Raw genomic sequence first — 70908 nt, 5'->3', positions numbered from 1 at the left:
AATAAAAACACAAAAAAGTCTTTAAATAAAAAATTAAAATTTTATAAGGTTTGAGTCCTATTTCAAAAAATAAATAGTTTTAGTTTTTTAAAAAAATAAATAAATTATTGTAAATACCTTGAGTCGCAGTTGGAAAAGTTGCCGACGATCGTTTAAATTGTGATTTGGTCGAGATAATTTGCAACTAAAAATAAAAATATTTATTTTAATTATTGTAATTATTTTTTTAAAATTAGTATTCCTTACTCTAAAGTTGTAACTATTTTAACTTCTTGTCGATCCAAATCATTAATAAAAAATAGAACGATCATGCCTAATTCTAAACGGATGGTATATCTCGTTAGGCGAAAGTCAGTTGTAATTAATAATTGTTTTTTTCGAAAAAAGGAAACTTGTTGTAATTGAAAGAGTAACAAAAGGTCACGTTGAAGGCTCCTACGATTTTTGTGTTGGCGAAACCATGGGATCTTATTAAAATTTTGATATAGGCGCATATGTTTTCCAATTAAGCGTAAAATTTCGTAAGAAAACCAGCCTTCAAGAGAGGATTGAGTGTGGAACAATAAGCCGTCAAACTCAAAAGCCTCGTGGGGACAGACAAAATTAACAGAATGAACGTCAAATAGACAAGAATTGTTATTGATTCTTCTAGAAAAAACCGAAGCGAAAACAGCTGGCGATAATTTGAAAGAATTTTTTATAAAGGGACAGGCAAAAACAATTTTTTTAAAGGGTTCTATTAATGCTTTACACTCAAGAAAGACAGTTCTCATACAGTAATTTTCAACTCTAATTGAAATATCGTTAATTTTAAAAAGGTTATAATTCCTAACTTTACGTAAAGCTAAATATTTTAGTGAAAAAGGGTTAATAGCGAGAGGATGAGAAATCTTACCAGAAACAGTCAAAACTTCGCGAGAGCCCATGGTTTATAAAAGGAATACGTTGAAAATCACGCTTTTATAAGAAAAAATTTCAGAATATTTAATTTTTACATCCTGATTTTAACCTGTTTTAAAATCAAGTCAAAAGACAATTTTTTTATCAAATGCACCCTGCAGAAATATAATTTTATACCTTCGTTTAAATTTTATACCTCGCAGAAATATATTTCTTCCCATAGAATTTTAAAACATCTAACCCTGTAATTACCAAAATTCTTACATCTATAATCGATTTTTAAAGCAAAAAATATTAAAACTCTTAGGGCGTTGTCTTTTTTGTCACGAAATTAAATATAAAGTCCTTCAAAAAAATAATTAATAATTTTATATTTTTATACATGTCTACATATTTAAATTGTTATTCACAAACAATTTTAAATACCGTTTACATACTGATAAATTATAACTAGGTTCTATCCTTGTAGTATTAATCACTTTAATATTCAAGGTTTTATATTTTGAAAAAAATTAATGAAAAATACATTTGGTATAAAAGGGCAAAATTTTACTATTGAATCATAACAGGTTAAAATGGCTTCCACAAGTAATAGTCAAATCTCCGCGAGTCAGGTAGTTTCAGTTTTTGATAGGCCCGAAGAGGAGATGTTATTAGAGTCGGACGAATCAGATGGGGACTATATTCAAGAGGTTCGTCGCATGTCAAACATCGAAGAAGTTGGAATCGAACAATCAGTGAAAGTCAAGAAAGGGGGAGTGTCTTACGAAACTAAAACTCCGAGAAAAAAAGCAAGCGACAAGGGGTTATATCTAGATATCCAGATATATTCATATAAAAACATCAAACATCTTCCCCAAGATGAACTCTGGAAGGGTGATTATAAAAGGGTGAAATTCTTAGCTAACACCCTATCCATGGATGTTATTCGAATCATAAACTCAACAAACAGGCTGAAAAAATTAATTGAGCAGACGGAAGGAAAAATTGTTGTTCCACCCACGAAGGCAAGTTAAACTCATTAATTAATTATTCTTAATAGTAATTAGAATAATATTTTAGACCTGGAAACGAAATTAGAATATGGAAGACTCCAGTGATTACGATTCGGACTCTCAATTAGACTTTTCATCGTTAAACAGTTTTAATTATAAAAAGTTTTATAAAATTAAAAAATTAAGCCCTAGAAATTCAAAAAAGTGGAAATGTAAACAATTGGATATTGACCTAGAACTAATAGACTTAAACGAAATCCCCACACATTTATTTTTTACAGTATTTGAAAAGATTCTGTTTAAAATTATCAAATACGTAAGACAACAAGCACCCGGTTTCGATTTCCTCAGATTTGCAATTCAATCGGAAAATTTAGAACATCCAATTAACATTAAATTTATTAAAATTGATCAGTTAACTGTTTCTCGAATATTTAACCATATAGCTCGCGTTGCTCAATCGAAAAAAGATTTCTTACTAGATGGAGAAATTAAATTTAGTATAATTCTTTTGAAATCCCCACAGAAAATGGGAAAAAAATTTTTAGCTTTAAAAAACAGAGATATTATCGATCTTGATGCTTTTTTGAAAACTAAAACCAATTTTTACTATATAAACAATATCGATAATTTGTGCGTGGCGAGAGCTCTTGTGGTCGGAATAAAACTTTGTGAAATTGCCGAGTACAAAAAGAAAAAACTTCCATTAACAAGTGTTCTTAAAGAATATAGAGCCTTAACATTCTTTCGTAGTAAATTACAAACTAAAGCCGCTAAGAAATTGCACGATGATGTAGGAATTGCTCAAGGGGCTGTAGAAATTGGTGATATAGCTAAATTTCAGACATTTTTAGCCCCAAAGTATCAGATAATAATATTTAACGCCACGGAAAATTTTCAAATTTATTTCAAGGGTTTTCCCCCTGCCGAAAATAAAATTCTACTTGTAAAAATTGGCACGCACGTTCATTTAGCTAAAAATCTACATTCCATTTGGGGCGGTGTAGCTTCGTGTTTAGATTGTGAAATTTTTTTTTATTCCACCACACATAGAAACAAACACCCCTGCTTTGACACTAGAAATATTAAATGTAAAAGGTGTTTAGGTCGAGAATTTCACGAAATTTTAGAAATTCCTTTAATTCGTTGTAAACTTTGCAATAGATATTTAAAACAAGGGGAATGTTATAGTTTTCACCTAAAAAATGAAACTTGCAAGCTTTTCCACAGATGCGAAAAATGCTGTGTTCAATTTGAAACTTCAAAAACTCACAAATGTGAAACAGCTTGCAACTCTTGTAAAATTGAACATCCTCCAAACCAGCATTATGTTAAACAGTCGACATTTAAAAAGAATCCAAGATCCTATGTATATTTCGATATTGAAACTATAATCGAGAATAATGTGCATAAACCCATTCTCTTAGTGGCCCAAAGTGAAATTTTAAATCAGCCTGTGGAAACCACGGTTTTTGAAGGACAATATTGTGTAAATAACTTTCTCAATTTTTTGTTTCAACATGAAACTATTTTATTTACGGATGGAAAACGGAAGAGAAAAACAATTAGGCCGAAATTTACCAACCTCATCGTAATGGCCCATAATCTAAGATCTTTCGACGGAATGTTTATTATTTCTAAATTAATTAATCATGTCATTCCCGAGGTTATTTACGATGGAGCCAAGATACTTACTATTTATATTAAAAGTGTAGACATTCGTTTTGTAGATTCTTTGAATTATGTTAGTGCTCCTTTAAGACATTTCCCTAAAATGTTTTCTTTGCCTCAATCTAAAGGATATTTTCCCTATATTTTTTGGACGAAAGACACTTTGAACTATTCAGGTAAAATTCCGGATGAAAAATACTTTGAACCCCATAAAATGAAAGAATTTGAATACCGAGAATTTAAAAATTGGTATTCACACAAACAGCTCGAACCGGTCTATTGTATTAAATCCGAATCCAGAGCTTATTGTCTTTTAGATTGTAATTTATTACGCTTAGCTATGCAGAAATTTCGCATCTTATATAAAGAACTAATTGAAATTAATATCAGTAATTATGGGGGTATTTCTCTTTCTGGGGCACTTAATAATGTTTTTATTGACAAGTTTTTAGAACCATATACCTTATGTACTATTCCTGCTATCGGTTTGGCAAGTAGACAGAATCAAAGCGAGATTGCATTAAAATATTTATCTTGGTACGAGAAGGAAAATAATTTAATTTTGCAAACTGTCAGATCCGCGGCTGGGGAACAGGCTGTAGGTCCGTATTTTGTAGATGGCTACTGTGAAAATCCACCCATAGTAATTGATGTAATGGGTGATTTCTGGCACGGTTGTCCAAAACATTTTTCTGGCTCGAGCTTTAATTCAATTGTCGGAAAAACATTCAAAGAAATTAGAGAAAGAGAATTAGATCGAAAAGAATTTATTGAACAAAATTTACCAAACCACACATATATTCAAATTTTTGAATGTGAGATATTAGAACTGTTGAGAAAAAATGCCGAGGCGAAAATATTTTTTAATACAATTAAAATTATTCCTAAAATTAACCCTAGAGATTCTTTAGTTGGAGAACAAATCCGATATTTTGATTTTTGTAGTCTATATGCGTATTGCTTACAAAAAATGGAATACGGTTGTAAAAATGTTAAAGTTATCACACACAACTTTGATTATGTACCGGACGCGTATTTTGGAATAATTAGCTGTCGAATCCTCCCCCCCAGAGACCTCTACTTACCCGTTCTTCCATACCGATTTAATAAAAAACTTTATTATCCTTTATGCAGAAGTTGTGTAATAAATAATGATGAAAAATGTACCCACAGTATTGACGAACGCGCTATAACGGTAGTCTTACCTTCGGTGGAAATCTACTACTCAATAAAAGAATGTAACTACAAACTGTTAGAAATTTTCGAAGTGTACCACTATAGTATTACAACTAATTTTTTCAAACCGTATATTGACATTTTTTTTAGAGCAAAAGTTAAAAATTCAGGATTTCCACCCAATATTAAAACATATCAAGAGCAAAAAGAGTATTTAGACGCGATATACGAAGCTGATGGAGTAAGGTTAGAGCCTGAGGAAATTGTTGATAACCCATCCTTAAGAACTTCCGCGAAATTGGCGCAAAATTCGTTATATGGCAGAATGGCGTTAAGAATGGACAAATCATCAACTAAAATTATACATAGATACTCCCAATTAACCGAGATTATAGCAGACACATCGAATAAATTAACAGACTTTCATTTAATCAACAACGATGTTGCCATGGTAAGCTATATTGTTGCTTCCTTTGTCACCAGTTACGGTCGTATTCATCTGCATAAGATAATTAATAGGTTGGGAAAGCGTGTAATTTATTATGACACTGACGGAATAAAATTTACACATAAACCACACGAGTGGCTACCCCCCCCTTGGTGGTAATTTAGGTGAACTTACGTGCGAGACTCCGAATTAATATATCACAAAATTCGTATCAACTGGACCAAAAAGCTACAGCTATAAACTTGAAAATAATCGTACAATTATAAAACTTAAAGGAATAACTCTTACCAGGGAAAATTCAGACATCATACATTTCGACGCCTTCAAACAAATGATTTTTGTGCCAAATACCGAGTTTAAGGTTAAAATTCCCTTTAACGTAATAAAAGATAAGTACAAAATGCTTTTACGTGTTGGCAACTTAAGTAAAACTTTCAAAAAGACTTTTTGTAAACGTGTGCTACAAGATAATATTTCCAGTGTCCCCTATGGTTATTTAGAATGTGAAAATGATGAATTGTAAAATAAAGTTGTCTTTTAATTATAAATCTAAAAAACATGTAATAAAAAAACTTGCAAAACAGGTGTCATTTAACCACATAGTTATCGTAAATGAAATCTCTTCCGAAAATCGAGTAAATACTTTATTTTTAAATAACCTAAGATTTAAACTTTTAACTTCCAAAATTGAATTTTTACTAAAAAACGGGAATTAATAATTTTTTTTGGTGAAGGAGATATTATGATTTTATTTTTTATTCAAAATGTTATTTTTGTATGTTATTATGAAGTTTATATAACTGGTGAAGGAATGTTTTTGATAAGAAACATTAATCTTTAATAAAATAATTTTTTAAATTTAAAAATGTGTTTGTTTATTTTTTCATATATTCTATAAAACAGTCAATTTACTAACAAAATACGTAGTATGTTGTTTTTGTTTAAACAGTAATGTCTTATATAAAATTTCTTTCACCGTTTCGAATGATGGTGTCAGGCCCTACTATGTCGGGCAAGTCAGCATGGACGAACTCATTAATTAGATGGAGGAATGAATGAATTGATAAACCTCCAATTAAAATTATTTATTGTTATTCGGTTTGGCAATCAGGTAACCACGATTTATCTCAGTTTTTAACCGATATAGAGTTTATTCAAGGACTTCCTCCAATGGACAGCGAGTTCTGGGAATCAAATAGAAATTCTTTACTTATTATTGATGACTTAGCAGAAGAACTTTACAAAAATGATGAAATTGCTAAATTGGTTACCGTAGACAGTCATCATTATGAAATTTCAGTCGTATTAATCTCACAAACCCTATTTCCTCGAGGCAAACAATCTCGTTTAATCTCTCTTAATATGTCATATCTAAATCTGTTTAAATCTCCTCGAGATCTAAGTCAAATCCAATATCTGGCCAATCAAATATCTCCAAATAATACAAAAATAATTAAAATAGCCTACGATATTGCTACTAGAGAACCTTACAATTCACTATTTATAGACACATCTGTCACTACTCCAGATAGCTTACGATTAAGATCGTACACATTTAATCAAAACGGACCACAAATGGTAGTTTTTTCCAATAATAAATAATTTACTATATTATTTTCAAGTTCATTAAAGAAAATGACACCAAAAAAGACAGTACGTAAAAAAACTACTCCTATTGCAAATCCCTCTGACAGATTTAAAACACACTATCCATATTTAAATTTATTGTATAAATCTTAAGGAGGGATACGTAAAAATTTATTAGCTAACAGTTCTCCAACGCAATTAAAAGCCTTACAGACCGTTTGCAAAAACTTGAAAGGGGGTGGAATTATATTATCTAAAGCCAAAAAAAAACAACTTTCTAAATATAAAAAAACAATACGGTTCTTAGCCAGTCCGAAAATTTCGCAAAAAAAGAAGCGTGCTCTAATAATTCAAAAAGGTACGGGATTCTTTATACCGGCATTATTAGGCTCTATTGTTCCTTTAATTGCCAATTTATTCAATAAAAGATAAAATGAAAAAAATGATTTTAGTTCCCGCATCGAGTGTCGGACAAATATCTCAAGAAAATAAACAGCTTGTTTCTCCTCAGGAAACGTATTATAACTTATTAGATAATGAGTTGCAAAATATATTATCTTCTAATTTAAACAGTCGCTCTAAATTACGAGAATTTCTAAAAATACTGAGCGAGGCCCGGGAAATGAGAAAAGCGATTCCGGTACCTAAGGTTGAAATTACAAACTTTCAAGCACCCGTACCTGTTGCTCCATTAAATTCCCCGTTCACCTCGCAAATTTATTCACCTTTCAAAACGCCCGAGGGAGTTAACGCTGGCGACGCTGCGGAGGTGCGTTTAAATACTATGACACGCAAAATGAAAGAATATCTCAGCGAGAGAGAAAACGAGCAGAGTAGAAAAGTCCCGAGTCTCTTAAAAAATGTAGAATCTTGGAAGAGGAAAGCATCTACGCCGATTGTTAAGCAACAAAAGACAATTACCGATAATAGAATGCATAAACGATTAAATCGAGAAAATGAAATATTTGAAGAATACTTAGAAAATAACGATATTGGAAGTCAATTAAGCCAGGAAGATGATTGGGATCGAGAGCTGTCTTTGGAGGAGGGTGCTGTCGGTGGTGTTTCAATATCGCCGCAAAGAAAATTAAAATTACCATCCCCCAAAAAATCGCCAAGGCCCAAAAGACAGACCCGCCCTCCTTCTCGTTGGCAAGAATAATAAAAATGTGTAAAAATAATTATGTGTGAAATAAATAAACATTTTTTTTATTTTAAACAAATTGATTTATTTCGTTTCCACTCTTTCATCAAATGAATACATATATTCAACAACGCTAAACTATCATTTCTTTTTAAATCGAAATTATACAACTCGTTAATTATTTTACTGTAAGAAATCCCCACACATCTCGAGGTTATAAAATAAATTACATGAGGTCCGCAGTTTTGGCTTTTATTTGATTGAAATTTATGAGTATTGTGTCGAATACGCTTACTATATCGTTCTAGCAAAAATCCATAGTCACGATGTGATCTTCCTAGAGAACAAAAAAAATCCAGAGTGTCGCCCGATTTGTAAACAGCCGTCCAATGAGACCCTGGAAGCGTATCAGGATCGGTGTTGATTACGAAACAATATGATTTTTTTTTAATTGGAACTTTTGGTAATCTATTAGCGGGAAACACTCCGATGAATTTATCTCTCGAGCGGGGGTCACACTTAAGTATAGCTTGGATTTGATTAGTGTTCATCTTTCACGTTACTGTCAAAATGCATAATTTCTCATATTGATCTTTTGTTAAGTTGATTCCTCTGATAGATGGTTTCAAACTCCCGTCTTCTTTTTTAAAATGTCGCACGTCAAAAGTTTCGTTACATTTTACAAGGTACGTGTCTCTTCCTAAATCGTAGGCTTTGTCGCAAACTCCAATATCTAAGCTGTATTCGGGACTTCTTTTTTTAAATTTCATCGCGGATGATACTATTGTTGCGCTCACGCCAAATATTACAATCGCGAGACCCAGGAGAATGTGTACTTTACCCATGGATAACAAAATGTTGAATAAAGACTGTAGCGCTCTACACTTGAATTTTAACTATTTCTTGAGCGTTAAAAGCTCCTTTAATTATATTGCCGGTTAAATCTGTCACAATATACATACAGGGATCTCTCGTAATTACTCTATGAATTTCAAATATTTCGGCTGTAAACGTTCCCTTGTATGCTTTATCAAATGTTGCTTTTGCAACGGCTAATCGAACTTTATCCCCAATTTTTAAATTTGGCTTTCCAACCATGCTAAGATTGCCATAGTTTTTTTCCCAAATTGCCGATTCATTGTTTTTATTGACATCTTTAGGGGCGATTCCCGTTGTTGAATGTTTTCGAGCGTTATAAGATTTTGCAATTAATGGTAGTTTATTAAGATAGTGTAAATCGCCGGTCTTGGTAATTATTTTAAAAATTTTAGATTTTACCGTGCGAACGAGTCTCTCAACCATAGAAGCCTTTTTCTCAGAGTACGTGAGGTAATGGTGGATGTTATAACGCTTTAAGAGAGCGCGAAATGGGGCGTTTCGAAATTCTGTCCCTGCGTCGGTGCATAAATTAAGGGGTACCCGTTTTTTGAAAATCTCTCTAAAGGCCTTCACAATCTCGCTCGAGGTTTTATTTTTAATTGGCAGAATAAAAACGAATTTGCTTAATATATCCTGAACTAATAACGTATAGCGGTAATTTTTATTAAAAGTTTGTAAAATAGGGAGGTCTAATAAATCGGCCATAAATGTCTCATCAATCGTCGTTACATATAATTTGGTACGTTTAAAATTTAACCTCCTAGCTTTGTGTTGTGTGTAGGTTGGTTGTTTGCTGAGAAAAATTTTAATTTCTTTTTCCGAAATTTTGGGAAATTTTTTTCTTAAAGTAACACTGTCAGAATAACTGTATGGGCTTTCAACATTGTAATAAACTTTACTTAATTGTTTGTCTGTTTTTGACAACACCATCTTTAAATGTGTGAATAGAAATAATAAAAACAAACTATAGTAAAAGTTTTTATTTTAATAAATTAAATCACATTTTAAGTTTGACACATTTTGAACAATATCAAAATATAATTGACTTTCTACTATTAAGGGATCAAGACCAAATTCCTTTTGGAATCTTACAACAATATGATCGTAGTTTAATTGGGGGATAGCTATTAATATCATATTTTCAACTCGGTCTTCAAAATTTGTGCTAAATCCTAGTTTACAAGAGACATCATGAGCAATCGAAGATTTACAATGCGGATTCTCACAATTTTCGGTAATTTCAAACATTTTATCCGTGAGCTCATGTACAATTATGTCACGCATAATATTTTTTGCCGACAAAATGAAATTAATCTCCTGATCAATTGTATGTTTACAATGTTTTAATCTTTTCCACCCTGCTTGGTTGAGATTAAAACCATAATTTGTTGAATAAAAAAGATGATACAAATGGTTTTTTCCTCTTGCGCAAGCTCGTACATCCACGAGTTTTTCCTTTTGTCCCTTGAAACAGTCGATTTTTATCTTTGAACCTTCAAGAGGCAGCCAGGTGTGAAAACTAGCAACTTGGTCTTCAAAAAAATCAGTTATTTCCTTTTCAAATGTGAATAGAGATTGCCAGGCTTCCAAATTCAGTTCAAATTCAGCGCAAGTGTCTAGTCGGTAAATTTTGTTGGATGGATTGACATAACCTAGCACCGTTACTTCTTGTTTAGGTGAGAGACTGTGAGTTCGAGACATCTTTACCACTACGATTTCGCGAAACAACTAACCAATCTTTGCCCTCGTTGATTGATTTTATTCCGTAATATACGTAACTTGACGCTCTTGGTTAATGACAAATCGGTTTTCGTATTCTCCAATAATAATTATGTTTTGAATATTAGTTAAGGGGGAAGAAAACTTCATTACCATCCGTAAACTACCATTTCGTTGAATTGAGAGATTGTTAGAGTTTGCCGAGGAATCGTAAGTTAAATCAAACGCGAATAATGTATTACCGTTTTTATAATTTTCGTAATCAATACAATTACCAGAGTTATTTCCAATTAAATCCATTGCCGAGAATAGTGAATAATATGACCTAGTGTAAAGGTTTTTATTAAAATCTGGAGTTAGAGCAGTTTCTGGTATATTCTGGTCGTCTAATGAAAGTTGTAAGAACGAGAGATTATTATGGTTAAATTGAAAGGGATTTTCTCGACTAGAACCATTGTAAGCTGAATTATTTACCATTCCGATTATTACACGATTTGGAATTTTACCTAAAAAAATATTTGACTTCACGAAATCGCTCGCGCCTGCTGAAATAGAGTTTTAACAACAGTTTGTGTTAGATCGTACAAAGCCCTCTGTTTGTGTAATATCGCATTATGTGCCAGCTGGAGATCTGGATTTACGAGAATATGTTTAGCAGTAAGAACCGCTTCTTCGATACATATTCTATATTTGATATTAACATCTTCTTGTGAAATAATTATAAATTCATCGGAATTTTTCAAGAGTCGAATTCTTAAATTCACTTTGTTTAAAAGAAATTTGTCTATTTTACAAGAATCTACATGAAGTCTACCCATATATTCACAAAGTTTCGATCCAGCAATATCTTTACTTCTTTTTAAAATTCCATTGTTTTTTTTATCTTTATGAACATCGTTAAACGCTAGCGTTGGGTCGCAAAACCCGTCTTCGTAATAGCCCTCGGTGGTTTTGTAAGATTGTTTGGCTCCCTTATCAAAATTTAAAACTGTTGCTAAATATGCTAAATATGGGTAGCAGTTGTTGCTAGATTGTACTAAAGTCTCATTCATAAACACGTCTATTTGGCTAAAAATAGAATGCAATGGAAGATTACATAGTGATACTTTTTTTCGGCTGCTGGAATATCTATTAAAACACCGTTTTGTTCTTTTTTAACCCGAATTCGAATTTTAAGCATCAAGTTTGACATGTCAATATAATAATCTCCCCCGGGGATAGAAAAATCAATCTGTGTAGCATTAGACAAGGGAGCTATAGGGAAATAGTCTACAAATTTATTCCCCTCAATATTACCATTAATCAGGGGTTCGTTAAAAAGTTCTAACTCTGAACACATAGATTCAAATTGAGGCATAATGCTTTAGTCAAGAAAATCGGTTTTTGTTCTCTTGCGTTTTCTTTGCTTATTGCGTAATTTTGATTTGCGCTTCTTTACTCTTCGAGCTCCAGAGCCTTTCTGTGTATTTAATATGGTATCACCGAGACTATTTAAAAGATTTGTTCCAGCAATTTTACTATTTTTTTTTAAAGACTCCTTAAAATTTTGACCCGCAACGACATCGTCCATAATTCTCTTCCCCATAACCAACCCTTGAATACCGAGTGATTTAGCTACGGGTCGAAAAAGAGGTGTTACGAATCTTGCTAAACTTTTAAAAATTGACCCAAATCCACGACCAGTCTGATATTGACTTCCTCGAAAGATGTTATATCCGCGTCCTGTTTGTACATAATGATGATAATATCTTTCCATGATGAGCTTGTTTTAAGTGTGCTTTAGACTAAGCATCCAGTCTTTTAAATATTAATTTAATTATAGTCTTGCCTGTTTTATATGGCAGGAGTTCACCGTAATCCGACCTTAAAGAAATTTCTATAGTCTGTATTTGATCGTAGAGAACTGGAAAATAGTCTAAAAAATGAAATCTTTCAACCTGTGCTCGATTTTTATTTTCGTTTAATTTGATAATTCTCAGCAGGGGGGTATTAGTGTGTCCTGTTATTATAGGTTGTATAATATTTGTATAGACATAAATTCCGGATATTCCGTGGTTGAGATCTGCGGGGTACATACCTATTTCGTTAAAAAGAGGCCTTTCAATTTGATTGTTTGAAAAACCTAACATTCGCCCGAGTTTGGGGTTATCTATTGGAAAGGTTAAAAAACTGTTTCCACCCAAACCTTTAACTGAAACTGTCGAATCTGAATTAAAATTAAACTCGAATTTAGCCCAACTCTGATGTGGCAATGATTGTTTCATCGCTAATAAAATATCATCAATAGTGTGGTACACACCAGTTGGAATTCGACAATGGAATTTGTCTACAATATTTAGTTTATTATTTTTACCATGTTCGTAATTGTGGAAATCAATATCACGTTTTTGTCGTCGACTATTCTCAACTCTGTTTAAATCGTTTCGAAAAATTATAAAATTAGCCGTATTATCTAATTCTAATCTAATTTGAAGTGGGTCTAATGCTTTGCTTTTATAAACTGAAGATATATAATCTACTTTGTACTCAATTTGTAAGAGGTCTGCTAGAGGACCGAATATTTTAATTTCCAACCCACTCATTAACTCAATTTGAAAATAATAATTTCCATTTTCTTTGAAAATAAAAAATCCAGCCTTAAGTGAGATATGTGAATCAAAATATCTTTGAAGTTCATTCAAAAATTTGAAATGAACAGATAACGGTTTAAAATTCCCGCTTAAATCTTTATCAGACTCGTAATAGTTTCGTTCAAACGTATAACTGTCATTTTCCCAGTTAGGAGCTTCGATTGGAAAATTTTTATTGTACCTAAAATCTATAACAGATTCCTCATCTGACATAAATTTTTCCTCATAAACTTTTAAAGGATTTTGACTGCTAATTACACCATTTTGAAATTCTGGCGCGTTTATATTAAAAATATTTGCTAATCTTTAGGAAATTAAATTCTTAAGTACTGACCTCGATTTATTTCTTCTATTGCGTAACTAATTTCGTACCGATTCAAAGGGGGGAAGTTAGTCGCCTGTTGAATCTCGTTTTTTAATTGTCTATGCAAAGATAATGGGATAATATTTCCAAAATCATCTCTCTGACCTTCAAATAAAAAAGGCTGGATAATTGATACGGAATAGAAAGCCCAATCTTCCTGCTCAAATTGCGGTATTTTTGTAGTCTCAATACGTATGTAGATAAAATTGTTGCGCGAATTAAAAGTAATATTTTTTAAATTATTTAACGGGCCAAATTTTTGAATACCCGTAAAATAAGTGTATCTTGGAATTTTAAAAAGATCTGCTAATGGATTTTGAAATTTAATTTCCATCCCTACCGGTATTTCTAAATTAAAATATAAATTATCTTCATCATCTGACGATATCGCGGTTTTTAATCCATCAAACTGTCTTGGTTTACATCGTTCTAATAAATCGCGTATAATTAAGTGTAATGTGAACGGTTGAATTTCATTATTATATTGTCTTTCTCCCTCATATCTGTCCGCTTCAAAAACAATCGCGTAATTATTCCATTGTATTTGTTTAATAACAGGCTGAGATGGTGGATTAACTGGTATTGGGAGAGAACTTGGTAGATTATTTTCTTCGGAAGGATTTAAAACTTTTGGTTGGTTGACGTCTTCATTAATATTTGGAATTAAAGGTTCTGTTGGTAAAATGTTGTTTAGATTTTCTTCTGGTTTCAAATTTGCCTTTTCTTCTAAATTTGTTTTTGGTTCAAGTTTTGGTTTTTCCTCTTGTTTCACTTCTGGTTTTAGTTTCGGTTTCTTGTTAATTTTCTGTTTTTTTTTCTCCTGGGTTGTGATTGTATTTCTTCCACGGGAATTTGTCGTGGTAAATATTTTTGTTGATATTTATTCACAACTAACGCTTTTTTAATTCGTACTTCGATAAAATTTGTTGCGTAAGTTAAAGAAATAGTTTTGGCGTGATTCGAGAGAGGATAATTAGAAAGATAATCACTGTCGACAAAATCATTTTCTCGAAATTCCAGAACAGATGCTAGGGGCGATGCTTGAGGTATTCTTATTTGCACATCTTTTTGTAACTGTATTTTTAATTTTGAACTGTCTTCGTTTTCATCAACTTTTACCGTATTTATTTGTATTTTTCCTTTAAGTGTTTGATTGGCCTCAATAGTTTTAGCAAACTCGTTGAGTATATTATTTTGAAGAGATGTTGGAATATTATTCTTATTTCGGTCTAGATCACCCTCGTAACGTTTGGGTGGAATTTCAATTTTAATATAATCCCATTGATTTTCTTCGGGTGAAATAACATCTGACACGTGCCCTACTTGGAAATGCGAATACTCATTTGTTATATTCGAATAAGTTTCAGGAAGAATTATTTCTGCTAATGCACAAGACCATTTTTCATTGTTAAAATTTAATGGTTTTGATAATTGAACTTTAAAGCTAGAAGGCGTATTTTCCGGGTAAATATCGGGTGATGCGTTTGAAGGTAGAAATACTACGAAACTTGACATCTTTATAATGACAGTTTCAGTTGGGCGACACCTCGTTTTATACTAATAAAAGATTTGGATAAAGGATTGGGATTTGAACTTGAGACTGTTTGAATAACATCCTGCAACGCTACCGATCTACCACGCTAAACCTTAACACAAAAGAGTTAAAATATCTATTTTACGTAGGAAAAATAATCACAATATATTAGAAAATCAGCTTTATTCACATATTTTCAATCATTTGACAGGTTTGTTCAAGATTTTCCAAAACCTCAATGGGTGTTTCAACTTGATTAAGAGTTAAAATTTGATTATTTTTACAATATTCTTGAAAAAAAATAATAGCTTCCATCTGCTCATCAGATGGCATGACAAAGTCCGGTGGAAATACAACATTTCATTTCATTGTTGAATTTAAAGTTTCTTCACTCTTAATACCAGTTGTCTTTTTTTACGATGAATTTTCTTTGGAGTTCCAGTACCATTAACAAACTCGTTTAACCATTCTTGATGTTTTACGTTAAACTCGTTCAAATAATCAATAATTTGATCGTCTAATATTTCTTCTTTGGATGTATATTCTGGTTTCTTTGAATGAAGACAATCGCAAACATCAATACGAATTTTATTTTTATAACTACTCGATAAGTGATCCATTAAGTGTTGCTTAAAAATTGTCTTGTCAAGATATTGTTCTTGACAAATCCAGCATTTAACACTAAAGTTTAAATTATCAAAGAAATTAAAAGCGTGTTTGCGACATGGCTCATTATAATAACAAGGATTATCGTTAGGCGATTTGCATTTAATTTCTGGTTTCCCCATAAATAACTTCATTTTTTTAACCTTTAAAGAGCTCGATTTTTGAGACGTCTTACGCTTACACATATCCTTTGACTTTTAAATGTAAAAACAAATATTTTTTATAGAAATAGCTACTATCTCAACTTTAGACACGTTTATTAGCTGTTTAAAGTATTTTGGGTGGGGACAAAACCGTCAAGGGTATAAAGCGAAGGTCGCGAATTCGTTTCCCCATCTCGCAAATAACTAATTAGCATTTTAAACGGCGAAAAAACGAAAAAACGATATCAAAATTAAATAAGTGGAAGTATTTGGTGGGGTCACATATTACCGCCGATATCTCGGTTCGACCTTGTCCGATCGTGACCAAACTTGTTGATTTGATAGACCGAGGCTTAGTGGTTGTGGACAGGTGTCAGGCGTCGAGGTCAAAGATCATCTTCAAGGTGAAATTTGAGATTGAAAATTAAAATATTTTTTTGACTTTTTCCAAGGACAAAAATTTTTGTTTTTGAAAATATTTTTGGGGGATGGGGGGGTTGTTTTGGTGGCCATCTTGGCGGCCATCTTGGATTTTTACATGTTCATATTTAGTTTTATACTACTTGTATAACTGATATTTTATTTTTCATTTACAACGTATTACATTTTCCATTCATATATTTTATGCGCTTTAAACTAACGAACAATAAGAATTATGATCATGGTATTTACACAGCAGCGGGCCCGAGTCTGATAACTCATCGGACATCCGATATCTTCGACGTTTCGAGAGGTACCATGTTTATTCAAAGCCTTTCGCGTAGAATGTGATCGCTTTAGCTCTGATGTTGGTAAAGATTCCATCCAACGCACTCACGAGTAGTGTACCCAAGGGGTTAATCACCGTTTTTGAGGAAACTAGGGGGTATGTAGACCTTATGTTAACATGAAAATTAACCAAGGGAAAAGTTACGCTGGGCCTCCGTTTTGCCATGGCAACCAAAAACGTTTTTGGCCCCTCAAAACGAACCATTAAAAAAAGCATGAGATTTTCTCGGTGAAGATTTTCAAAAATTCGGAAAAAATTAAGTTTACTCAAATTCAACAATTGGGTAATTTGGCAAAACTTTAATTAAATAGGATAAAGTCACACAAAATTGTTGGAAATCGACCAAAAATGGTAAAAACATATCTAACTTGGATAAAAGATGAAATGAAACTATAAAAATTCGATAAGTCTACTTAATGTAAGGAAAAAATCGCAGGGCCGTAAGTAAAAGTGTATATATTTCGAAAAGAGTGCATTCTTAAAATGAAAATTCAGTTATCCGAATGTTTCATTCTAATCAAGTTAATGGCTATATAGTTTTGAAAATTGGTTTACGAATGGGTCTATGGCATCTAGATTATAGTCATAAGAAGTAGGCTTAATTTTAGGAATAATGCTACTAGCATTACCTACAGCATCTTGTTTTTGTATTATCGTAAATTTCTTAGAGAGTTCCGAACCATATCTAAATTTTATAAGAAAACGAGAACCACCGTTGGACTAAAGGTAACAATGAACACGGTTGAAGAGGTAAAAAAGACCAATAACGTTTGGGGAAACTAAAATGTATTAATTTATTAAGTTAAACCGATACGTGGTACTTCGGCCGATAGGCCTTCAAGGCTAAGGTACAAGTTAAGATAAAAACACGCGACAAGAAAAAAGCGAAAAAGACTACGCAACACACAAAAATAAACCTACTAAAAAGGACTGCCAAAAAGGAGGATGTTCACAATAAGTTTGATGTCAAAGAAGGGGGGACCGGGGAAAAAACTGAAGGGGAAAGGCAAATACCAAAAAGGGGGAGACAAAAAAAAACAAAAGTAAATGTGTAGCCAGTTTTGGTTTTTAATTTCTTCCATTGGTATACTATTACTAGTTTTACCAAAGAACTGTTATAAATTTCGGTCGTAAATTAATTTCGCTCTTATTGACATTTCGTTAAACAATAAAGATCATATGATTTCTTGGTCATTTTGCACCTTAGAGAATTCTGCAGCTATCTTTTTGACTAGATTGGTTATCCCGTCTTCACCACTTGAGTGGCCAAGAAATCTTTTGTGTGGTTCAGTGTGGTAGATGTAAAACCTTAAGATATCTCATGCAGTTATAGGCTGCAGGGGACTATTTAAATATTAGGCAACATATTCGTAGAGTTGATTCTTCATAAGGAAATGATTTTTCCCATATGCCAAAACTTGTTCTATTAAAAATTTTGCTTTTATCTTATCAATGGTATTTGCTGCTTCCATTCTTTTCGGTTTATTTTTTTCCTTGACATTTTTGGCAGTGATAGTCAGACTATAAATTGTTTTCTTCATTGAATTTTTACAACTTCTTTTTTAACATAAAAAGGTGCCTGTGTCGATGAATTTCTTGTTTCAACAATTTTACTTGAATTGTACTCTAATATTGAGCTTTGATCAGTTTTCTGAGAAGACCGTATTTCGATAGATTTTTAAAGACTTTTTGTTCATTGTCATGTTAGTTCAGTATGATGTATAAATCTTCCATTATATCTAGTAAGAGGAACTGCCGCTCTTGAAAATGTTTCACCACGTAAATTTTTCTATTATGATTGACTAAACACAATGTTAATAATAAAAGAAAATGTTTTTATAATCGATCTATTATGCTCAAAATACGAAGGGTGCTAACCACGTCATGATTCATGTTGATCTGTAAGTACGTTTTCCCGGGAGTGATTTTATGTATAAGAAATACCCAAGAAATTTGTAAAAAAATATTTTTTGTTTTATAATGCCCGTGGGCTAACGTTGTGATACCATCGTCTAAAATATAACGTTTGTCGTCACGGGGGTTTAAACAGTTTATTCTGGCGTACAGTTGACACTATATGTTTGTTGCTGACAATACGCTTCATCTCCGCGATAGTTAATTTATGGTTCAACAAACAGTCGCGATATTCCGCGTGCCGGACGCGCTTTTGCACCACGCGTGTGCAGACAGGATGCTGTACATTTTGGGACGTAAGCCACAAAATTCTTCAATTGGTATGCCGTCCATCTCCTCTTTAAACTTCCCGAGTCTCTTTTTATTGGTTTCGTCGAACAGAGGGTGATGTAAAGGATATCCCGAAAAGTCATATTTATCTTTTTGTTCGGCGAAATCTTGGTACAAATCAGGTGTTTCAATTTGGTACGTAAGACTGTCTACAAATATAGAATACATCATTGGATTATATGTATTATCCAAATAGATGTAGATACTTACCAGTATCTGTGAAAAGAAGTTAAGCCTTTTCACCATACTGTTGCTTTATGACGTCGTAGTGGAATTTATACATTAAAAGCTTCGATAGAACCAAAATGACGAAACCCGTATATATGGGACGGTTAAGAATAAGTTTTTTCTTGGACGAATGGATGTCCACAAGGTCATTTTGAAAAATAGTGAATTTTTCAAACGCCGGGGAACTAGCTTTCTTTACCGCCTTTTCAGGTGTCGTGACTAGTTTGAAATCCTTACGTAAACGTAAATTTTCCATGGTTTTACCTTAAAAAAATTATTAAATTTAAAAAAATATATTATTTTTTAACTTAATTTTTAATTTAATTTCATACCAAACACCGCATTGTTCATTAATTTGAATAGGTCCTTTTCAAAGTCATTAGCCGCCATCTTTCCTTTCTCTGTGTTGAAGTCGATGTAAGAGTCCCTTTTCCACGTAGTTTTTAAGGTTTCGATAATGAACTTCGTATCGTTCTTTATTGAAAAGGTTGGGGACTAGTTTCGGTAGGCTTTCTTTGATAGGAATATTCAATTTAGTCATCTGGGTTTTGGAATAGTTGGATAATAGCTCGGGTTTAATGGACTTTGATTCGGGTGCTAGCGGGTAACAATTATGATCGTCGTGTAACACGCTTGGATATTCTAGATCCACTTTGACAGTAAAACCTTCCGGAGCATCGTCAAGACCTCTTAGAATTTCTAATTGAAGATATATCAACCCATTTGAAATTTCTCATAGGTAAGGCGTCGTACATGACTGATCCATATAAATTATTAGCGTCTATTAAAATGTTTTTTTAAATTAAATTATTTAAAATATATTTTTTTAATTAATTTTTTATTAAAATTTTGATTATTCTTACCGAGATAACAAATATAGTTATCAAGCTTGGACGGATCATATGTATCTAGATATTTGTTATTCGCCTTGGCGAATCGATGACTAATCATTGAAACCCCTCCTCGAATCCCTTTTTCTATGAACAAATGCATGTCCTCATCCAGAAAGAGGTCAAGACGCACCTTAGTCATACATAGGGCCGCCTGCCACGCAAAACCCGGACCTGTATATGAATGAGCAGGATCTAGACGGTATGAGTTCATACACATACGACGGAAACTTTGAAAAAGTCTGCCAAAAGGAGAGTATCAGATAATACAAAGGTCGTGGTATCCCCCTTTAAAGATATAAAATCGTTAATTTATTTAAACTAGCAATAATTAAGTAATTCATACCCATATTTTCTATGTTGAACGTTTTCAAGACATTTTGAGTATGTTCGTAGTCAGCTTCACTCAGAGATTCATCGGTTAAATCGTTGTAAAAACAGTCGATAGGGGGCAGTTGTGTTTCTTTGAAACGATCTTCAGAATCCATATACGAATATGAAGGAGAAGTTTAACTTCTTCGGGACCAAACACAGAGTTGATCGAGGAAAATGTTTGGGAACCACCCTTTGCCAGATTTGCAACCAAAGTTTCAAGTGAGGCTGGCAAGAATCGGATACTGTCAACAAAACGCAGCTTGCCAAGCGTAAACGAAATGTACGTTTCGCTGTTGGTAGCGATGCAATCGATATTTTAATTTTTAATTTGGGTGATTTGTTGCATAATAAGATTCGCGTCGTATCTGTAAGATTTTGAAGTTATAAAATTGGTTTAAATTATAATTACTATGCATTTTTATTACCTGCTTAAGTTGTGAAGGAAAACGGGTATAAATTTCGGAGATTTCAACTTCAGATTGCATCTTTGACACGCACACCCTCTATAAACCCCCGTGTAATGATCATGGTCACGGGTTTTGACTGAGGTCTTAGCAAACGTAGCAGTGTGTGGCTGACTGGTATGATCTTTCTGCAACATCCATAAGATTTATCGGGATATTTTCCTTTAACTTATCAGATATGATCGAGGAGTCGTCCAAAAGCATTATCAAAAACTTCAACGCACCGTCTTGCCCTCGATAGGTTTCGTGTTTTACCAGTTCACCTATAATATGAAAATATCGTTATATAATGTCGTATTTATGCACACTTGATTAAGCTAACCTGTTGGTCCGATAATCACGTATGAGAATCCGCATGTAACGTGCAAAGATAATCTCGTGGTTGAGGATAGAGATTCGTCTGGTAAACATGCCATTATCTTTGACTGTAATGATTCAAAATCCGCAAAAATTGTGTACGGAACCTAAAATGCAAGGGTAAAATTATTATTTTTTTATGAAAATAAAACATTTTATGTAAAAAACCATTTGGTGCATCTCGTCGTTTTTGAATTTCAAAATTGGTTCATTGTACGGTATCTCCACACGTTGTGGTTGGTGAACATTACAATCACGCATGTGATAACGATGGACTTCCTCCGTAGCGCTTATTTTGAGACATCGGCGAAAATAAAAGTTTTGTGATCATGTTTTGAAAAGTTATTGAAGAGACGACTTAAATGGCGAATTAACACAGTGGTTTCTCTGACCGTTTGTCACCAAGAGTAAATCAATTTCCCTCGACTCAGGTACACGTTTTTCACTCACATATCGCGGAAAATATCCCTTTTCGTACGCGAATATGTTTATTGACAAATTGTTCGCCTCTTCGATTTTTTTCAGTTTATAGTTCTTTATACGCGTCATGTTCAAATGGAAATGTAATTCCGCACAAATCGAGTTCATTCTCGTATCGCTTATAATGAGAAATACGGTTAGGGTTGTTATTGGCTGGATGTAGTTTGGCCAATATTGACCACAGGAAACATTTGTTGTCACTTGAGCCTTCAGGGTCTACATTTACAGTGGCGTATTTAGTTTCTATCACAGGTGGTAATTGAAAATATGTACCACCTACGAGAGGTAAATATTGGATAATGTTAATTTGTAAATACAAAGTTTTATCCAGAACCCAACCACTACCTACTCCCTCATAATTGTTCATAGTGTCGACAATTTTGTCTCTACTAGAGTTTATTAGCTGCGGGATTACTTCGGGTGACATCGTTGCGTGGGTGAATCCTCCGAAATACGGCATTGTCTCAACGTCCGAACGTACCAGTGTTACCGAGTTCACGTGTATATCGCGCACGCACCACCATATACCACTTCATTCCATTATTGGTATTTAGTTTGTTTTTTAGATATCCTTCGACAGTTTTGCGATGTTCATTTATAAATAACACTGGATCAGTAACGCCATCTGGTGCTGTTAAATTGTTATATAATAATAATACTAAAATGTACTTAAATTTAATGTTTAGAAGTGTAGTAATTTATGCACTGCCCCAATGTGGAAATAGTAAATTCACTAACTCAAAGAACTTTTTTGTAAATATTTGTGGGGGATTATAGCCATTTAAAATTAAACGAAGGCATATTTGTAAATCAAACTACTCAAAAAAGGAATTTTAATAAAATATTTTATTATTATATGCAAAAGAAAAGATTTAATTTCTTCTAAACATAATTCACTAGCAAGTTGAGCCTAAATGTTGCTAAAAATATGAACATATGTAAGAAACGGAGTAGTTAGGGTACCCTTGGAGGGTGAGCTCCGTTATCGTCCGAACGCTAGGTGAAAAGACGGAGAAAAAAACGGAGGCGAACCTCGAAAATGTCCACCTTCGTTTTTCTGGTCACCTAGGGGGGTGACATACCGATAATTTTTTTCTGTGCGAACACCTGGCGGACAACGGGAAGTCCGATTCCAAGAAAAAAATAACGTGCGAACGCTTATCGGGAGCTACGTTTATACATACATTTTAGAAATTTTAGGCCAAAAGAAAACACCGCTACATCTTTATCTCAAATTTCGAGTCAATTAAAAGTGTTTGGTTTCCTTACGAGCGTCGTGCGATATGTCGAGCGGAAATAAAACAGATAATTGGTCCGCCAAAGAGACTTTAGCATTGATTGAATTGTGGCACGAATTGTATGATAGATTAGAGGGTATGAGCCGAAAGAAAAGTATTTTTGATGCAATTGCGAACAAATTAAAAGAGCTAGGGTTGATAAGAAATGCTAAACAAGTACAAAAGAAAATTCAAACGTTGAAAGACACGTACCGCAAATCGAAACCTGCCATCACCGGCGGTCCGGCGGATCTCCACCAAAAAGGAAATACTACGAAAGAATTCGTGAAATTTTCGGACAGCACCCATTCTATAATGAGGAGGTTTGTGATATCGAGGAAAGTGAAATTATTCAAGTTGATCTACGTCACGATGATATTACTAGGCAAGTATTTTCCTGGGCATAAAAACCCACGTTAAAGCTTTTTTTTAATTCAATTCCATTTCGTGCCATACTGCTTTTAAAATTTTTAACGTTTAAAATTAATTACTGAGATTCCGAATTTGAGGGAAAAACATTGTTTTAATTTAATTTTAATAGTGAATCCATTCATTCAAATGAAGAGGTGGACAAAAGAGATAATTTGGATGAACCAATACGCGAACCCGTCATCGTCGAAATGGAAATAAAGTACTGGTAAATTCATTTAAAGGGGTCGGAATAGTACCAGAAGTAAAACGAAGTGGCTGTTTATATTTTTTGGCTGTGGTCATCCCACTTTGGGCGAGTTCCCGACGAAATTAAAAAAATATGAACGCGTGACCGATGCTGCGCCAAAGCCACTTCAAGAGTTATCACAAATGATTTTTAATTTTGTTTGTTTTCTGCATTGTAAAAATTAACATTTGGAAAAAATATATAAATATCTCAAAACTACAACGTAGTTTAAAAATTTCATTAAAATAGGTCCAGAGAAAATTCCAGAAAAACCTAAGAAAATGACATTCGGAAAAAAAGAAGGTATGATTTTCGAGCAGAATTAATGAATTGGTTTTGGAGTATTTAAAAGAGAGCGAGGAAAAAATAATTCACTTTTAACTACCGCTGTTGCAGAGCAAGGCAAGTATTCATTTAGAAAAATTAGTTGGTTGTTTTCCTACCCTCACGGAAGCTTTGATTAAAAAAGGGGACACAAGCCCCATAAGCGCGCATCACCCACCTTCATCTTCATATATGACCAACTCATTTCTCAGTCCAGCTCCACCACCTCATTTCGGATACATGTACCCAGGGCAGTATAACAAAATTTTAAATAAACAAAGTCTTTGTCCAATTTAAATGAGTGATTTTTTCCAACTTACAAAAAATTTCATTATATATGACAATATTGTACATTTTAAGTATCTAACTTAAGAAAACATTACATTCACAACTTGGTCGACATCATCTTCGTATTCTTTACCACTGCTTTCAAATTCCAATTTTTGGCTTAAAAAGTGTTCGATTAAAGCGTTCCTAATTTTCATCATCATTGTCAGTTCGCTCATTAATTTGATCAGGTTGTCTTTCCCTCATGTTTTCTAAATTTTGACAACTTTCCTTCTCTCAACAGTAGTTTTATGTTCTACAGCAATGTTATTCAAAGCAAGAGAGACGTTAATCATTCGGGAGACATCAAAGTCACCTAAATCGGCATTTGAGTCGTCCGAATACATTTTCTATAACTCGTCTAGCTCTGCTTAATCTGCAGATGGAAAGGCAGAGTCACCGAGTAAATGATATCTCACACCTACACCATTAATTTGTCTGACGACATCGCTCCGAAATAACACACCTTCTTGAGCTAGAGGGTAAATATAGGTCTTTTTGAATGCGCCTGCGTCATTACTTCGGCCTGGAAAACCCGATTTCACGTACAGAGCTTTGTAGTTAGCGTCACAAATAACTAAAGCAGAGACAAAATACCATCCTCTAAAATTGTAGTAATCAGTAGTGAATTCCTTAGGGGGCAAATATGGAAATGGCAGCCGTCGATGGCTCCAACGGTCATTGGAAAATTCCAAAGACTTTAGAATTCTTCGGCTTTCTCCCTCATTTCATTAGAAGAAGGCCATTTAATATGGACAGGAACTAAACATTTACTTGCGGAAAAAACGAATGCTTTATAACAATCATGCACAGTAGTTTTCCCAACTCCGAATAATGAAGCGATAACGTTATATTCTGAGCACGATGCAAAAACCGTAAGCGCTATTGAAACTTTTTTATCTACAGGGAATGCCTTCCTCATTACTGTATCTTGAGTGAACAAGTCATCGTAAACTTTACTAACCATATACTCAAACGCTTCTCGGGAAAAACGAAATAGGGGCTATGAAATCCTTCTCGGTGAACCCGGGCACAACGATGTCCCATCAAACAGACTGGGAAGGCTTTTTCCACTTCCTTGGGCCTTCTAGCTCCAATTCTCTGTAAAAAGTATTTACAATTAAATTTAAAATATACAGAAATGGAAAAAAAAAAACGAAAACGATTAGTTGGGTTATCAAATTTTGAATATTTATCACTACATTTAAAATGGCTTGAATAGCCACGAACAAGCTTAAAATACATAGATTTTCGTCCATTTTAAAAATGCGACTGAGCTCCACAAAACTATAAAATGAATTAACCCTAGTGTCGGTACGCTGCGAAATAGGTAATGAAAAGTTGGTGCGAACGATTTCCGTAGTTTCTAAATTCGGAGAAAACGGAGGGAAAACCCCGACGTCCGAACGAGATCACCCCCCTAGGTCAAGACGGAGTAGTCCGTGCGAACATGGTATAAACTTCATAATTGTGAAATTATGGCCTTCTTGTTCGCGGTCACATTTTAAAAATTGTATTAGGAAACTTAGACGGGTACAAAAATAACCCGGCTATAAAATCATAATAGTGATAAATATACAGGAGTGAAAAATGTCTTTGGCAATTGTTTTTCTTGAAAAAATTCCTTGCAGAATCATATTTTCTGCAAACTTCTTCCCGATTCCAGACGATTTCGTTTCTAGATGAATCCTTACCTAAAATAAATAGTCCAGTATTTTTAGGATTTCATTTGGAAAAAATAACAAATGGCCCGAAATTTTGCTTAAATTTAGAATTTATAAATGTTGTGTCAAAAGTCACCATCATTTGGTTGTACGCCAGTGTTTTTTTGGTGGAAAAATGTTTAAAAAAATGGACATTTGCTAATATCTCCATTCTCGTTACACATATAACAATAACGTGCATTGAATAAATTATGATCAGTGCATTATATTCAAATATGGTCTTGTACATTTCATCAAACGAGCAAGCGGTTTAGCACACTAGCGATTTAATGTTTTTTATTACTTTATAGCAATTTCATAGGCTTATTACAAGGGAAATGACTTTCAAGATATATTTTTTAATTATTTCTTCACCACAGTGTCATATTTCATAATTTATTTTCATGAAATCATGTAGAAATTCAAGAAAATACTTGAAATTGAAGAAAATTAAAATTTTACATTTATTGCAGAGTGTAAAAAAATACTAATGCTACGACAATTGCAACAACAAACTTCTTCCTACAACATATGCTTCAGACTGAAATAAATAATTTTCTCCCAGTTCCGAGATATTATGAGCATTATGGAAGCCACATTTACCATGTGAAGCCTATAAAAGTGATATAAAAATTAAATCGAGATTGTGCAAATCCAGTTGCTAGTGCGATAAAATTTATTGACCCATATTTTGTATAGAATCCACTTGTTGTACATGTAAAGAGTACAAAGATATTAGAGGAAAAAGCCACGTTTTTGTCAAAAACCATTTTTGTTGGAGAGAAGGGGTGCAACATGAGCTAGATAGTACCATACAAGCCTAAAGTTAACATATTTTTGGGTAATGAAACCTTTTCGTGCTGCAGCCAATTTTGCGGGTTTTATCACTACTATAAGAGTATGCTCATGTAAGCTAGATTAATCCATGCTCCGATTCAAGCAACGGTCTCGTCAAATGATCCAGAGTTTATTTTTCTTTTTTGTCCATTATCGTAAAATAGCTAGTATCTTCTCCGGGCTCCAGGATATAGTACACACCTGCTCTGGAATTATTAGGATCGTGTGCCTCCTTTGTTTAGATTTCAAACAGCTACCAGGGGCTGCTAATTTTAATTAATATGACGTCACAGCGTCGTCTGCTGATGACAAGCTATAATTAAAGATATCAGCTAATTGAGTAAGCGTCATACTTATGATAATATTTGTACAAACAGCTCGATCACTATGCAAAATTAAGGAAACTGCTAATTATATAAGCTCAATAATACTAATAAAATAAAGTTTTTATCAAATCAAAATCATATGAATAGAATTCATACATACCTATTGTTTTTATTTTCCCAAATTATATAGAAAGGGACCAGCGGTTTTAAGTGCATCTAAATCATTTTCATTAAGATACGTAGTTATGATTTCTTTCTCCAGCAAGCATTTCTGTCATTGATCTGCCATTTTGAGGAAACATTTCAGTACTTTCGCTTCATGGCCCAGTTTTGTTTGGAACCCGGGAACAGATCAAATTCTATTTGAGCAGTCAAAAAAAATTAATGAAAAAGCTCATTATTTGCATTTTCTAAACAGTGAAAAGGATATATTTTCTAATTCAACACAAGTTACACATGTTAATATTACCCACTGTTGACATATGTAAAATACTTGTATATTGAACGATAAAATTGGCGCCTGGTGCCATGATGTAATCGGTTCCAGAATGACTCCTCCCTAAAATCCACGTGCGGCGCATGCGAAAGGTTAAAACCAAAACAAGCTCAAAAGTGCGCTGCATGCTGATTTTAGGGAAGAGTCATTGTGATAGCCCCAGCGATACCTATTGTTCAACGTCTTATACAAATATACGTTCTTGATATTACATATGTTACAGTGTAGCCATTTGCATCATCCCTTACAAACAAGAGCGTGAATATTCATCTCTTGAATTGTTGATTATTTTCAAATCAATTTCTTTGAAGTACTGTTAAGATTGAAAACTCTTTTGAGTTATCCTCTTAAAACCACAGGTGGGCTTTCACGCACTCACTCACAAGCAAAAGTGGCGCCGCTCTTCGAGGAAGACGAAGGATTCTTTTAAAACTTTTCTTTATAAAAAAACAATTAATTCTTTTTCGAACTCTTATGTTTTTAAAAAACCATTACGTAATTTTCTCAATTCGCGCGCGTATTTTCATTTCGTATCTTCAATGTTATCTCTTCCTTTGTATTAATAAATGTTTCGTTCGAATTTATGTTTTCTTATTCAACATACGCGCCTAAACTTGTAAGGGGGGACAGAGTCGAGGTTTTTTTAGTCGTCTAGTACCGGGTCATTCCTGAAGTAGGAGAAGCAAGTGGTAGACGTATTTTTTCTTAAGCTAAAGATGAATTTGAGAAAAACAGAATCACTAGTTTCAAGGGTTTTCCCTGTACACTCTGTTTGAAAAGTCTTCGACAGCTGAAAGTTTTGCCCTCTTTTTAATTCTGCTAGAAAACTATAATAGATAGCTCGATAAAACCAATTGCAACTTTTATTTATTTTTCAATATCTTTCGTTATTTATCGGCTTCGTCCGCCAAAAATTAATAGTTTGGCGGGAACCGTCAAAACTCATTTTTGACACCTTTTTAAATATTGGTTCTACGGCACTGACTCGCGCGTTTTTGAATTCACAGTGGTCGGTTCATATTTAGAAAGTGGAAACATTATCCCTCTACAATCAACGGTTGAGAAGTTATCGCGTTTCCAAACTTTCGTCGAAACTAGGAAACACCTAAAATGCATCAAGCGATTATAAATATTTGATCCGAGTTTCGCGTTGCTCGAAGACCTATCGGTACGAGTTATTAGTAAGTTTTTAAAGTTCTTCAAATTTGTTTAGGATTTAGCTATATTATCCCTTTTAATTATGGACTTATCTACTTTTTCGCGTATTTTATCATAAATAACGCAACTTCGACGAAAATTTGGAAACGCGATAACTTCTCAACCGTTGGTTGTAGAGGGATAATGTTTCCACTTTCTAAATATGAACCGACCACTGTGAATTCAAAAACGCGTGAGTCAGTGCCGTAGAACCAATATTTAAAAAGTTGTCAAAAATGAGTTTTGACGGTTCCCGCCAAACTATTAATTTTTGGCGGACGAAACCGATAAATAACGAAAGATATTAGAAAATAAATAAAAGTTGCAATTGGTTTCATCGAGCTATCTATTATAGTTTTCTAGCAGAATTAAAAAGAGGGCAAAAATGTCAGCTGTCGAAGACTTTTCAAACAGAGTGTACGTTTTTAAGCGTGAGGGAGCTAACGAAAGCGGGTTTTTTCTACGTCGGTCACCGGGACAGCGTAATGTGTTTCTCCTGTCAGTGTGTCGTCTTCACAGGTCATAATGATAACGTCATGTGCATCTCTTGCGAGAGGGTCGTCAAGGGATGGTGGCCTAATGACGTCCCGTTGCTGAAACATATAGAACAGAATCGCTTATGTAAATTCGTAAATGACGGTAATACGGGGAATGTCCCCGTCCTAACACTGCCGAAAGACGATAAAGAGCAGACGGTTGAGACGGAGCTAAATCCTATGCGCCATGAGCTCGAGAGAATTCGTTCATTTAACAAGGGATTCCCGGTTAATATCATAGATGGTAGATCTTTAGCTCACGCTGGGTTTTATTATTTGAATTACAAAGATTCTGTTAAATGCTTCGCCTGTGAGGGAGAGCTTATGGCTTGGGAAAAAGGCGATAGTCCTTTCGGTGAGCATAGGAAATATTTCCCCCATTGTAAATTTCTATTAGGGGAAGAATGTGGAAACGGAGCTCATTTTATAGCTGACGAGGATATTGTAGAAACTAATCAGCCACCTTATTCTTCGACTGCCGAGAAAGCCATAGTATACTGTTTTTTAAAAGAGGTGGTTGACATTTTAGAGGGTGATAAACGGAAACGACTGGAGACTAAACATTTTGGCACAATTGGATAATAGGTTTTGGAGGCCGTGGGAATCTATCTTTTCCCTAACTTTCTCACGGTTTGAGAAATTCCTTCATTCGGGGTCTCTCTCCCCCTAGTTAGAGATTTCTCCCCGGGATTTTAGTTCGGTAGGAATCATTCGATCGCTAGTTTACGAAGGTGTCGGACTAAATTTTTAACTTCCTCTAAAAAAAAAATTAATACCCTGGCGAAACGAGTCGCTAGTTTTAAAAAGTTCCCGGTGGAATATATGGACACTCTCGAACTGGCTCAGGCGGGCTTCTTCTTCGTAGGACATAAGGATATCACTATCTGCTTCTGGTGCGACGGTCTGGTGCGGGATTGGGAGCTGGGATCTAACCCCTTACATTGCCACACCGCCTTGTTTCCCGAGTGCGAGTACGCCAAGCTCGAGTTCGCGAAGCTTCAGGAGACCTACGATGCCCAACTAGGCCCTATGCGGTATGCGGACGAGCGGTTGAAGACTTTCACCAGTTTCCGCTAGAGAAGACGTACCACATGGAACTCACCAACGCGGGTTTTTTTCTACACCAACTTTACGGACTGCGTGAAGTGTTTTTTCTGTGGTGGTGAGATCGGAGATTGGGGTGCGGAAGATGATGCCTTTCTGGAACACGGGAGACTATTTCCCGCTTGCAAATTTGCAAAAAACTATTATTGCGGGAACGTCTTTTTAAAAACATTCATTTGACCTCGTTCCCGTAACTTTCTTTTTCCTCGATGTAGAAGATCGAACTAACTATTCCTTATTAAATAATTTCCATTTTAAAAGAAGAATCTCCCTAATTAATAATATTTTACAGCATATTTTATTAAAACATGTACAGAAAAGTGTAATAAAAAATGATTTAGTATAATATTCGTCTCGTTATTTTTTCCAATACATTTTAGGTAAAAAAGATAGGTAAGAGAAGGAAGTAATAAAGTGAAGTTAGAGGACTCCATAATTTTGGATCTATAAATTCAGTGGGTCTATAAAAATCGCTCTATAATTTTGGTATCTATAAAAAAATGGTATTATGGATAAGGAAATCACGGAGCCTTATCCATATTCTTGCTTATCTATTTCTCTTCGCTGGGTCTGTTTCTTGATGTCTCGAATATCGGGTTACTGCAAAGCGACTTGGACAACTTTATTTCTTTGTGGCTGCTCTTCGATTTACGGGTTTCCGGGTTACGCAAGACACACGCACACCTGCTTCTAAAGAAGGGGAATGGAACCCAGGAATGTCCTTTGCCAGTGGGATGATACTTCGACGACTTTTGGATTGGAGGGGTGCCTTTGGTTGACTCGATCTACTGATAGTTTTTCCACACCGGGGAAAATGTTCTTGGATTTAGGGATTCATTTCAAATTAAACGCGATGGGCCTTTCGCCTCTTTTGGATTGTGCATTATGCATCTTTTATTGGGACATCGGGGACTACGTTCTTGGGATATCGCGGCCTAAGTCTGGACTGGGTTGGGGATCTCTTCTAGTTCCGCTTATGTTTCGGAACTCTCCCTGTTAGAATCTTACTTTTTCCTTGGCGTTCTCTGGTTTTGTTTTTCTTCCGTTTAGGGGGGGGGGGGGTGGAAAAATCGGGTGTCGGAAGTGTAGGCTTGGTAGTGTATTTTTCTGGTGGTCACGTCTTCTCGGGGTTTGGAAGGCTTGGTTATTATACTGGAGGGGTCTCTGTTTCTACCCCTTTTGGATGACTGTTTATTTTTCGTCCTTGGCAACTAAATTTCGGGGATTTTTCCAGAGCCGAATATGACCTTTCACACTGTAAGGCAGGGGCGAGGTCGGCCGCTATATAGTTTGCATGAGAAGGGGGGGGGGAATTCGGACGCTCTTTTCTGTTTGGAACTGTCGCTTCATGGTGCAATCTGGCCTTCTGGGTTTCTTATCTACTTTTCTGGGCGCCGGATTGTCTATCTTGGGGAAAATAACATGAAGGTGGGACAATGAATAGAATAGATTTATCTAAATTCTGGTTTTAAATAAACTTTTAATATTTAGAAATTTAAAATTATATTTATCTTCTGGGATTTTTCTGGGGCTTTCTAACCATACCACTCATGTCATACCAAGTATCGAAGGAGTTATTTAAATTTATTAAAGGATTTTTAATTAACTTAATGGATACTATGGGAAATTATCCAAATATAGCACTATGGGATACAGCCTTATTTCTATTAACGTTTGTCCAGGGGACACATAACGAAAAACATAGATTTTATTTTAACTAGGGGTTTTAATTTGTTTATTTTATTTAAATTTGATAAACATTTAAATATATTTATAGGTGTTTAATGGTAACTAACTTTATTTTTGAATTTTCTTGTTGGCTTACTTATGGTTATTTACGTTTATTATTACTAGGAGAGATCGATTTGTTTCATTTTTTATTAGAGAGAAAAAAAAGATTAATTGGTTAATACAAAAAAAACACTTCACACTAATAATTTTTCATCCTCGATTGAGGGCATTTGAATTAAGGAAATATATAAAAAAGACAAAAAAAAACTTCTCGCCATATGGCGCCACAGGGTGTAACAAAGTGCTTTTGCTTAATGTGACCACGGTTACTGTTATCAAAAATCGCGAAACAGATTAACCCTTTTATGTGATCACGGTCCCGCCTATTGGTATCAGTATAAACCAGTTGGCCATAGCTTTGACTGTATTAAATGTTCAGTTCCTTCCTAATTTCTGACAAGGTCACTGGTCAAAACAGGTTCACAACGCTTGTAAATTTTATTGTTGTTGAGTATTCTATTTACGTTATTTCTTAAATAAATTTCTCAAAGACTAAAATTTGGTTGATTTACACGTGTAGTAGATAAACATTTCAAAATACGATAACCTGCTTACCGTTATCAATTATGCTAGGTCTCAGAGTGATCACGTTAAGCGGGGTTTACTGTACCAGAAAGTGTGCTTTATTAAGAGCGAGCTAACAGAAACTCCGCTAGTTAATTAAATACTATCTAGTCAAAGTCGTCTTTGTTGCAATTTTATAAAAAAATTCACTAATTCATTTCGTTGTATCTAGTACTAAAGTTACTTAATGCATGTGTCAATAATTTCTTTAACGTGCAAAATAAAACTAATATTTTAACTAATTAAGCCTTGGTTTTTAAAATTTATTACGAGCTTAAACAACATGAAAACCATTCCACGAAAAAAAATTGTAAATAAAACACAATAACACAGATATAGAACTAAATTCGCAATATATAACAAAAAGGTATAAGAACAATTATATACATTCACTGACAAAATTATTAAAAAACTAGCAAAGAGTAAAAATCTTATGGACTCTCAATTTTTTGTTGATTCTTTGGTCCATGCAGCAAATTAAATCCTATCCAAAGATTAATATCAATTCAAATGCATTATTAAGCCTACAGGACTCTAAAATTGCTCAATCTTTCGTCTTTGTAGCACCATGCTAGCCTTTCTAAAAAATTATGTCTGGCAGCACTGCTCCATAGACTTACTCATGAGTAAGTGTCAAAATACGACCATTGAAATAGCTCGGAGCGAACGAGCCTTTCGTAAATGATAAACCAGAAGTCGACCCGCCGACCTTCGTTATTCCGATAAACGCCGAGATAGAAAACCTACCGCTCGCGGGTGATAAATTTGTATCCATTCTACCCTTTAAATAAATTAAAATCAAGAGTTGTACTTTTCAGTCACGAAAAGTTCTGCCCATAGTTGTAAAAAATAAAACGTCCAAAGTCTTTATAATGTAAATCATCCTAACGATACCAGGTAGTTTCCGTGGATTTCATGACGTAGATGTGTTCGCTACTACCTGCACTCTAAGAAATATTCGTTCTCAAATGAACAGAAATGCGTTCAGGTGGTTGTCCCCCCAACTAAACGTTTTCTGGTTCTATTTTGAACGCTTTAATTGTGTTCAATATCCAACATTATTTATTTGTTCAAAATAGGATGATATTGTTCAATTTTAATTGAAAATTCACTGTTCAATACTGAGCAAACTTGTAAATTTTTGATCATATTTAAGTTGTTATAAAGTGAACGAAATTGTCTATAATTGAACAAATAATCGACATTCAATATTGAACGAAACTGTATAGTATCGAACAAATTCTACGTGTTTAATATGGAACAAAACTGTGCAAATATAACCAAATTGAAAGAGTTCAATAGCGAACGAATTTGACCTTAATCGAACATTTAATGGACGTTCAAAAATGAGCGAAACTATATATTATAGAACGAATTATATTTGTTCAATATCGAACGAAACTGTGCAAATATAACCAAATTGAAAGAGTACAATAGCGAACGAAGTTTTTTTAATTGAATATAATGGACTTACAAAAATTAAGTTATAGCGTTATATTTCGAAGAAAACTTATGTAATAAAAATTTTAATGATTTAATGTTATTAAGCACATAATTTGTTGTAAACAGTATTTACAGACGTTGACAACTTTCCACAATCTAGTTTAAAAACCACCTTCTGTATAAATTCCATGGTTTTAGAGAGTCCAGTAGGGTATTTCATTTGAAATGTATAGTACCCCGAAAATAGGGATGCAATTCCATTTTCAAAATTGCTGACCTCAAATGATACACCTTCAATTTGAACTTCCATGATGGAAGAATAAAAAGCTTCGCTTGAATTGTCAAGAAACACCAATGTAGGAGTGCTGACTTTTGGTTCCTGTAAACATTAAATATAAAAAATGACAATTACTATTTTTATTATAGTTTACATTTATGTATAATACTATTTTATATTTTATTTCATCTGAGTAATCAGAACAAATTAACGCCAGTCAATCAAAATGTATTAACATTACAATTTTTGTTACATTACCTATAACACGATGTATTTTAATATCGATATCTACCTCATCTCTAACTGAACCTTTATTCTATAATCTACAGATAAGTTACATATTAAGCGTGTTTATAAATATTCTATTCTAACAAAGAATGCGGCCAAATACAATTTCTTCCTCCTATAATTTGATCAACTCCTGCATTCTAGTTTCAAACACTAATTGTATTACCCTTTCTACCTAATGTAAATCAATTCAACGAAACAAATTAACTTACATTTTGTGCAATCCATAAATCAATATTTTCTCCGAAAAGGCAAGGAAGAATTAAGAGTGACGTACGAATTTCTATCTCTAAAAATGAAATTAACGTAATTTATAAACGTAAATTTATTTTATTAACGTAAATTTATAAAAGTAAAAAATTAAACAAATATATACCTTTGACTTTTTCTTCAGTTAAAACTTCAGTCTTTTCATCAAGAATTGAGATAAATTTCTGAATAGATTTCTTTTTTTTAGAATTAGATTTGAGCATATTCAAAATTCTTGAAGCCAATGGTTGAAAAAACTGAAAAATCAATTTTTCCGCCGAAATCGAGAGATCTTTTAACCGATTTAGCTCAAAGACTAGCTGTAAAATTACATTTTAAAATTAATACGTAAAATTGGATAAAATATTAACTCTTAAGAAAAGATTTTAGTACGTACTTGGTTTTTTCGGCATAATACTGGAAATTTTTCTATCACTTCCTTTACCTCATGGTCAAATGCATAGCACTGTCTGTAGGTTAAGGTTCTTTCCATTTTCCCAGATATAATGCTCAAGTCCAACTCCGCCTTTTTATTTTCCTTCAGAACAACTTTAATGTGAGCATTTATACTTTCTTCATCTTCTCCTAATCCGAATTTATTCTATTTAGAAAAAAAGTATTAGTTAAACTTAAATCAGAGCAAAATTGGGAGACAGTAAATTTTTGTAGAAAAGCATCCTTGTAGAGAAAAGAGTTAACTTACAACAATGCGTTTGTTACAAGTCCTATCCAACTTTGTATTTGGCTCTTTCACTGCACTGTTGTCATCGCTTTGTGATCGTGGTCTTTTATTACCATGTCTATCCTTCATAACTTTAACGACGTCTAAATTCCCCATTTCCATACGTTCATGTCGGAATTTCGTTTTTAAAGAATTCATCCATGTGTCCTTAATAACAGGTTTTAATTAAAATCCTAGTTTTCTCATATCACAGACATGTATCGGTTAATGTGACGCTTTATGCCATTTCGGTAAAGTAAAGTCGGTACAGCGCGAAGCTAAGGGAAAATTATTTACTAGCTTAAAAATTTACCACCATCTAGCGAGTTTTTACCGTACTAAACATTCATAGGCTTCAATTGAAATTAAGATTTTACAAATATTTGGGGAAAATTATATATATCTATCAGAATATCAATTAGTTTAAATCAATTGATACAGATTTCACTTACGTAGCCACTAGAATTAGGAAACCTATCCTTCAAAAACTTATGCTTAGTTACCAAAGCTAAACACACTCTAGCGTAGTCAAAACCTTTCGGATATCTAAAGAAAACAGTAATTAGAACTATTCAGTAGATTAAAGAGCTAACTGAAGATTTCCACTTACAAATCGTACTTGCTAACATCTTCATATAAGTTTTGAACTATAGCAGATCTGTATCTTGTACTGAAAACTTCACTGTTTTTTTTGTTGATTAAATCATTAATTATTGGAGGCATACTGGGAAGAACATATGGGTCTGGAATTCGACCACTCGGCGATCCAAAACTTGTGCTTGGACTGACAAAACAATCCTGCATGGGTTGCACTGACTTTGATTCTTCAACATGTCCCGAGTCATGAACTTGCGACTTTCTGTTTCAAAAAACATTTAAAATTCACCAATTATTTTATGACAAGAATTAATAAGATAAATTAAAAAATACTTACGGTTTTGTTTTTTCTTCAAAAATAATTTTAATTTTGGTTCCATTGGGTGGAATGATATTTTCTGAGTGGTTCACCCATTCGTTCCATAGTGTACTGAAAACTTGTATTAATTTTACGTCTACTTCGAAAAGAGATCCAAGATTCTGAATGAAATCTGTCCGGTTACAGCTATCCTTGCAGATAAAAACCTTTTTATCTATTCCACATGTGACATGATATTGATAATCCATTTTCAATTCCAAAACGTTTTATCTTAAATAAATTGTTAAAATATTTATCTCAAAGAAAGTATGATATTTGTACTACTACAATTTAAAATAAAACTAAAATATATACATAATTTTAAAATTAAAAAAATAAAGTAAACCTTTATAGTTAGGTTCTTAGAAATATTTGACACAATGATGTTGTGAATTTCCTAATTTAAGTTGCTTTTTAATTAATATCTAAATCCATTCAGCTTGTGGTTCAGACAAACCACAACCTCTGTGTTATGTCTATACGACAATAGCGCTGAACTATCAATTTCATGACCAGGAGATAAACCATACCATGAATTAACTTCTTCAACATTATAAAAATTGTAATGTTTTACATAAGCTTTACATTTTAGAAGTCTACCCAAAAGGTGCCACTTTTCACTTATTTTAATAATATAATGTATTTTAAAAAAAACTGGAATCTCCTCTTCAGTAAGATGAACCGGAAAAATATAGCCAGGCTTATAGGTAACCGACTTTACAGTAAGAACTGATGCCAAATTAGTTACCGTTGGATCAGTTTGCAGACTTAGATATTTTTTTACGTACAATTTCAAACTTAAAGGTAAACTACTATAAGTGGTTTTGCTATATTGCTCATAACTGTCGCTCTCAAACCCTTTTTCTCCACACCTTTCATAGCATTGAAGCATCTGATGCCTTTTTGCTAAAGTCCAAGTTATATTTCTGAAATTTCGGGAAGCATTTGCTATGTTTTTGAAGTATTGATGTTTTGCCTCGAATCTCATACACCATAATCTAATTAAAGGCCCATATTTCAAAATTAGGCTTGGGTAATGAACTAAATAATGGAGTTTGGGAATAAATTTAATATTTGGCACACGTTTTAAGAGAATACAAAAATTGTTTATGATGTCGTAAAGATATGCTAGCCAAGATTTATTTATTACAGGAGCACAAATAATTTCCCCAATTTCAACTAACATTAGTAAAAGACACCAAAGATTGTTATTCTCTGGTACGTAAGAACCAAACATCAAAGGGAAAAAATGCAATATACACATTTTTTGAGCTGCAGATCCGACTAATTTTCCTTTATCAGTCAATATTGATTTGGTCATGGGAACTGGCTTATTTTTAACATGAATATCACCATATGGGAAGTTTTGAATTGTGGAATTAATTTCGTCTAATGTTACTAATTTTTCTTGCACCAAATTAGTAATTAGATGTTTAATAAAGAGTGGGACCACTCCTTCAAAAAAATCGTGCATGATATCAGGGGGGAAAGAATTTGTGGTTTCAAAATTAGGCAATATCGCAAATGGTGATTGACCGGTAACTCCATAACACGATTCATTTTCTGGGTTATCTAACACACCCTGAACTTGATAGGCATGAATTTCTTCAGTTCTCAACACTAAATCATTCTCACTAAAACACTCGGAAATTTGTTCTTTCAATATCATGCAATACCTACAAATTCTACCACTGCTAAAACACTGCCTAAAGCCTCCTACAGCATGACTTGAGAGATTATCACCTGATATTGTTGCTACAGAGGCACGAATAATATGGTTATTTAACAAAAATCCCTCATTTTGCAAATCTATTAGATCTTCCAATAGCGGTTTAAGTACCTTTGGATAACCATAACTACCTATTAGGTTATATTTCACACAAAGAGCTAAATTTATGCTGCTCAATTTGCTGCGAAAAGAAGGGTGGAAATTACCAATTGAAAAATAAATAAGTGAAACCTTATGTTTTCCTCTTTTAGACCCTAAAGGGTTGACAAGTTCTACCTCATCAATGTATAGGTGTAGTCTTAAATGATAAGGGTCATTTTGAAAAACTGGATTATTTTTACAAAGGCTTCCATCACTGAAGTCTGCTAAAAACTCTTCACCAATTATTTGCTTTTCTCTAACAAGCTCGGACCAAACATCAGTGTGACTTAATAATTGCTTCAAAACCTTTTTAATTGGAACATAACTAAATGTGTCTTTGTGCACTTTGTTACCAATTCTCTTCGAGCCTAGAGTATAAACAATTGGTTCCACAAGATGAAGATTGTCCTTACAATATTTGTGAAGAATGTAGTCAGTTTTTATAATACTTGTCAACGACTGTGATATATTTGATTTTGTTATTTGTCTATCCTCACCAATCACTCCTTTATTACAGTCAATACTGTACTCAATGCAACCCTGAGCTAAATCTGCAATTTTATTCGATAAAGAGGTGGCAGCGGTTATAGGTAACATATGCTTTTCACGCATTTCTAATATCAACAAAGCAGCATTTCTTTGAAGATTCTGAAGACTATTTTCTGGTTCTTCAACTTCAGAATTGGAATCTGATTCATTGTCAATTTGGTCATTCAAATTATTTTGATCAGGAAAGATAGGTGGTTGAAATTCTGGTGGCTGTTCATTTAATCTTAATTCCATAGTACCATCAATAAAAGTACCATTTCGAAAATGATTTCTATATACATGTTTTCTCAAGGTTGCATAAGTTTTACAGATAGTAAGGCATGTTTGACTAAAGCTACATTTAAAAAATCTATTTGGCTCGTGATTATGAGCTATTCTCATATGCTTCAGCCAACTTTGGGGTGTGGGCCTCTCGATATTGCAAATTCCGCAAGAGTATGCCATTTAAAAAAATTACCCAAAGTGGTCACAATCTCATCAGTGAGTTTTAATAATATTTTAAAAACACTTAGCTTTTATTTCAGAACGCTTCCTAAATTAAGCATTGGATAAGTAGACATTGCCTAATTATGCCCCATAAATGTTTCTGAACATACCTGGAAAATTTGAAAATTTAAACAAATTTCATTATCGATGTTCCATAATCACAATGAAGTATATACATTTTATCTTGAATTTATTTAATATTACGTTAATTTAAATAATATTTGATTAAATAAAAATTATATTTTTGAATTTAATTTAAATATCTTTAAAAAATATCGTATTATTTATATATAGTTTTAGTTTATTTAAATAACAGATAAACCAAAGTTTTCTTAAGTTTAAATTAAATACCAGATTGTTTTACAAATACTCAAATAAATTAATTTAATAAGTCTTATTTTAAGTTACAGTTAAATATGTAATTTATAATCATATTTAATTAATTTCTGCGCTAAAAATATTTCTCTTCAGATATTTAAATTTTCAGCAATTTTTGAATTTCCCGCCATCTTTTCTTAAGTTATAATGGCGTACATTTCCGTGTCACATTGCTTTGATTAGATTCCTCTTGGTCTCTTTCTCGCCCACCCCGAATACACTCTTTTTGGGGGGGATTTTGCTGGGCACGTCTATTTTGAGTTTTACTCCTTTACCCCCATCTATATTATAAAAACCACTTGGTCTTCATAGTCGTCCCAGCTTCGTCTTTCCGGGCCTCTGTAATCGAAAACGCTGTTAGGCCGTGCGGCCAGTACATTCTGCGTCGGCGGGTAGGGCCTCCCCTTTTTACACGCTTTTTTGTGGCTCGGGAAAGCTATTACCTCGACTTCGGAGATATTTTATACTCATCTCGACGCAGTAATTAACATAACCAAAGCTGGGCCTACAGAGTTTCCCAAGGGCTTCCCGTTCCCGCCTTCAGGTGTTTTGTGAAGCGATCTCTCTGTCTCTAGAATACTTTTATTTTCCGTGGGCTGTTGAGCCGCCGTTGTAGGTAACCGAAGCTTGACAGTAAAGTCTGCCCCCGCTTTTACCACGACTTTTTGGCCACTAGAGAAAATAAAATCCCTTCCAGTTTATCCCCCCCCCCCTCAGCTGCTGTATCGAGGAGACGAGGTCGCGCACGAGATACAAAAAATCCCCCCGTCCCCGCCCTCAGACAGCGATCACCCTTGGAGTCGGGGATTTCCCTAAATTACGGACAACTAAGGTAGTTTTGTACAAAATGTTATGAACATTACGTTTTAAAAATTTTCTTCCTATATAATCCCAAAATTTTATTTCAATAGTTAAGTTAAAACATTATATTAAAAACCAAACTATTAGCTGGGGGCCGGCTAGTTTTTCATATCCACCGAGCCTGGATTTCCCGCCGAGGTTGTAGGTAATGTCGAAAGCGCGCGGGGGGGTATAGAGAGACGGGGCGAAAGGCGCGAAGAAGAGTATACAAACCGATGATTTTGGTTTCTCTTTACCTCTCATACCGCACGTGTTACCTTCCCTCTCAACTAAGCCTAAAAACTACAAAAATGGTTCCAACAGCCAAACCCGCTACCGTGTCTCGTATGATGGCGACATTTTGATATTCGTAGAAAGTGCAGATAAAAAAAGGAGTCCTTGACTACACATTCACCCCAAAAATTATTCCAACGGCAGCAGTCAATAGAACCTAATTACCCAGCACCGTTAGCAAGTCTTATTAAATCTTGATTAAAAGTTCTAAAATATATTTAAAACCTGTATTTTTTACCCTTAAATTAAATTCAAAATTTTAATAGTTATCTTATATACTTACTATATTGGTTTGAAATGTCATTAAATATACTGTTACTAATTGAAGTCATAATTAAGTTACTATCGATTTAAGCTTAGCACTTAAAATTAAATAAAATATACGTCTACGTTAATTGATTTATTTTAGGGTACTCCAAATTTTTTTATTCCTAACTTAAACAAAATGAATGAAAAATAAACATACCTGAGATAGTTCTGAACTTTAAGGACCTTCGTGCTTGATTCCAGAAAAAGATTAAACGACACAGTTCAACAAAAGTAAACGCCAACTTCCTAAGCCTAACAGACCACGAGTGCTCGTTACAGAAAAACCAGGAAACGCGCCGGAATGAACTTGCGACGAAAGGGGAAAGTGTAAACTTTGTTTTAAGCGACGAAACGCCACCCGACGGAATATAAAAGGTTCAAATTAGAACACTATTTCGCAGCGCGAACGCGGCATAAAATTTGAACGACCTCTGAACAGCTACGGTTCATTTTAGTTTCATAGCGTTCAAAGTTGAGCTGCCGATGAACCTCATTGAACGCTTTTTTCTTAGAGTGTGAAGACACCAATTAGCCCTTTGATTAGTTTGAGGTGTCTAAAATTACATTGCTTTCTTAATTTAAACACGTTACGGCCGATATATGATAAGTTTAAAAAAATACCGATTTCGTCCCCCCGTAGGTCCTAGTTGACAACAGGTTATAAATGGGAACGCGTGTCCCGAAAGGGGGTTTCCAAGATGCTCCCCGCTGCCTGCAACGAGTTCGCCCTCATCGTGCCTAATGTTTACGCGGTATTTCAGCGACAATTAAAGTACGGAATAATTCGCCATCTCAACCCGAACAAAAAAACTGATACATTAAATTTACAACGCGGAATGAAATACTAACAAATAAAGGTAATTAGAGAGTTCGGCCATCCGAATGGGTCCCACAGAAGGGAGGAGACGATTCCCGAACTTTTCGGTTTGAAAAGGTTGTTAGAAGTAACCTCGAGGATTTTTTTCTCTCCACGAAAAGAACAGAAATTTTTATGGGGGTTAGAGGTATCTGTCCCTTTTGTCCAGAAGGTCACGTGATTTCTACAACGAGCGCTCGAAATAGAACCATATGCGCAGTGGCGGACTGGGTCTAAAATTTTGGGCTGTCAGAAGACAAAGGGCCCCAGCTTTAACAACTTTAACTATCATGTTTGAGGGGCCCACTTCATGAACGGTCCGTGCGGCCCACCTTATGGCCAGTCCGCTACTGCATATGCGATATGGTGCCTATTTGGGAAATGGGTTTCTCAGAGCCTTCCAAAGCAGTGACGCTTAAAAGTAAAATCACTCCATGGACAAATGGGCAAATGTGTACAGTATACATGTATCGTATATAACGGGAGAAAAGTTAAATACAGTTTAGAGAGATAAATTTTACAGAAACACTTTCAAGGATTTAAACGAATACGTAATTAGAATTAGGACATATTTAAAATTAATTAATTATACATAAGAATAAAAAAGGGAAAATTAATACTATGTAAAATAATTTTACACAAGCTCCCCCCCCCCCTCTTGAACATTCAGTTCAAGATAATCAAGGTTATAAAGGTGGGGAACGGATCTTTTAAGTCGAGTGCCATTCGCGAGTCTTACCCAATAAGAGCTAACTTTTTCGTCACCGCGACTGGGAATAAGTTCGTCAACTACTGCCATCTTCCAGCTAAGACGCGGTAAATTAGGTTCTTCATTTAGTACAACGTCGTCTACCTTTAAGGACGGGGTAAGCTTGTGACCTACACGATGGTGAGCCAATCGTAATTCTAGTAGGTAGTCGTGTTTCCATCGCGACCAAAATCCGTCAATTAATCGCTGACGCAATTTTAGTCTTTTGGATGCGCGTAGCCGGAGTTGGTTCTTTTTCAGGGAACGACCTTGAAGGCAAAGCGGTTAGCTGACCTCCTACTAAGGAGTGCGCGGATGTCAGAGGAGCTGGCTCGCCCGCATCCTGGTAAATGTAAGAAATGGGCCTCTAGTTTATAACCGCTTCGGCTTCCGTTAAGTAGGTTGTGATTTCGTCCGTGGTGAGACGATACAATTGATACATCATCATCAAGGTCTAATTCGTATTCATCGTTCTCTGAAACAGTGCTTATACACTCGGTGGTAAGAGGTATTCTTCCGACTACCATGTTGGAATTGAGGAACTGTACTTTTTCTCATCGTGGGAACGTTTTATACACGCGGAGTGTGGGTTAAGGGTTTTACCAATAGTCGTAAAAATAAGGGCCTGAAAGGGTAAGTAGTAACAAATCCCCTATTGATACTATGTATTTTCCGTGATTAGCAGGTCATAGATACCAAATATAGGATGAAACCAAAATTCCGTCGACTAAATCTACAGTTGTGGAAAAACCATCAGGTTTTCGCTAGTTTTTGATGAACAATGAGATATGAAATGTTAAACGTTTTCTTAATGCATTTGGGATAATCCGTTGTAGAAACCACTTCGAAAATCCTCACTTTGTCCCCTTTATGTCAATCATCGACCAGTAGCGGCGCTAAGGTTTTTTCACGGGTGGGCTAAATATTTTGTGGCCCTTACCATTTGGTGGCAGCTGTGGCTTGCCCTCCAATATGTCTCTTATAGCTTCTACATATTTAAAAATTTGAAAATTTAACTCAAAGTATAAATTGCACTCTTCTCTTTTTTTTTTACTAAACTCGTCAACAACCAACAAAGGATTGTCTCTTAACCTATTACATAAATCTCTATTTATAGAGAGCAAGGCTAAATTGGTTAATCTATTTTCAGACATTGTTGTTCTTAAAAATGATTCGAGTCTATTAAGTGTACTAAAACTACGCTCTGAAATAGTATTAGCAACAGGTATGCATAATACAATTTGGAAATATTTTACGAGATCTGGGAATGCCTGCTCGTATGTCAATAAATATTGATAGCAATCGGAAACATTTTGCAAATTTTGAGGTTTAAGATATTCATTGGTTTCAAGCTGCGTTTGCAAACTTTCTGTGTTCATGTTTTCACCGCTTTTGGTACTAAATAACATTTTAGCAACGTTGACCTGATTTTTCAGAGACTCCATTTCAAAATTAAATCTTTTGTAATTTTTTCAACGTTCAAAAACTCGCTCGAATTTGGGTCTGATGCGCAAAGTTCTTCATAAATAGAACAATTTTCTAACAATCTTTTTTTTCATTTCTAATACGAATCTATCTAAAATTTCAAAATAAGTTGCTTTAAGTTGGTCGCCAATAGTTTTGAACTCTGTTTCCCGACTTCCTATAGTACCCGTTATTATGGTACCTTTTAACCTTTTGTTTTAATAATTTTTCTTTTCATGGGTACTTTGACGGAACTATTCTTTTCTGGTACTGGAATTGAGGCTGAGAGAGCTAATTGTTTCGCAACATCCCAAATTTGATCGAATCTTTCAGAATTTCAGTCTGTTTCTAACTTTTTTATTGTGGCACCGCAAATTGCTACGGCTTGAGTTATAACTACTTTTGGATTTTGCAAATATTCAGACAACACATTTGTTACGCCTAAAATCTCATCTAATGCTACGACCATTAATAAAATGCTGAAATTTTGAAGCTGGGAATGCTTCCTCAGATTTGCCACTTTCAATTAAGTTTTCTAAAGCTAAAACTACAGCATTATATCTAGTTCTAAAAAAATGTATATATTTTTTTTTACTGGACCATCTAGTGTCACAACTCTGGGGTAATTATAATATTACATCGTATTCAAGCTCTTTTTGGGCCTCTTGAAAATACTCACTTCTAAGTGACGAATTACTTTGAGATGTATAAATTGCCTGTAACAAACCAAGTGTTTCACGAATTATTGGTACATTCTTACAGGTATCCACCAAAACTAAATTTAGGCGATGGGCGTAACAGTGCACATATGGACACATCCCACCCACAGCATCCTTAATCCTAATGTTCACTCCCGACTTACTTCCACTCATTACACTCGCTCCGTCATATGTTTGCGCTACACAGTTTGATATTTTTAACCCATTTGATAAAAGAATATTAACAATCGCGGAAGATAAAGATTCAGCGTCAAATTTATGTAAATCAACAAAAGACAAAAACCTTTCAAGAACCTCTCCCTTAGTGGTGGTAAATCGAACACAAACACTTAGCTGTTCTACACCGCCTTTGTCCCTAGTTTCATCAGCAATTATTGCGTAAAAACCACCCGAATCATTAATATCCTGAATAATCATTCTTTGAACAAGTGCACCACTAGTGTTAATAAGCTCGTTTTGTATTGATCCGTTGGTATATTTTGCTACATTGGGCATGCTATCTACTTTTTTCTTTAAGTCAGGTGAAATGCGCTTTAACAATTCTAGGATTTCAATGAAATTTCCACGATTTTGCTGATCGTCGTTCTCTCGATGCCCTCTTAACGCGATATCCTGTTGAGCGCATGTTAAACAATTTGCACATGGGCGGATAAAACTTCTCTGTTTCGAATAGTATCTAAACGGTGTTGCTTATTTATCTGTGAAGTTATAGCTCCTCGTTTCTTAGACTGTAAAAAATGTATGTACTTCGTTTCCGCTAATTGGTGGGTCGATTTATCGGAAGTAAAATGTTCGTGAAATTTCTCATTCATATTTTTCCAATTTTTAAAACTAGTTGTGAAATATGTTTTTTACCACTGCTTGGAAAATGACGGCAGCAAAAACAGTATACCATGTCATTTTCTACAGAATATTCCAAAAAGGGATATTTTACATCGTTTGGGGAAATGATAAGAGCCTTGGTTGAGCGAGTGGAGAATCCATGTCGATACTAATGTCAGGAATAATTTGAGTAGCATTTAAATCAGATAGAGCAGGAGTTAAATGGTGCACGATACTGCTATTCTCATGGAGTTCTCGGGAATTCCTGGAAGCGACAAATGAAAGTGCAATGTCATTTGAATTGTTTGATTCACTTTCACTAGGAGCTCCTATTAAGATATTATCAATAACTGATTCTTTAATGCCTTCTACAACTTTATCGAAAACATTTTGACTCGTTTGCAACATAGAATGTTTATTTATAACATCGTTCGATTTTTAGTTGAAAGATTACTTTCAACATGAACCCCTATATAACATCGTTCGATTTATTAGTTGAAAGATTACTTTCAACATGAACCCCTATAGCGTCCTTCAATAAGCTTATTTTATTGTCAGTACTATTTTGTTTTGGTTCGGATTCTAGCGATTGGTTTTCGTTGTGGGAAAGTTGATTTTTAAAGATTCAGTAGTGGTCGGTAAGTCAAGTTTGTTCGCAATTGCATTTAATTGAGTTTGTTCTAAGACTGGAATTGATGTTTTGAAGTACTTATTTAGAGCCCCTTTATGAGAATTTAAAAATTCTTGACTGGCTTTTCGCTTTTTGCGACTTTGGCTTCCGGACGGAAATTTTCTCCCACTCATTTCTACAATTTTTTTAATTTGTCAATACTTAAATAGTATCTCTAAAATCCTTCTAATTCTCAACTAATAATAGTAATTTGCCTTGACAAAGGCGGTTTGGAAAATATATATCTACTAATAGTTAGCTAGCCCTGAAAAATGCTTTTTGTAAAAATTAACTATTTATAGTTAATTAGCCTTTAAAAGGCTGTTGAAATAATTTGAAATAAAATCAAACTATCAACTAGTCATTAGGCTAAGTGTTTATATTTTAAACAAGCGCATTAGGGCTTCTTTAAACCTCGAGGAGGTAGAAGTCCGCTCTTGCCAAAATAATAGAACAGAAAGACTAAAGACTTAAAATTCGAGGAAGACTTTCAAAATAGACCTGACTCGTTCTGGCGCTCAAGACGAAATGGAAAGAAATGTTTAAAAAAAAAAGCAGCTTAGCGGTCGAGCCTGGCATTGACCATATTTCGCAAAAGTGGTGAAATCGAAAAACCGCAGAATTTTCCAGGAAGCGAGAAGAGCAAGGTCGTTTTATTGTTGTGGCTATCGTCGCGTTTACTGGACCCCCTTCTGAGCTTGTATCCGAGCGTTGACGTGCATGCCCGCTGGGGTATTTCCCGAAATTCCCTCAAGCCCCTTTCTTTTCTTTCAATTGTTCATTAAACTTTCTCTCCATTTCCGCTCCCTTCGCCTCCCGAATCTATTGAGTAAACGAATTGATTTTTAAAGATTTTTCCCCCCGAAAAACTTTACTTGGCAATAAAAACATAAAGAAATTTCAAATATGTGGCCCTTTTAATATAAATATGTGGCCCCTCTCAGAAATGCAGGGGGGCTAAAGCCCACTTCAGCCTACCCTTAGCGCCGCTACTGTCATCGACACTCGTACGCTTTGGGCAAAGACCCCAAGAATCCCCTCAAAGAGAATGGAGACGTTTACTATGACTACATTATTTACACCCTGTAGGGAAAAAGAGAGATGCGACGCAAAAATTTTCAATATTGTGTTTCGGGGTAAACACAGGATTCTCCACTCTCTCTCGAATACTGTTTAGACATACGTCATTTTTTGACCAATGGAAATATTGGTTAAGTGTTGTCCGAAAATTGAATCATGTTAGGCCTACCAATAAGTATAAAAGGGTTGTGTAAAGGGATAAAAAGTCAATATCAGATTCAAGATGTATTCTTGCAGTTCTTGTACAATCGCTTTTACTCAAAAAAGAAGTCTTGATAAGTTATTTTCAAGACGTGATTCTCTAATACGCCATCAACGTAAATTCAATCATGGACGTCCCACGGTACCCATTTCGTCTCCGAAACTGCAACAGCCGTTAACAGGACCGTATCATCACCCCGGGTTGTCAGACTTGCCGTTAACGGTGACAGAGTTAACTCTCCAATGCGCTATTCTATCCTTGCCTCAACTTGATCCGTCAAACTTACCCATCAAAAGGACATCATGGGAGGACATTCTTTCACGTAAAAGATTAAAAAATAAAAGTGGTATGTTTCTCTAACTCAATTTTATTATTTCTTACATAAAAATTAAATACATATTTCTATAGATGATAATGCGCAGTACGACTTCCAGTTTCACACATTACAAGCTCCCTCGCTTAATGAAGTAATAGACGCTGAGGTTGCGGATGTAAACTTAAATCAAAGTTTCAATCCAGTTGTTTATCTCCTTGCTTAGAAATTACACAGTGAGTGTAACCAAGCAATTAACGCTTTAGAAGAGATATTCAAAATTAATAACAATGATGACGTTATAGAATACACGGACGATAACGAGTAACTATGGGGTTTTATAATAAACTTGAATGATCATCAAAAACCAGAATCAGTAAATAATCTTTTGAGTGAACAAACTGGCGATGAATGGGAAAGCTTTTGATGTATCACAACCGTTTTCTAAATTCTTAAATAATTTAAAACAAATTTCATTATAAAATGTTTTTTTTAATACTATTATGTCCGTGAACAAGCGTCGAATTCCATCGTTTAATATAAAACGTTTATCATTGAAAGGATTTAGACAAAAAAAAACATGAAACTAGTGAATATTCTAACAATTGCTTTTTATCCATTCTCCAATTGTACATGATTTATATCCCTTACGAAAATACAAATATTTACTTTAAGTTTCGATTTAGGTGTATTATATCAAATTTCGGACCTATTGTACAGTTAATTTTAGGTAAAGATGTAAAGAAAGTTCTAAAACCAATCAAATGCTCTTCTTCTTCGGATAAAAAAAATAACTACCGGTGATTAAGGGCGGATATCCGGTATAATATTTAAATTTTCAACCGGTTCGGTCGGAACTTGGTGATCTTCTGCAGCAACCCGATCTTCCGCCACACCCTGTTCTCAGCAATACCCTGATCTTCGAGAGGAACATTGCTTCTTTTGCTCACGGCGCTCTTAATTTTTGCAAATCGCATGGCGAAGTTTGGGTAACTGAAAAATCAATTAGTTCGTTAGTATAGTATAGGGTTAATAACGAACTTCTGGTAACACGTACCGCAGTTTTTCCTCTGTGTAAATGTCACGTAGAGGGGTATGCAATTCGTATTCCGCTCTTCGTTTGCACGTATATTTAAGGCGAAGCTGATCGAATTTTGTAGGGTTGGCATCGTGAGAATGTTGTCACTTGTTGTGGCGGATGATTTTGGATAATTTCACCATTAGCCAACTTTGCACGAGCATTACATTGGGCATTTAGGCATTTAAAAAAAACGTTCCACCAGCGTACGATCCTCCGGCTTTGCAGTACCCAAAGTTTCCGGCAACAAGTCCTTTATTGAGAAATTGCACTTATTTATTAATTTCTATTAATTTGATAGCCGGATCCAATATTTGTAAAAAAAAATGGAACCGGAACAGTTTTTTTGATGTTGACCAACCCTGACGGAAATAGTGTCGAACCTTTGTGAGAGTTTCGTCCGAGTTAGTAGCATCGACCATCAGTGGAATTGTGATTGGACCGTCATGAAATGACTGTAGTAAATATACGTATTCCGACGGAATAGGTGTTTCCTGGGAGTCGATTGGCAATGGCAAATGGCTAAGAGCGTCGGCGTTATAATTGTGAACACCTCTCTTATAAATTATGGTGTATTGGTAAGATGCCAAGAGTAGAACCCAGCATTGGAGGCATGAAGCTGTTGTCTGTTCTCAGAAAATAAGGCAGCTAAAAGTTGATGATCAGTCATGACATAAAATTTTCGTCCAAGAAAATAATAACGGAATTTGGTGACACCATAAACCAGTGCTAAGGCTTCTTTTTCAATTTGAGGATAGTTTGCTTCTGTCTTCGTCAACTTTCTGGAAGTGTACGCAATGGGTCGCTCTTGCCCATGAATAGAATGTGCCAAGACCGCTCCTATGCCAAATATACCTCACTGTCGGGGTCATAATGTACCAGTAAGGAGTGTGAAGTCAGCGCGTCTTTGGCAGTGTCAAAAGCACGTTGTTGGTGATCTTGCCATCGCCATGTTGATTTTTGAGCCAATAATTCGTACAGTGGCGAGAGTCTTGTTGCGTTGTCAGGAACAAACCTGGCGTAATAGTTGATGAGACCAAGGAATGATCTAAGCTCTTCCACATTTGTAGGAGCTGAAGCGATCCTAATTGCGTCGACTTTTCCCTCTTGCGGATGTTAACCAATCGCATCTAACCGGTATCCTAAGAATTCCAAAGACTCTTGCAAGAAAACGTATTTAGGTTTGTTGAGTTTTAAACCGTTTGATCGCAAAATGTCCACGACTTTGTCCAGAAGAAGAAGGTGATCCCGTGCAGATGTTCCCCCGAGTAGGATATCATCTTGAAATGGATACACCTTTGCGTGACCTCGAATGTGTGTTTCCATTGCTCGTTGAAATATGGCAGACGCCGAGGATACTCGATAAGGCAGACAGTTGTGCGCGTACGCGCCTTTGGTTGTGTTTATGGCCACGAGGTCTTTAGATTCGGGATCGAGCTCCAATTGACTGTATGCTTCCCGCAAGTCTATCCTGAAAAATACGCAACATCCTTCCATTGTTGGAAAGATGGTTGCTTTGTATCTATAGCTTTTTAGCAGTGAGCTTGAAGTCTCCACAAATGCGTATCGAGTCATTCGGCTTTAATACTGGTACAATCGTGTGAAACTGCCTGCGGACTGCTTCGGCAATATTCGGCTTTGAGCGCGTTCATTTATGGTCCGGGTTTGGCAGAAACGGGAATCGGATCGGGAGAAATCAACGTAGTACTGAGTGAACTGGGGAACCGCGAAAGATATTTATCGGAGAATTAGCAGCGCGGCTGGCCCATGGCAAAACTTTATAACCAACAAATTTTTGAAAAATTGGATTTTTACGCATCAGTATTACTAAGGCATGTACAAAAGTACTGTAAAAGTCATAAATATTTATTTATTCATGACTGAAAAAATGGTTTTGGATTTTATAATTTTCGCATTAAAAACCACGTTAAAATCTTTTAACTTAGGTTTTGAAAAAGTCAAATATCTCAAAATTACGATCGTGTTGGTTAAAAGGTTTTGCCATGGGACCGCCGAGCTGGTGTAGCTACGGGCTTTATAATATGCGCCGGTGCGAGAAGAGGAGCCAACGTATTCGAAGGATGGGGCAGTGGAGGTGGCTCTAAACGAACGGCGGGAACTCCCTCAAATTTTTTTGATTTCAAAGTACCTTTGAAGCATAGTTAAATATTTTCGTAACGTATCCTCCTCACTGCCGACTTTAATCGGTTTATTTATGATACTTTTCATTTGATCGTATCGCTAAAATAGCTATCAGCGGGGTACAAAACGATTTTTTTCATCGATTAATAATACGTTTAAGAACTATAGGAATTAATGAACCGAGAATTGCTCCTCAGAATCTTCCTCGCTGAGATATTAGAATTTTCCGATGGTTTAATTCGGTTAAATTTTTACGGGCAAGTTTTCTAATGCTCGCTTTATAGCGCTGTAATAGTTTTTTCCTATTTGTACCTACATGTAGCGCTCCCCGGACAATATTCAGACAAATATTAGAAATTGAATTGAATTGTTCGTGGCTAGCGTTTTTAATTAAAAATTTGCGCTGACTGGGTGAAGCTTTTGTAGCAGCGTTAAATAAGGTTTAAGTTCCCGTATCGCTGGCGGCCAAGTCATCTTTCAAAATGACACAATTTTATAAACACAAACAATTTATACATTGAAAACATTTAAGAGATACATTCAAATTTATTGAAAAACACAATGAACATTTTAAAATTTAGTAAACAATATTTTTTTAAACCACTATTACTCGAGAAAAGTTATCAAATAAGCAATTTGTTCGCACTTTGAAATATTCGGGTGTTTCTTGATTTAGGTCTAAACAATATTAGGATAGGGTCGGGAAGCAGTTACTTTTTTATTATACACAGCACTTAAAAAAATTGGGTTATTAGGATATACTTGTCGACTGGTATCACGCGGACTCTTGATTAGAACAATATAAGAAGAGTTTAAACCTCTATCTCGAGCCGCTTTACCTTGACCAATACATTTTGGGTTAAGAATAATATAGTTAAATTTAAATGGTAACTGCCAAAACGAAATCGTTCCGAGACGTACGCGTTATTTAAACAACTTTGAGAGAGATCGTCGAGAACGATCAAGTTATTTATAGAACTATCAAATATTTCTTCCGGTTTCTCACTTAATAAACCCTGATCAAACTCGATATCAGGTATAATTTGTTTAAGCTCATTGAATTTTTCCGACCAAATATTATAACAATAAATAATTATCTCGGGAGGTTTTTCGAACAGCGTATGTCGATTTTGTAAAAGCCGAAAAGTCCAAACTGTTTTTTCGCATCGACTCCGTCCACTAATTAGGAAAGTTGTCGGTGATTTAAACTTGAGCCGTGTTAATGACATTGTTGTAGTCAAAAGGGATACTGGAGCCGTCGCTTTTGAAGATCCGCTTGTTAGATGTAAATTCAACGAGATTTTCAGCTGGTTTTTAAACGTTTTACGTTAAATGGGACTTCGATGCTGTATTTCAAATGATGATTACTCGTAGCTAGGTCTTTCAGAGCTTGAAAGTTGACTGTTTTTTAGTTAACGTAATCCCTTTAAGTTTAGGAACAATCTTTCCAGAATCGAATAAAATGGAATAAGCTTTACAGCCCAAGGAAACAAAGGCTTTTATATTTTGATTAGGATACGGTCAGCTATTTAAATCTTAACTCATATATAAGAATGCAGAATCAATATCTACGTAATTTAAATTAGGACCAATTTGAGCCATTAATTTGTATAATTTAATACGGCCGTAACTAGCTACAAACGCGCCTATCGTTGGTGACCCTTTCCGATAAGTTGGAACGTAGTCTTCCCGAAAACGAGTGGTGACTAAGGCTATATCATCGTCTAGTAATTTAAAATCCGTTAATTCTTTGGTTTTATCGGCCAAAATTTCGACTAATTCCTTATAAGAATTAATAAAAACACTTTGGCCTCGATTTAAATTAATGGAATTTTTGCCCCACAGAATGTTTAGACTAAGTTTACCAATAGCCTTTAAAGCGGGATTATCGGTTATATCGTCTAAATTTAAGTCTAACCCGTCAATTTCATTAAAGTCTCGTAAATAATTAAGTATTTGTTCCAATGTAATTATCTTTCGGGTACGAGGAATTTTGAACTTTTATTTTATAAAAAAAAACCGAATATAATCATCGAATAGCGGACAATCTTCATCGAATATCTCTTAAAAATGGTGTACTTCGTGAATTGTAATAATTTTGTAACCGTACTCTACCGCTAGATAAAACTCGGGGGTCGTCCACACATCGGTAATGCTACACGCCCGATCATTATGCGTACATTCAAAACATTGTTCAGCTGCACATTTATAGCATAAAGTATAATACATTTTAGCTGAGATAATAGGGAGAGTTAAATCGGTAGGTGGCAGCACCGTAGCTTTAATGGCAAAATTAAAGTTACAAGTTTGGGGTTCGATTTTGGATATTTATAAGAACTCATCTGGATGGAAGGATACATGCTATTAAAATCAGACTTTGATTGGTCGATCGGGAGTGGCTTCTGCGTAAATCACAAAGTTTTCGATCCTCCCCCCACGAATCGCGTTTCTTGCTTCTATCGGTTTTGAAAAGGGTAGAAAATCGCAAAATTTTTCAATTTCTGGGTCACATATTAAATCATCATATACAAATAAACTGTGCATTAGGTCTTTCTTTTTTAAAAAATTTCGCAATAAATATTTAAATTTGATTCTGTTAGCTCTTTATCGTAAGCCTGATGGTCAGTGTGCAGTGGGCATTTATAGTAATGACAGCCGTAAAATTTGGCAATAATTTCGGGTGAGGAACAATAACCGTCTAATCGATAGGGATAAATTACATGTTATCCACCTAAAGACCGAGCTTTTTATTTATGTCACGTTGAGGTTTTTCCCAAATAAGCTAACCATTTCAGGGCCTTGACACTATACCTCGTCCCCGGAACGACCGCGATAGAGTTTGGTTGGACAAATCTACTAAGAAATACATTTGTTACAGCTCCCGGTAAAGTTATTGCCTTTGAAATTAACAAATCAAACTATCGAAACCTTTCTGTAAAAGTTTAACGTCATCGATCTAGTATTCGGTTAAAACTTTATTTAAATCAAAATCTGTATAGCGTTGGAAATCACACCATTTATTAAATTCTACGATTTCTTCGTCCTTAAATTTATCGATACCAAAAAATTCTTTCTCGGGAAGGGCGCCGATATAATCTAAATTATCTTCCGTAGCAAATGAATAACAAAAGTAAACTTTCTTTTGGAGAACATGAAACGTTTTTGAGAAATTTCGAAGGGCTGTAGGTAGAAACATGTAACTATCGATTTAAATTGAGCGAGAAACATACCCAGGGCTTTGGAACCGTTATAAATTATCTTTCGTTTTATTAGACCGTTTGAAATAAGGAGGGTATCAAAACCACTCCCGAAATGACTAATTAATATCAGGTTTTCAAAGAGAGGCCGCGTAACCGTATATCTTTTGCGACCATTAGTTGTAACCTCGCAAGCTAATAAATAATCTTGAAATTTTTTAACACAATCAAACCCCTGAAATTGCCGATAGTCATAATTGTTTGAAAATGGAGCTTCTTGCATCGCTGATATTATTAAAATTGGCCTAATTTCAGTGTCAGTCGTTATTGTCTCAAAGTCAAAAAAGCATAACCGATTCTCATTTGATTTTATTTCTAATAGGAAGACGTGACATTGCAAAAAGCGCATTTGTTATCGCAATCATGATTACCTTCAAAATCTTTCCCACAATTCAAACAGCGTTTTAAAACCTGACACGTTCCCAGCTCTACATGTTAAGAGAAACAATTTGGTCCTGCAAAATACCGATTACATTCATTACATCGGCTAGCCCGCTCTATACTAGGGTACAATTCAGGGCAGCGACACCTACGACATTTAAGTTCGGGTCCACACTCGTGACTCTTTTTCTCTTATGTCTATTATTTCTACGGGGCCTTCGGGAACCTCAGCTAGGGCGTGTAATTTTGTAGCTTGTAGTTCTTGTTCGGACTTTTCCCCGTTTCTAATGGTATTTAAATTATAGATGTTAAATCTGGCACCCTGCCCCAAATTTTTCAAATATTGATAGTCGGCCAGAACTTTTCCCACCGCGAGTGCTCTCGTAAAACATAAATTGTCCGTATTTCTAATGGAGATAAATGTATTCCTTTGGTTAAAATACTGATCTAGACATTCCAAACTTCTTGTTCTGACGCTTCCAGGGGGTCCTATCATAGCGGTATATCTCAATAAATAGTTTTTACGGACTCCGCTACCTTTTCAATCCCCGTTAAAATTATCTCAGCTGTCAACTCATTAATTGGAAATTTCACGTTAATAGATTACTGATATCCGCGTGGTTCAATTGGTCTAAGTTTGTAAAATTACATTCGAATAGCATAGATTGGCATCTATACTTTCGAGAAGAACTGGAAATGATCTTATCTATTGAGTAAATATTTTTTTGGGTTGAAACCAAAGGTGGGACCTGCACCAATTTGCGACGACCTGTCCAACCTGCACCTGCCAAGTTTCCCTAAAACCAATGATTTGCCCAACCTGCACCTGGAGACGGCGTGGAGAGAGTAAGGGAAAACGTTATCCGAGAAGCAACACATTTCCATTCTCCCCGCGGTTATTTTAGCGAGGACAGGCACCAGTTCGTCACAGCATAGTATACATATTGCATACTCGTTTTCTTAGTTTTATGTTGCGGTAAAGCGGACCTTTCGTATATATGGCAGGTTGGCAGGTAAACCAGAAAACCTGCGATAATATGATCTACCCAACCGGTATCTGCCACTCTTTTCACCTGTCCAACCTGCAACGTGCAAAAAATTCTATCGTGATCTGATCTTACCTGACCTGCGCAGGTTGCAGTTATCTGCAGACGTACTCAGGTAATCTGTGCAGTTCCCACCTTTGTTGAAACGGGTGCTTAAATCGAGGGCAATTGATTTTTTTTTAAAAGTCGTGCGTAAATATTCAATACGGTTTGTATTGTTATGGCGACGTTGTAAACTTCACTGGAATTTTCTAAGTTCAATAGTTTTTCGTAGGAACTTCCACGATTTTTATAGACGAGTACCCCACCTCGCATACCGGCTAGGATCTCACCTTCCTCATATGTTATCTGTTCTAGGTATTCTTTCAACTCTCACTCCGATTCTAGTTTCACGCAAACGCCGTCTTTCGTCGCGGTTGGCTGATCATTATTTTTTACGTAACGTCTAAATACAAGTAATTTTAAAACTTGCAATTTTTATCCCGAAAGTTTATGGCGGGAGAACTCTATGACGATATCCTTCCACCCATCGTCTACTTGCTTAGATGGGGTGGTTTTTGGGGGCACATCTACTTGTTTGGATGGATTATCGAGAACCTCGTGGCATGATAAATCTAGGAAATCAGCTGATTCGTCGGGATGTCTACTTGGAAACGACTTTTCTTAATATCCCCTTATTGATCTGGGAACAAGGGGGTGTTTCGGATTGCTTCTAAAAATTAAACTGAATTAAAAAACTATTACTTTTCGGTCAAATTTCATCGTGCCAGAATAATTTCCTAACAATAAACCGTCATTAAAAAGGTGATTCCCCTAATTTTAAAATGTACTTACAAGTTCTTCGAGTCGTATGCAAGTTGGAAAATAAATGCAAATAATCGCGTGGCTCTATTTATAGGACCACAGACGTCGCCAACGCCCTTGGACTCCCCAGCACCCTCCCCGCCCTCGGTCTGCCTTACAATACCGTATAGGGAGATTTTTATAAACCAATCATTGTCAGCGGAGATGCGCGTTCTAGACTTCAAAAATGGTGAAACGTTAAATATTTAAAAAATATGTATGAAATTGTAATTTTTTTTCTAGCGCCGGGAATCAGAATCATTGTGGAAGGCGGTAACATATTCATTATCTTACAATAAAGCGTAAAAAGAAAATCGGTTCGCGAGGTCGACATACTTTGCCCTCTTCCTCGATTCAGCCTGGGAAGCGGCCCAGAGATGGGCTGACGAAGAAGATTCCAAATACGAAGGCGCGAGAGTAATTTTTTTCTGTGACATAGATAGTTTGTTGTTACCCATTTATATTTTAATGGAAGTTTAGTTTAAGCAAATTTTCTAAGAGCGGTTGACCGTCGCTATCAATAGGGGGGTTACGCGGGGAAAAGAAAAAAGATGTTCGAAACCTTCATCAAAGGGGAGAGGTGTAACTAGGCCTTTAAAAGCATTCCCTCTGAGGTATTGAGAATTAATCGAGCTGAAGTCAAAAAAGTCATTAAGTCCCATTGGTGTAACCTCGTATGGACTTTTGACACTAGATCTTTTCATTTCTCCATTAAACTGTGCCCTGATTCGAAGAAAAATTGATCGACTTGCTTAAGAAAACCAAAATCATAGTGCAAAACATTTGGTTTCGGTTTTGGCCACTGCAAGTGTCGCTAAACAAAACCACTCTTGAGACCAGGTTTATAATTTTCCAAACGCACTATGAAATTTCATTGGTAACTCTCCCTCCGTCATTTTTAGGCCAGAAATAACAGCACATTTTTTATCTTTGGGACTAAATATTGTAAGGTTGTAACAGTTCAGTTTTCGGGCGTAAAATGAGTTTCCAACGTTGATTTTGGGCAGTGTTAAAACCTGTTGAAAGTCAAAAGTTGCAACCACAGTGGAGTTATCTGAATTGTTCTTTAAATCATCCTTCTCATTTCTTGCATGTGTTTTTCTCTTTAAGTGTTCAGCATGTTGGGTGTAATCTTCTTCCGTTGCAGAGTTTTCCTTTACAGGCAACTTCTGTTTGCAACAAACACCACACAGATCTTTACTTAGTAGATGAAAGTTTAAGTTGAAGTTTGATAGAAAAACCTTTCTATAAATATGTTCTTTAACTAACAATGAATCTCCGTGATTTTCTTTTTGGATACATTCCTTATAAAGTCTATACATGAGTTGTATACTCTTAAGATGATTTTGGTCTGCCGAAGTGGCTTTCTACACGAGGAAACATGTTTACATGTTCTTTGACTAAAGCTATTTTTTATTCACTTGGTTTTTTTTACAAAATTAAAGATTTTTATTAAATACAAAGAATATTAATTTGTAATATTTTATAAATTTTATAATACAATAATAAAAAAACATCCACATGAACTTAGGGCGGGGAGTACAAACAATCCCCGAGAGAGGCGCCCGGAGGGAAAGTGTTTAGTACTGAGGCCGCATTGCCTCTCTGCACCGCGATGGCGATCCGTTGCAAAAGTAAAGTCACCGAACGATGCTCGCCTGTGACCTCCTTGATCCGACGGCCTATCGAATGGATCAAGGCCAGACCATCCCGCCCAAAGGAGCCCAGGGTTTCAACCGCGACAGCAGTGAAGCTGAACCGATTTTCCAAGGCCGCGTATTTGGAGTTCTTCCGTAATTCGGCCTAGGTTGCCGCCCAGAGGGGAGCTGAAGAGGAAGACGCCAAGTAGGACGAAGCTACTGACATTTGACATTGTGGTTCCAGCAGTACATGGGTCTTGCATTGCATTGGCAATAACAAAATTACTTATGTCAAAAGTATTGACAAAAAATGTCTTAATGGAAATTTTGACGATCTTTCGCTCTGAAACCGACGTTCTCAGTTTTTTTCTAATCTTTACCACCGAAGCGTTTATGAAATATCTCCTCCTTTTTGAATCTCCCATTTCCCAAAAGGAGTGATGCAGAGTTTCCTGAACATCATGGTCTATCTTCTTTATACTTGGCAAACGAAATTTTGCAGGGTTGCTACAAACGCCTCTAACTGACCTCTTGGTTATAACCCTATTGACAGATGTTCTTAAGCCATGGTTATAATCACGTTAAATCTTACGTTTCTTCCATTCGTTCTCACACTGCCTTCTATAATACTAGGCCTAGAAATCCAAAAAAATGGGTGTGGCAATAACCTTTTAAAAAAATCCGCTAGATGACTCTTTCCAGGGGAGAAAAATGGCGGGAAAATTTAAATGTGAAAAATCAAGTGCTTAAGATTTAAAGGAGAAATAAATGCAAATAACTTATTAAGTTGATTTTTAAAATAATTTATTTAAAAACAAGCTCTTTTTCAGGTATAACCACGTTTTTAAAATTAAAAACCCAATATCACAATGTAGCTTAATTTAATTTTAACATATTTTCTTGACAGTGCTTTTGATTATAACTTTTTAACACCTTGCTTTAGGTTAGTTAAGATCTTTAGCGTAATTATCTAACAAAGGCCTTAGGAACTTAGCCAATAGGATTTCATTAGGTGAAACATATGTATCACAGTCACACTTTAGAGCATTTCTAAAATAAGGCTGAATGAAGATTCGTAACGCACAATTTTTGTTAATATAGGTCATAGCTTCTTTCACAAAATCTGTAATTATGACTTAATGTTAATGAGGTATTGCGAAGCACCTCAAAGCCGAAGAGTTAGATCTGGGTTGCGCAAGTTGGTCTAAGCACATGAAACATTCGGTATTTTCTTCGGCTATACTTACAATATATCCACCTACTAATGCAATGGCAGAGTTACGTATTGAAAGCAAGCATGAATTCTGAGGAGTCACACTGCTTATAAGATGAAGAATATTCATGACAATTTTTGGGATGGCTTTGATCTCCAATTCAGGTATGGTGGTATTTGTTCGGGATGGGACCTATGATTGAAATTCCTTTAAATGTTCGTTATCCACTGCTTGGGTATAGGTGTTTCAAAATTCGGACGGTTTAATTAGTCCAATTTTTAGCGTGTTTTCTATAGCTGTAGTGCATGATCTGGCATCCATCATGTCATTATACCCTCCTTTTGGACGAAGGTGACTGTAAAACATTTCAATAGCGTCGCTTGAAAGCTTGCTTGCTGGTTAATACGAAATGAAAATCAATTTCCAGTAGGTATTTGATGAGTGCTATTGTGGATTTTGTGGTTAGAATAACAGCTCCATACGTTTCTTCACTGAGTTTTTCCTCCTTGAGCGTTGCATTTTCCTGTATCATTTGTATGAATTCGTTTTCTAACCAATCAAACCTTTCATCCGTTACTTCAAAAAAGGGTAACATGTTGTCATTTTGGGTGAAAACCCCTTGTTGTAAGCTCCGGACATATATATCGAACCATTTTGATATTATCTCCATATAATAAATGGTCATCTCTAAATCTTCCAGCTCATTTTCATCGCAATAATTCAATTTGATTATAGTTTTGAGGGCTGCTGTTGTTTCAGGGGAAAACAGTTGTATCGCCCTGAGAACGTTCATTTTCTCTACATTATTTGGGAAGACGTGTTTCCTGGTTAACTATCTCACCATTTTTACGATGCTGTGTTTTTGGACAGTTTACAATCGTTCAATAAATGTTGAGTAAATAGTGAACCCCATAAGGAACTGGTTTCTTAGATTTTTGATAATATGACTTTGATCGAAAACCAGAAAGAGTTTGCGCTCTTTATCATTAGGGTGTTCAATTACTGGTTCTAGGGTGATTTTTAGATAATTTTTGGAAAGTTGAAACATTTACTTTTGCGTTGTCGCTGACTAGACGGAGAACTCTGAATCCTTCCTTTCCCACTTCTTCAAGTACATTGAAAGTAACGAAGAAATATGCAACCGGTATCCTAAAATCTGTTGAAAGACTTTGGTAATAGTAGTAAAGTAAATGAGTTGCCAGTGATTCGATGACTCCTACTTCTTCTTTGGTAATGTCATTTTCTCCAAAACACATGTCGAGTTTTCGGTCATAGAGATATTTAGCTTTAATAGCCATCTCGTCAAACATTATCGATCCTAAACGCTGGTAATCCTTTTCTAAACGTTTATATTCTTCTCTTAATCTAAATTTTACAAGTGATATAACTCCAGTTTCACCAGTTGTACAACCAAGAAACTGTCCAAGATAGCGCTTAATTGTTCTGGGGTGAGGTAAGTGTAATACTCCAAGTTCTGTTACATATCGATAAGCAGCAGGTGCCTTCTGATTCCGAAGCACGCTCACTCTTATTGTTGATTTATTGAATTTTTCCCTTTTCTTCCCGAAGCAAAATAGTTGTTCCGCTAATAAATTAGCTTTCAAACTTCCACTATTTACAGCGTTGTTTAATTTTCTGATTTGTGGAAATATATTTATAAACTCGGACCAAATAGATCTTCGAGTGAAAAACTAAATTAAATAAAATTGCGAGAAATTCCAACGGTAGACCGGTTTCGTCCTATTTGGGACTCGTCAGTACCGAGTTTCGGGTCTTTTTGTTCGCTCGAGCTATTAGTAAGTTTTTTAATTTCTTCAAATTTGTAGGGTTTAGCTTTATTATCCCTTTTCATAATCGACTTATCTACTTATTTGCTGAAGTTTTTTAGTACGAGCACGCTCTTTCTACAATTTCTTTAGTTTTCCAATGATTCGTCCTTGTTTGTGGGTGGATACGCTTTTTATGGATGTTGGTTTTCTTGTCACTGTCGACACTTGAGCAGCTTCATCTTGAGTTTCAATTATTTGACTAGGAATATAAGTTTCAGTAAAAACTTCAGTGCTACTTTCATAAGATCAATAATTGAGATCATGGCCAAGTTCATTATCACAGTTTTCTTTATGTACATCACGTATGTCTTTTATCACATTTTTAGTTTTTCTGTTTTGATTTTTAGGAGATCTAAAATAACTTTCGATTTCTTTATTGAATTGGGACTGATATTGTTGTCCACTGATTCAATTAAGTCTCCAAGAAACAGTCTCTTTCTTCTAAAACTGGCATTGTTTCTGGTTTGAATTTGTTGCGGAGCAGACTTCTTTTGGGAAAGAGTTTTGGGTGCCCCTTTGTTACAATGTCTAATTTCATCGTTTGAGTTAAAATTAATATCTAATGTTGACTGGGATTGTATATTAGCACTGAGAGAAGTAATTGCGACGTTGACTTGCAATTTCCTGACTAAAGGCGCTACATTTATTACTGGATCATATAAGGGGATTATAGATCTATTTTATAGATAAGCAAGAATATAGATAAGGCTCTGTGATTTCCTTATCCATAATCACATTTTTTTTATAGATACCAAAATTATAGAGCGATTTTTATAGACCCACCGAATTTATAGATACTTAACCTCGCTTATTGTTTTTGCCTCCGGCGTTTTTACGGAGCTTCGCTTACCACCCGTCGTTTTATGGATACTCACAATGACCGTTCAAGCCACTGACTTCTGCGCTCCAGGGGTCCCCCTCTTTTTCCGACAACAGCAAGCCAAGAATGTTACTCGCTCCCTCGCTCTTTTTTGCAGGAATAAGCCTCTTTTACGACGCGCGTTCAATTGCCTAATATTAGATAAGTTGAATAACAAGACATATATTTTTTTCATTTTTATTTTAATTTTGATAATACACCAGACTAGGTAACTGCGTAAAACACAAGAAGAACAGGTTACGCCTCTCAATCAGATTAGTGTAATCGGTTATAATATTAAACGGATTTCAATAACAACCAAATTTACGCATTACGTCCTGAAATATATCGGAATCTTCTTGCCCGAAATGGATCTCCTCAAAATATTCGCTGTCAGGGTACCCGGTAACTCGTTGAACGTGAAGTTTGAGAACTTCGAACATGGCTTCAATACAGGGCCTTTCTTTTTCAATTTCAGTCAAATGTTTGTCGACGGCGTGAATACATAGATTTAAAGCTAGGATGCTGGAATTCCTCTTTTTTCCCGAAACTTTTAAACGCCAAAAGAGTAGCGTTCCCTTTACTAGCTAGAAGTTCAAAAGTACGCCCCCTAATTTAGGCGAGTTCGAGACTAAATTTATTTTTTCAACTTCTCTAGTGTGTGATTCAATGAGGTACCAATTTTGATACATCTTATTAAAAGCTACAGGTGGGAGACATATTGAGGATTGGAAAGTAACGTCGTTCAAAAAGAATATTTCCAAATCCTCACCTTTTAAGCCTATTGATAGGTATGAATTTTTTCCTAAACGCCAACGAAAATTGATTTTCCGTTGAAAGTTAGCGTCCTGTTTCCTTTTACCAAAATCGTAAGACATCTTAACGCTTCGAAACCCGAATACGAAATGACGCAAACCCGGGAACTATCCCTGATCTTTATATCCCTCGGATGACTCATGCACCCCGGGGAAAAAATTTATCACGCCCGGACTAGATTTTTTATTATCCTTAAAAAGTTCCGAAATATACTGCTGAAATATAGAACCGAAATTTCAAAAAAAATCTAGTATAACTACTAAAGGTTTTAAGGGGGGTTTCTAACTATACTAGGGGGTTACTTTTTTACCCTTCCATCACTGATTGTATCAAAAAATTATATGTGCAATAAGAACGACTATTTGATTTTTTTTGAAAAAATTTTACCTGAAATAAAAATTGGTTTTAATAAAATTTCCGGAGCAGCGATTAAAAACTAAGACATACTCAAGACATTATTTTTTAGATTAATACGCCCTCTCGGCCGCGGCTAGTATGGCGTGGACCGCGTCGAGGACCACGTCCGGTAACTCCGCGGTAGGCTAAAGAAATATTTTTTCATTATTATTATTATTATTATTTTAGATTAACTAAATTTCTTCTTACACATCGATGATGCCCAATGGAGGGTTGACAGGCGCTAGTGATAAAAGATATTTAAAAAAATATCGTGATATCGTTTAGGAAAACAAAAAACTTACGGTGCGGCGATGTTTATGTCTCAGGGGGCGACAGGTCGTCCACGCGCGCGCCCGTACTTGCTATCCCGCGATGTGATGGGCCCCCCGTGGGACTATGCAATTTCATATTTCTTAAAAAGAATTGTAAAAAAAACAAAGTTAGACCAAATACGACTCACGCTTCTGCCGGAATTGCGACGGGGGCAATAGATTGCCCACGCCCCAGCCAGTACCTGACTATCCCCCCGCGTAATCGTCCTACAGCGGGGCTATGGTATTTCATTTTTTTTAAAGAATTGTAAAAAAAAATTAGACCAATTTCAACTTACACTGCCACCGGAATTGGGGGAGGGGGGATAACATTCCCCCTTCCCGATAAGATGATCGGCCTTCCTCGGGACTAACGAAAATCATATTTTTAAGAAATGTAAAATAAAAATAGACAAAATTTTAGCTTACATTGACTCTAGCGGAATCTCTCGCCGGTCGTTTTGAGATTTCATTTTGAAATGAAGCCAGAGAATTCTAGCACTCACGGTCAAAAAAAAAAGACGAGAAGGATGACAACGAGAGAAGGGGGTCCCCGCCTGGGTTGAATCACCCACACCTGCAAGTAGAAACTGCCGCAAGCCAAACGGCGGGGGGACAATACCCGACTTTTTTCCATAGAGTAAAATGGCGAAAATAGATGAAAAAATAAGCTTACTGGGAATTTTTTAAAAGACGATTTTCGATAAAACATTTTTTATTGAGAACGTTTTTTTTAAATCCGGGGGTGGAAAAAGCACCGGGGAGGCGAAACTGGAGGTGAATTAACGATACAGGAGCTATAAAAAAACCTGATAATTTTCAAAAATAAGCTATACTTTTTCTAAAAAACGAACCTACGAAGGCATAATAGGAGGAGAAGGAATGGCGACATCGAGGTCGTTTAGGAAATTCGGTATAGGCGGTGGTACAAGTAAGCTGATTTCGAAAAAAAATGTTAGAGCCCTAATTTATATCTGAAAATTATTATTTTAAAATATCCCATATCGGCAGCGAAGGCGGTGGCGGCAAAATCTCCGGTTATCACCGAGGTGATATGGGAAATTGCGGCGTTTTGGGCCGCCCAGGCATTCTCCACTACCACCTGAAAGTCAAGGGCTGTGGCTTGGAGAGAAGGCGAATCATTATGGTCAAGGGAAAAAAGTCGAAGAGAGTACCCCATGTTACGGGCCGCGTGAAAGGCACCACGTTACACGGCGGCCAGGGAGATTAAAGAAGACACATAACGATGGTCGCCCTGAATAACAGCCGGGAGAGCGAGGAGTACAGGCGGCGGTGAAAGAACCACCGGGGGCGGGGAAGGAGATGAAAGTGGGCTTTAGAAAAACAAGATGATTTAGGATATGTTTTTAAAAAGGGGTTAAAGATTTCTAAAAAAAACCTACTTGGGAGAAATTATCACCACATCCGGTGATGAAGGAAGGAGAAGGTTCTCGTTCCAATTAGAATAGTCTGGAACGGGGCTTGCAGTTGAATAACTAGGTAAAAATATATATTACAATAACGAAACGAAAATATATAAATATCAAAACTCACAAAATAGAGGTAAGGACCTCCAGATCTGCCCTAGAGGAGGAATCGGACGATGAAGACGCTTGACGGCTAGATAATATTTTTAAAAGTTAGAATTACATAATCAAGCGAAATAAAATTTGAAAAACTTACCAGCGTTTTAGGGAATTTCCAGAGGCCATGTTTTTTTTCTTGGACTTGTTCTGACTATCGGTAAATTCGCGAGGCTAGATATACCGGCTATTTTAAGGGGCGGGGTCGAAACCCGGATGACCTCTAGGGGGGGGGGGTTAACCCCCTTAGGAGTTTCATTGGAACCACGCGTATTTTACCGCTAGAGATTGTCACGAAGTCTAGACAGTTTTCCTCACCAAATAAAAGCGCCTCCAAGTTATTTTAGACAACCGGGGAGTTTACGATTCAAGGTTAACTTTCAATAAAAGGAGGAATTTTTATAGCGGACGGGGAAAAATACAAAGACAGGAATGTTACTTTTTTACAATGTGAAAAATCCGACGATTTTTATTTCTAAAGCGAGATTATACGAATCAGAATAGCTATCGATGATTTGAGGGGAATAATACGAGCGGACCCTGCTTCAAATTGTGATTAATGGGGTTGTTTTTCAAAAAAACCGTGGGAAATATTCTACCTGAATAATATTACGCCTTGGATAGACACGATTCATTTTTATCGCTTAAGTTTTTTCCACCCCCCTACATGTCTGGAATACCATCCCCCGATGGGGAGGGGGCCTTAAAACCGAGACCATAAATAGACCCGGGATCCGATTAAAAAGTTCCATTCGAAATTTTTACCCAAAAATATGGAACTAAATTTCCTTAACGCACTGCGCGATTTTAAATCGGATATAAGACCGGTAAGCCTTAATTTCTTATATAGGTTTTTTTCTATTTGACTTCGTTAACCCTTTGCCCTCACGAATTACCGCGCGTATTATCTAAATGTTTGAAAGATTTGGAATTGATACGCGTATTTATTGAACTTCTTGATTACCTTAAACCTCTAGCCCCGCGAAATTGCAATAATTTAAGAGAATTGGAATCGTTAATCGATAATGTCCCGTCCGATAGTAAAACCTCGACCTTCTTAGCTGAATGCGCGAAACAACGCGACGTATTAAATGAATTCGGGGAATATGATGACTTCGATTACATTTGGTCTAACCAATCAAACGATCCAGCGGCCACTCAACCACGCGAATTACCGGTTAACCCTAGTCCCGTTAGCTCCCTTGATGACAATTCGCTAGACGCCGATTTCCCGTTCTCAAATAATTTAGGGATGCCCCTGGCTGAAAAGATATCAGACGCGACTCTAAACGGGGACTCTTCCAGTTCGAATGACGATATAAAATTTATAGAATGTTTCAACCCTTCGGAAAAAACACCTACCTCTGAATTAACCGCCCCCGGAAAAGAGATTACAAATTCTGAAATATTTACGGATGATTTTTCACTCCCCCCCGAATATTCTCAGTATGAAAAAACTTTACTAATCTGGTCTAATCCCGCGACGCCCCCTCTCGCAATTTTCTCAGCTTGAAAAAGCATTACTAATTAACAGTAAACCCGAAACCAACGGACATTCGGTAGACCTCAAAAATATTATCCATAGCGCTAGCGCGCCCGATAAATGTCCTTCAACACTTTTACCTTCTGAAGAAGAAAACTGGCTAGCGGAATTCCCTTTAAACGAAACGTCAAAACTCCCAGCTGACAGTTCCGCGAATAGCGAGACACGTGGGTTAGCTACAGCGAGCGGTTCACCCGGGGCCTTGGCGCGCGGAGACGAGAGGCTCGCTCCTTGCCCCGCCAAATATTGGAACGCTTTCGCCATCTGGCGGTCTTAAGCGAGATACCGCTTTCGCGAATATTGGCCCCCTCTCGCCATCTGGCGTCGACGGCGTTAACTATTCTAATAAGGAGGAAAATAAAATTTTACGCTTAAATCCGGAAGTAGATACTTTTCTCGGCTTGAATAATATTACGTCAGAATTTCACGAAAGATCGCAACTTCTTCCGCTTAATTTAGCGGTTCCTGAAGCGGATTCCGGGGAAAATTTGCCGCGAGCCGGGACTTTCCCCCAAACTAACGCGATTTTTCGTAGATACACTTTTTCTTGCGGCGATTTCCCCATACCCCGCGTTTTCTCCTTCTCCTCGTAAGAACCCCGACACTTTTCTAGATCAAGCGGGGCCCTCACATAAAATTTTAAAGTGGAGCAGTGAAAGTTCAATTTCATCATTTAACTGGTATTCGAGTGAAGATATTCCTCCCCTTTTATCGCCTATCCTCGCGGACGATGATGAAGTTCCGCCGCCTCAACCATTTCCACTCGATGAACTAGAGATCGACCAACCACCCCCGATTCAAGTTGGAGGTAATCAACCGGAAATCGCTGTACCTTTTCAAGCACCTCAGCCTGAAGACCTACCTGCTCTTCAAGAAGAGGAGCCTCTACAGCTCGCAGTCATCCCCCCCACTTCCGGTTCAAGTCATCCACGCTCCGCCCGTTCAACAAGATGGTCAGGGTCTTCAGCTGGAACTCCCCGCGAATTTCGAAATTATCCAAGACGGGGCGAAAGAATATCCGCTATTCAATCTCGTGGGTAGATACGTCGAGGTGCGGTTTTTAGGGGACGTTGAACTAGGGATTACCCAATTCGTGACCTTTATTTTTGATCAACTTCTCGACGATTACCGAGTCCAAATTTCGTGTACCTCCGAAGTCTTCCCGGCCCGGGTCCTAGAAATTTCTTTCCGCCAGAAATCGCAACTTGAGCCCGGTGATGTATTCGACTTACTCGAAGGGGAAATCTATCTTGATGAGCGAGATGATTTCTGGAACTCTCCAATTTTATTCACTTTAAACGTGGTAAGATTACCTCACGGGGTTCATTGAGGCGACGAGGACTTAAAAAGCATATTGATTACATACGCGATAAAAGAAGTTTTATCTCAGTCCAAAACAAAGACGCGTTATGCCTTCCGCGCGCTTTAATTATTGCTATAGCGCATTTAAAGAAAACGCAAAACCCCGGAAATAAAGAATATTTCCAGGAGTATAAGGCTTTGTTCAAAGCTTCTTCGCGAAAACAAAGGGAAAAAGCCGAGGAGTTACGCGTCGAGGCAGGCGTTCCGAAACGCGAATGCGGGGCATTCACGAGTTTAGTGCATTTCCAATTTATTCTCTCTGACTACCAAATAATCGTTTTTGAGGTTTATAGTGACAGACCTAGAGTATTATTCCAAGACGAAGGCGGGAACTCCGATAATAAACTTTATTTAATTTATAATCAGAAACATTATGACGTAATCGCGAAATTGACGTTATTCTTTGCCACTAATTATGTTTGTGCAACGTGCTTAATCGGATACGACAAAAAGGAACGCCACAAATGCGCTATTTTCTGTAAATCCTGTTTCAGACATCAGAAATGCTCCGGTGAGTTCGTCAAATGCGCCGATTGTTTTCGCTCCTTCCACGGACTAGAATGCTTCCAAAGCCATCGCGAATCGGTTCCCTCCCTCTGTAGTCAAGTTAAAGTGTGCAAAGACTGTTTCAAATACGTGGACTATCGCTCTAGGGAAACTATTAATTCTTGTTCGGAAGTTTTCTGCCGTATTAGTAAAAAGCACGCGCCGCATCCTCACCTTTGCTTTGTCCAGCGAATTAAAGACCGCCCCGAGCCTGACATGACCAAACGAAGATTATCACTAGGGAGCGTGCCTTCTTATTTGTTTGTTTTTTACGACATAGTCAATTCAGAATAAACAACACGTAAATAAAAAGGGGGCATTCGAGCATGAGCCGTTTCTTCTAATATCCCAAATTGTATGCCCCGCGTGTATCGACGAGCGATACTCGAACTTCGATTGTGGGGTGTGCATCTGCTTTAGCTCGCGACAAAAAAAATTTTACGGGGGAAATGTAGTGGGGAAGTTTGTGGATTATATCAGAACTTTAGCTGATATAAAAAATATACTTATTCGCTCACGCCGCAAAATGCTATGATCTCCAATTTGTTTTTAAAGCCGTACTATCAATCGACGAGACCTTTGTGCCCTTCGTGATAGTAAACGGGACTAAAATTTTCTTCTTTAACTGCTTTAATTTCAATTTTCTCGATTCCTATTCATTCATCCCCATGGGACTCGCCGCGTTTAGGAAGACGTTTGGACTAGGGCCTTCCATGGATAAGGGTAGATTCCCTCACCTATTGTTTAATTTTGTCGAAAATAATTTCGATCCTGCTGACCCCATAACCACTAATTATTCGACCGAGAAGGGGGATAAATTTCCGCCCCCTGAAGCGTACGGGGCTAACTATCTGGTGGTAAAAGAAAGAGCGGCCCTTCTTAAATGGCATGGGGGGCAAATAGCCGCTGGCGGTCACTTTGACTTTCTTAAAGACGCGATTTCGTATTGTACGGCGGATGTCAATATTCTCCGACTGGGATGCGCTACGTTTAGACGTGAATTTATGGAAATCTGCGACACTGATCCTTTCCGCGCCGCCATCACGCTTCCAGGCGCCGGCAATTACGTCTTTAGGAAACGCTTCCTCATTCCGGATACGATAGGGATACTCCCCCCGGGGGGGATGAGAAATAGGGACCGACAATCAACCGCGGCCTTTGAATGGCTCGCCTGGGAAGAAAAATGCAGGGGTATAAGAATAGTGTCAGCTATGCGGGGGCGAGAGGCTATGGTCGGTAAATTTAAAGTGGACGGATTAGACGGAAACGACGTTTACATGTTTCAAGGCTGCTAATTCCATGGGTGCGTTCGCTGTCAAGTAGTGGGAAGAGACAGGCCCCTACGGTCAGATCCCTCACAAACGTTTAACCTACGATACCAACAAACAGTCAGGGTCGTTGCTCAACTCCGGAAACTTAAGAAAAACGTTATAGAGATCTGGGAATGTGATTTTTACGATCTAAGGCGTCAAGCGAAGGATAAGGCTTTTTTCGAAAAAGTACGCGCCAAGTTAATTTCACCCTTGAATCCCCGAGACGCGTTTTTCGGAGGGAGAGTTAACGCGACAGTCCTTTACTACAAGGCCAAAGGCGATGAACGCGCGTTTAACGTCGACATGCTTTCACTTTACCCGACTGTCAACCTTCTAGATAAAATACCCGTCGGCCACCCAAAAGTTTTATTAGACCCGGATGATTTACGAGATCTCGATTCGCTGGACGG

The 70908-nt window shown here is 35.9% G+C and overlaps 1 protein-coding gene and 1 pseudogene across 1 annotated transcript; one reads left to right on the top strand and one right to left on the bottom strand.

The window, feature by feature from the left end:
* Positions 1-24561: 24561 nt before the first annotated feature.
* LOC149957503 (uncharacterized) lies at positions 24562-24931 on the bottom strand (annotated as a pseudogene).
* A 4362-nt stretch (positions 24932-29293) lies between these two features.
* Positions 29294-29926, top strand: LOC149957502 (baculoviral IAP repeat-containing protein 7-like). Its single transcript, XM_090167066.1, has one exon. The coding sequence runs from the start codon at positions 29294-29296 to the stop codon at positions 29924-29926; it is 633 nt and encodes a 210-aa protein (XP_090023192.1).
* Positions 29927-70908: the final 40982 nt, after the last annotated feature.

Source organism: Leiobunum rupestre, chromosome 2 (assembly GCF_980474605.1).
Source record: "Leiobunum rupestre chromosome 2, qqLeiRupe1.1.hap1, whole genome shotgun sequence".
NCBI lineage: Eukaryota > Metazoa > Arthropoda > Arachnida > Opiliones > Sclerosomatidae > Leiobunum > Leiobunum rupestre.
Note: the sequence above shows the minus strand (reverse complement) of the source record. Positions and strands in the feature narration are given on the sequence as shown.

Bases quoted from the DNA above. Each gene is read 5' to 3' on its own strand.
- LOC149957502 (XM_090167066.1), top strand. From the start codon at position 29,294: ATGTGTTTCTCCTGTCAGTGTGTCGTCTTCACAGGTCATAATGATAAC.